The 62666-nt window shown below is 34.9% G+C and overlaps 1 protein-coding gene across 1 annotated transcript; it reads right to left on the reverse strand.

The window, feature by feature from the left end:
* Nucleotides 1–9562: 9562 nt before the first annotated feature.
* On the reverse strand, nt 9563–47578 carry LOC106143041 (protein Wnt-6). Its single transcript, XM_013345012.2, has 6 exons — nt 47288–47578; nt 28019–28239; nt 12243–12349; nt 11478–11681; nt 10122–10262; nt 9563–9913 (listed from the first exon to the last, which is right to left on the reverse strand). The coding sequence occupies exons 1-6, from the start codon at nt 47347–47349 to the stop codon at nt 9593–9595; spliced, it is 1056 nt and encodes a 351-aa protein (XP_013200466.1). The 5' UTR covers nt 47350–47578; the 3' UTR covers nt 9563–9592.
* Nucleotides 47579–62666: the final 15088 nt, after the last annotated feature.

Here is a 62666-nt window from a genome sequence, read left to right on the forward strand (position 1 = left end):
CGATACGTATGGCGTGGCTGTACCTGAAATAGCGTGAATAATTTTTCACGCGAACATTTCTGCATATTACTTGTTCGGCCCGAGTGCAATGTGAGTAGGTTACGGGTGTCAGTGTTATACGGATAATGCCGTAATGTATTATATATATTTAAGTAATGGTGTGATGGTGGTAGTGCACCGTGTGGTTTCCGATACTTTGCTACTCCTACTACTCCATAACTTCGCAATGGATGTCGTAAAAAGCGACTAAGGTGACCAATAAGCTTGGGATTCTTCTTGTAGGCGATGGGCTAGCAACCTGTCACTGTTTGAATTTTGATTCCATCATTACACAGTCTTTCAGTGTTTTCAAGACTGTGTCTTGCCCGCAAGGAAGGCTTGATAATATCTATGTAAGTATTTTTCATAAGTCAATCAAGGATTGATTGTTTTTCATATTTTTTGCCTTTCTTCTGGCGTCAGTTCCGGTTACATTTCAACCCACTGGCTTCGCTCTTTGACCATGATCTTAAGAGTCGGTTTATGTTATTTGGACCAATGCTCAAATTTGCCAAAATTAAGGAAAGATAGCCCAATTATAACGATATTTCTACCAAAAATATGAGATAGAAATTAAGAAGTAAAATAAGGAATCAATTCAACGTAGGTATCACAGAAACTTGAATCAACTATTCCTAAAACAAAAACGACCTTATTCACTTTTAATGCTTATAAAAAAAGAACAAACATTTTATTGGAGGAAATAAAATATTTCATGAAAGTTTTATACAGTATTGTTCTACGTTATCGATACAGTACACTATTTCTATTCTGTAAAACGGTGCAATGTGGTTAAGTGATTTATCAATATGTTTCTTAATCCTCTACTCCGTAGAAATAAGACGTAAATATACAATTCATTTAATTTAAAGTATTTATTACTAGCTTTAGAAGAACTCTGTCCTTTTAGGTACACCACACTTTATTTTGCAATATTTCATGAAAATCGGTTCAGTGGTGACGTGAAAGACGGACAAACAAACGCACTTATTTGTAATATTATAGGTTTATCAAGCTGTATTTATAGGATTATTCTTTTAGATATACCATTGCTAGCTGCCGTGTGGTTCCCGGCACCAATACAAAAAAGAATAGGACCACTCCATCTCTTCCCCATGGATGTCGTAAAAGGCGACTAAGGGATAGGCTCACAAGCTTGGGATTCTTCTTTTAGGCGATGGGCTAGCAACCTGTCACTATTTGGATCTCAATTCTATCATTAAGCCAAATAGCTGAACGTGGCCATTCAGTCTTTTCAAGACTGTTGGCTCTGTCTACCCCGCATGGGATATAGCCGTGAACATATGTATGTATGTATGTATTGCTAGCAACCTAACATGCAAGGTCGTCGGTTACGGGTAGGACTCTTGACCTGACCTTTTGGCAGAAAGTGTGAAGGGATCGTGGCAAGTGTGCAGATATAGTCTCTGCCTGCCCCTCCGGGAAAGAAACGTGATTTATGAATGTAGCAACCTACCACTTTATTTTGCTATCCAAATAAACTTAGTCTTTAGCTCTTCTGCCGATTGTAGATTCTATTGAGATTGTATTTTTGTACAGTACATAAATACAACATGAGCCAATATGGGGTAGGTTTCCCCATAAAGGGCAGATGATAGTTGCTTCGTGTAAACACCTGACTTAGCCAATCCAAGAGCATGGTCAAGGGCACACTCCAGTCTCCTCTCCAGAGCGGTGAAGATGTAATCGAGAATAACGCCAGGAGGAAGATTATATTTGACGGCCTCTATGGCGCAGCGGTAGTACGCTTGTCTGTGACACCGGAGGTCCCGGGTTCGAATCCCGGCCAGGGCATGATGAGAAAAGAACTTTTTCTGATTGGCCTGGGTCTTGGATGTTTATCTATATAAGTATTTGTTATATAAAATATAGTATCGTCGAGTTAGTATCTCGTAACACAAGTTTCGAACTTACTTCGAGGCTAACTCGATCTGTGTAATTTGTCCCGTATATATTTATATTTTATTTATATTTATATTTGAACTTGCTACAATACATCTTTATTATAAGTTTGGATAGTTGTGAAGTTGACGTTGTTGGAGAAAATGCTGCAGTGCAGTTTGTTACCGCTTCTTCTGCACTGACGCCTTGGAAGCGGCAGTAAACTTAGGTTTAAGTAATTTATTTGACGTTAACCAATGTTGTGAAACCAAAAGATTTGACATAGTCAAATCTTAATAAATAATGAATATTTTTTTTATTTTGAATTTTTTTGAATACATAATTAAGTTTGCTTTAAATGCATTTTTTCAGGAATCAGTGCCGGTAAGTTATTTATTTTTATATAACACACAGACTCCAACTTGGGGTTCTTATATGCGATGGACTTGCAGCCTGTCTTTTTTGAATCTCAATTCCATTATTGAACGTGGCTTTTCGTTCTATTCAAAACTGATGTCTCTGTCTTCCCCGTAAGCCATATAGACGTGATGATTATGGTAGAAGCAGTACAGCCTCGAAGATCTCGAAATGTTTCGTAACAATTACACGTAGGTATATCTCTTTGATAACTTTGTTAGGTTTATTTTTACTTTTGTTTTCATCTTTTTTTTTATTGTTACTCAGGCATGCCCTGAGCGTCTGAGGTGGTGGAATCCATAAGGTGCCCGATTAAAAAATGCTCGACACGCATGTTGAGGTACAGGTTCGAATCCCACCGCGGCCGTGCCTTTTTCTGATTTGTTGGTTTGATTGTTAGCCGATGCTCTTACGGCGAGAGCAACCATCGTGAGGAAATCTGCACATTCAGGCAATCGAATGTGTAACTATGTGCCGAACGCGAGTTGAGTTTCCCTGAAAAAATTGCGGAGGTCATATTGGAGTCGCTTCGTATAAAAACCTGATCTAAACAATGTCGGATTATGGTCAAAAAGGCGCTACTCGGGCTCTCTTCCTTGGGGAGGTGATGGTGGAATCGGGAACATAACACCAGGAGGGAGTCTACCCATCAGATAAAGCTTTTGTTGCTTATTATTTTGTTTAAATTTATCGTGTGGTTCCCGGCACCAATAGAAAAAGAATCTATTTTTTTTTAACTTTACACTCTCATCACATCTCTTTTCCATGGATGACGTAAAAGGCGACCAAGATACAGGCTTTTAAACTTAGGTTTCTTCTTTAAGGCGACAGGCTTGCGACCTGTCACTATTTAAATCTCAATTCTATCATTAAGCCAAGCAGCTAAAGATGGCCTTTCAATCTTTCAAGAGTGTTGGTTTTGTCTGCCCCGCAAGAGATAAAGACGTGATTATATGTTGTGATTTGCAGATTGGACGTTCAGAATTAAAGGCTCCTACAATGATAATGGTAAGTATTAGTTACTGCGTTTTAAGTGCAAAAGTCCTTACTAACTCTTTATGGACCAACAATTTCTTCTATGTAGTAGGCAACGGTGGCCGGTATTTTAACATTAAGATTATCAAAAACCTAAGAAATAAGTCGAGAAGGTGTGACAGATAGATAGACTTACTTCTGACATAATAATATTGGTATGTACGAGTATCTTAGCTATAACAACCGCAGAAATGCATTATTTATATATGTTGACGGTAAAAGATTTTTTATGATATTATCAATATTCTATAAAGATTAACCTGAGCTGACCCAACTGTAAAATATCAATAAACTTAAATTATTCTTTTTTCTAGAAAATATTTATGAAGTCAAAGGGAAGTATGGAGGACCGAGAGAAGTTTTTAACATTCCTTTGTCTAATCGTAAGAATATTGCTTTATATTTTTCCTGCATTATTATTTATACATAACTTAAAATCACGCTTCTGTTACTGAGAGGTAGGCAGAGACCACATATCCACTTGCCACGATCCCTGCACTATTCTTGCGCTGTATCGCATTCAATTGTATATACCTACCCAATATTACGGTAAGATTGAGTTAGGTTAGGTTAGGTATATTATTACTTTGCCTATCAGTCTTTTCAAGACTATTGGCTTGGTGTACCCCGCAAGGGATATAGATGTGATATTATATGTATTAATATTGTTTGCTTTTGTTAACAGAACTTAGGATTCTTCTGTTAGGTGATGCGTTATTACCAACCTGTTACTCTGAGTTTCAATTCGAATTAACTAAATGTGGTCTTCGAATCTTAGGTATATGTAGCTATTTATGATAATATCTATATTATGATTATTTATTCAGCAATAAGTACATCACCTGATGACAAAACCATGGACAGAAATACCCCAGGCTTTGATTTTGATGATAAAGAAATTGCCAAGTTACGGTTGTGGCCAACAGGGATTATTCCGTACTACATCGATACAGTATCTTATGGTAAGAATACTTATAGAGGTATTTTATCTTAATACTCGTATAAAGTTAAACTAAGCGTCGTTTTCTTTTCGAAATTTAAAATTCATACTACCCAATTTTTTTTTTAATTAGAAAAAACTTTGTATTTTTTTCGCAAATTACAAATGAAAATATCTCAACCTACATAAATCTTGATGTATAAACTAGATTTGTTAACGTACATAAATAATTTTTCAGACAAAGGTTTCCGTGACCAAATGAGATATTTCTTAGAGAACGTCAACAATTTAGGAAGCCTGCAGTTCATAGAGCTTCACAGGGCACCACCTGACGATAAATCTCGTTGGGTTATGTTTCTGAATAGACGAGGAGCTCTCAACACAGACGATTATTCGCCTAAAAGTTTCACCACTGAAGGCGTTCAGGTAAATTCTATATATAGGTATATTATGGAAACTGTTAAACCGTGTAATTTTTACTATAAGTCTGTGTCATGTTTAGATTGTGGAGAAAAATAAAGAAATTTGAATTTAAATTTGAAAACGTCCGGAGCCAAATATTTCCTTCAATTTCTGTTCCCTAGGGAATTTTCGGAGTCCTCTCTTAGTGCACCCCTAAACTATACTCGTATGATGGAACATGCCAAATTATACATAGATCGCTATGCCTATACCCCTTATTAGACTTATCATGTGCTTTTTATTGATTTTAGATGTAAAATGAAAAGAAAAGCCTACAAGATTTATAAATTTTGAATAACACAATTATTGTTCAGTGAAAGTTCAGTTTGTTTGCAAATTTTTTCATTTATGGTTTGCAGTTGAATAGCTTAAAACAAAATCAGCTCCAGTTCATTCTTCATAAATGTTTAAAACGTATTACTAAAAAAATCTATTAATATTCTTCAGAAAATGTAGGAGACCAAAGATTTACGAATAACAATTTTTTACAGGTAGTCGTCTTAGGTTATGACTGCTTTAGAAATGGTGACATTTTTAGAGTAGTATTGGCAATAGCGGGTGTGCCTCCACAACACAACGCGCCCAATCGTGATGAATTTATAGAAATAAAGAGAAATAATATCATGCCTGGTAAGTAACTGCCTTGCCCACTACTGGTCCGTTAGTTAGAAGAATAATTGTAGTTTGAAAGTCTTACGTTCAAACTACAATTACTCCATCACTCCATCTCATGAAATCAAGGATAAGGTAAGGCAGCAACTGGACAACTGACACCTAAGTTGTACATAAAAAATTACAACTAGTGGTAATGCTGGTGTAATTTTACGTAATTCTTTCAGACAAACTCGGATTGTTTGATGTTTTGAGGAACGATGAATGGCTTTTCCATGAACTTGAGTACGACTTTCAGAGTGCTGGTCATTTTGATTTTCACAAGCATACTTTGAATGGTCAAGCAACAATAATGCCTAAGGTTTGACAAATTATATTTTTTTTGTTTAAAAATTTTGGACTTAGGTTCAAAGTTGCCGTGTGGTTTCCGGCACCATTCGAAAAAAAAAGAATAGGACCACTCCCATCTCTTTCCCATGGATGTCGTAAAAGGCGACTAAGGGATAGGCTTACAAACTTGGGATTCTTTTTTAGGCGATGGGTTAGCAACCTGTCACTATTTGAATCTCAATTCTATCATTAAGCCCAATAGCTGAACGTGGCCTTCAGTCTTTGCAAGACTGTTGGCTCTGTCTACCCCGCAAGGGATATAGACGTGATCATATGTATGTATGTATGTATGTTCAAAGTTACATATAGTTTTGACAATATTGTGCAACACCAATTTTGATTAATTTAAATATATTATACGAGTTGTTGTTTTTCAGTCTGATAATATCACCCTTTTTCCAAAAGTGGGACTAGTCCAGAAATTCAGTGCTATAGATATCTTGAAAATGAGATATCTGTATAATTATATTGCAAACGCCAAACTCCTACCAGTGCGTAAGTCTGATTGTAAGAAAATGTTTAAACCAGGGTCAAGATTCCGTAGTTTTCAATCAAGGAAAGAGCTTTTACAGCCACGGAAAAAGCCTAATAGATATTTAGGACTACCGGATAGTGCAAAACCAAGTGAAGATATTCAACCTGAAGAAAATAATTATCCAGATAATCCAAAAGTTGAAGATAACGAGTATAATGATGAGTATCAAAGAGGCGATGATTACCAATATGGTGGTGCGACTTAACAACGCTTAACAAACGTTTCAATTACATCTAATTATTCAAAAGTAAAGAGCACCAACAACTTGTAATATAACGAAATCCATACTTGTAAGGAAAATTAAATCAGTCAACTTTTAAAAGTGTTATTTTATTTCTTCTTAAATGTTTCATTATTTTAACAAAGATACGAAGAGCTCAGTCATCGTGTTATATATCGACGTTTTTAATTATATATCTGTTACAATTTAGGTATAGTACCTATTTATCCAAACATTGAAATATTAGAATGAATAATGCATATTAACGGAAGAACACGAGTAACAAGTCGAGTAGACTCTTATAAATTAACCCAAGGTTTCTTTTAAAACCAAATAATTGTATTGCTTTGAACACTTTTTCATATTTTTATTTATGCGATTGTATTTATTATGATTCAATATTTTATAGTTTGTAAAATGGAAAATGTTGAAAAAGTTCTTAGTAGTACGATAACATAATGTGGAAATGCATGCGAGTAAAATGTCGCAGGCTGTTCTTTTTGATAATAATTTATATAAATGGTAAGTTATTTAGTATTAAATTTTGTTATTTTTGGCTTTCTTAATATTTTTGGTGCTTTCTTAAAAAATACATAGTTATCATACGAGTAGATTTATAAGTTGAAATGAATAATACATAAACAACTTAACAATTTTTAAATATTGCAGGCAATGCTGGACTTGATCTATACAATCAAGATTTTGGCAATGGTATTGGTACAATAGATGAAAATGAACCTGGTTTCGATTATATTGAAGCAGAAATGGCTAAATTAAAGATCTGGCCCCAAGGAGTTATTCCATACTACGTCGACACTTTTTCATTTGGTAAGAACTAAAGTTCTTCTTTATCTCCTAGTACTTCATTACACATCCTAAGTAATAACATGTCAAATTTATCATCCAAACTGTTTAATGATTATAATAAATAAATGATTCTTACATACTCAATATTCTCGCTATCTCCCCTGTACTTTCAGATAAACAATTTCGTAAAAAACTAGAAGATTTTCTTGAGTCGGTCAATATCGCTACCGGAGTGTATTTTATGAAACTGTTTAATCCTCCCAAAGACGATTTTACTCGTTGGGTGTTCTTCCTTAACAGACGTGGCGTGTTCAAATCTGGAGGATGTACCACAAAAGATTTCACGAACACGGGCGTTCAGGTATATTTTCATACTCTCCTTTTTGCAGCTCTTACTATCGTACATACCTTACCAATGTTGTTACTTTTAAACAACTTTTTAAGTATTTTTTTTTCTGGAACTATCAAATGTTAATTGAATTTTCTGATACCTACACAATACCTATTCAAATAATTTTAATGATTATTTCACATTGCAGAAAGTAGTGCTGGGCTATGATAGCCCGTTTAATGGCGAGCTGTACGAAGCCACGTTAGCAATACTTGGTGTTCCTCCACAGCATTTAGCTCCCAATCGCGATGATTTTATCACCGTCAATTTTAATAACATATTGCCAGGTATCTTTTTTCCTTTTTTTTCTTAAGTCCAAACTACCTATTAACATTGATTCTTAACTCTTAGGATATAGTGTGTTAAGTCTTTTTAGCGATCTACCTATTTAATTACATTGATTTGTCTTTAATTTCCGGTAATGGTATGTTTGTATATAACTAACATTTATTTCCATTCCCATTCAATTATAATTATATTACGTTGTAATTTGTTACCCCATGGCTTCTGTTCTTTACAAGTGTAAATCTAGGTTTTAAAGCGTGCTTGTTGCTGTTTTTTTTTAGATAAGAAGTACTTATTTCAAGTGCTTAGAAATGACGAATGGTTATTCCACAATCTCGATTACGACTTCTACAGTGCAGGTCACTATGATTTGTACAAATACTCTAGAGGCGGCTTTGCAACTATTGAGCCCAAGGTTTGTTGAGTTCATACAATTTTTTTTATTCAAATCACCTGATTATTGAAATTTTACCTTATATTTTTTTATTGTTTAATTTTTTATACTGCAGAAACCAATAAAAAATCATTACTGTAATTTTGCTGTTTTAGCAAAATTTACAAATGAAAATATAATTAATATTTATTAAATTCATGTTAACTTTCAAATTGCAGTATCCAGTAATAGACGGAATAGGCGATGGCCAAGGATTCACTTACACAGATAAATTGAAGATAATGATGATGTACAATTACATATCAAAATCCAGATCAAAACTATTAAAAACATCTGATTGCCAAAAAATGTTTAAACCAGGTCCAAATTTGAAAAATTATACACTTAATGCTGGTTTTTCACCGAAGCCTCGACCGAAACCTAATAAATATTTAGGTAAACCTGATAATAAAGTTGAAACACAGACCGAAACAATTAAAATCTATGAAACAGAAGAAGCGGTTGTCAAAGAAACTTCAAATGTAGAAGAAAATTCTGCAGAAGTAAAAAGACTGGATCCAGCAGACAGCACAGATGAAGCGTATTGATTATATAATAACAATTTGCAAGAAACCAATAATTTAATCGATTTTTCTTCTTTTCCTTTCTTAAACCAGCAAAGCGAAATAGAACTCATTTAAGTCGTTTTATTCTTAGTGTTCTGGATAATGTAAAATATATCATATGCGTGTAAATGGATAATATGCGTGTATCCGTTTGCCATTTTACTCGAAATGGTTCTGTTCATCATTATCATTCTGGCCTTAGTCCCGGTCCCGGCCGATAACCATGATCTAGGATTGGATATGTTAGTTTTTTACCCATGTCTGACATTTGCAATTCTAACTAATATGGGATCAAAATTACACTACACACACATTCAGTTGCCTGAATGTACAGGTTGTCTCACGATGCTTTCAGTCAGCTTAAGAGTATCGATAACCAATTAAATATTACTTAGAAAAGAATTACATATTGGCACATATTTGGCCACAGTAGGTGTTAAACGTTCGATCTCTGACGCTCCAATCGTTATAATAATATGGTTTTGCTATTAGGGGATATTAAAAATTTAATAAAAGTAAACCGTTTAATATTAAACATTTAAGACTTTATCTATCACATTACAGGCATGTTTTTATATCCCGTTTCACAAGGCATGTGTCACATTTCACTTCGCAACACCATTTGAACTGACAATTGCAGTTAGCAGTCTCTTTCACGGTCGTCTTTTTATACCCTCTTCTGCAACAGAGCTGATCACAGCTGTCGGTTCCTACCGAACTTGAGTTGCATCGTCGACCTTGGGTTCCGAGTGATCCAGTCTTCATGTTCGGCATACAGAAGTCTGGTGATTCTTCTGAGTATATTATATCCTTCTTCCCCGGCCTTTTTAGTGTGGGGCTCTCTGGCATGAAACTTTCGCCATCGTTGCTTGATATCACCTTAAAAAAAAGTACTGTTAGGACGGTTTCATCATGGTCGGACTAGGACTTAAGAATTTTTTTTATTTAGAGAGTGAAATCTCTTGACGTTTATTGGGAATGAGTTCGATAAACTTGAAAAATCTAGTCTTCAAGATATAAACCTTAAACCAAACAAGCAGATATTGGGTAGCATGTAAAGTTACATATATACATTTGTTCCATTTACCTTGGCAGCTCCTTCAAATCTATCTCTAAGTTTGTCGCCAACTTCTCTGAAGGTGGGCATCCGCCACCAACAGGTCTTAAGGGTACAGGATCCAGATACCCCATGGCATTTGCATTCCACCCTCATATTATTTCGTAATGCCTAAAACAAATAAGATTTTTGTTTATTGATTACAACAGTCTTCAGGTTAGTTTTACGAGTTAGATGTATACATCTAACTAGTTATATATAACTTGTTACGATATTTAGGTAACTAATCCTACCAGATTGATAGAGCATAGGATCCCATTAAGCTTTTTTTCTCTTTTTGTGGTAATTTAAAAATACTAATACAAAGGGAATAACTAGTTTCAACCATTGCAAGCTTCCTTGCTAGTTTGATGATAAAAAAACGTAGTGTGTGCTTGCTGTGCGTATTGCCCTTGCAGATTTGAAAGGTCAATTTAGGGAAACTCTTATAAACTAGGTATTTTGGTTTTAGGCAATAGTTTGTCACTATCTTCGAATCTCAATAACTACACTGATCCTTATCAACGTAGCGTTATGACCGTTTACGAAAAAAAGGAGAGCGATGAGATTCATATGTTGAAGAGTTCATATATTTTCAGGCTTCGTTGGACAGGGAAGGATTATTTCTGGAACTAACATATTGGAAACTAATGTAATGTTCAAAAACTGTTTTGTTTATTGAGTAGTTTAGTTTTTGGAACAGTTTACTGAGAAATGTATGCGTTGAATAAGAGGATTAAATTAAAAAATGTATTGTTATGCGCACGGGCTTAATATCTAAGCGGACTCTCCTATTGTTTCTAATAATGCATTGGGAAGTAAACACTTAACTTTAAAAAGAAAGTCATTATTAACAGTTTACTTCAACGTGATTAACCAACTTTGTTTCCATTATTTTATTGTGAATACAGCCTTCATTTGAAGTCAGAAATAAGCCGAGCTCAGACTTTAACGCCTCATAGATAAGTGGAATTTATTGTTTTTCTAGTTCGTATCCCGCTTTTGTTTGATAAGAATTGGCAACAGTTTTTATTGTTATAGGGTTAAGGGTTTTGTTTTGTTAAGTGTGTACTTACCTAGAAAACAAAACCTTCGCGTGCTTTTCTATCAAAATTATTGAAAACAAAAACTCGGTCCTGGTTCTTGTAAATTATGTTAAAGATTTTGTTTCTCAAATAGATTTCGAGAAAGTCGATTATAAAAGGAGTATTCGATTTTAAAAGGAGGCGAATCTGAACTTTTGAATTGTCTGTTTTTTTTTTGCATTGTCTGCGTTGTTCACGATCGTTATTAAAATCGACAAAACAAAAAAAAGAACACCATATCCAAAATAAAACTCTTACTAACCAACCTCCCAGCATTATGATTATGGAGTTTGATCAAGGTTTTGATATCGCTCCTCTTCCTGTATCGGCTGTCCATGAATTCCCTGGACTTCTTGAGTCCAAAGCGGACGTTGTCGCTGCATCCTCCCCATTGCCAGTCGGGATCGGAGGCCGTGGGTGGAGCGGTGACTGTTCCACTGCGACTGCGGCGGGGTTTGGGAGCTCCCTAAGAAACAATGTTAACTTCATTGAACATAATAAAAAATAACATAAACTATGGTATGTAAAAGGCATAAGGGTAACCATGGGCGGTGCAATGAGTTTGGCCGGTTTCAGCGCACCCTACAAAATAAAATCATGTTCGAAATTTGAGTTGTCTATTTGATACGCCGCTCTACATGTAGGGAAGTATGTAACAATTTTGTAGTGTAGAAACCAATTAAAGATTATTAAGACAATAGGGAATTACTGTCAAATATAAATCGAACTATTGAAAAAAGTAAAAAAAATTGAAAAAAAAAACTATATTACATAATGTAGGTACCTTCTTATATAGAGGTAAATGTAAAGGTAACTAATCATTATTGTCAGTTCAGTATTTTTATTCATTTTTTTTTTTAAAGGAATATGGCGAGGTTTGCTTTTATTCTGATTCAGCTTTATAAGACTTTACTTTTATCACGCGCAATGCTTGTTCTTTGACACCAATTTCATTAGCAATAACCAATTCAGTATCGATAATAGAGTATCGAGTGTAGTTTATCGAATTATAACGATCCATCCTCACCTTCTCACAAGAGCACTCGAGTAAGGACCCCGCAGTGCATGCCCTGGTGATGGCGTAGGTGACACCGGCCGCCGTGATAGCATTCACGAAGCCAGTCTCTCTCGTGTCTGGAAAGAAAAATCTGTTAATATAATTTATAGGACTAACTAAACATGACTAACTAGACAATTTCGATTTTATCAGTTTTATCTACGTATTATCTTTATTTATATTTTAGAAAAGTTATTAATTGTACAATTGTAACGTAAGAAAAACTATATTATGGATCTTAATATGACAAATTGTTAACATTATTACGATTATTATGAATTTATTTTTTCCATTATGCGACTGTTGTGTTTAATTATGTGTCAAATTAGTCGGTTTATTTTAAAAACAATCTGCGGTTTCCACTGTTTGGTTGGAAATAACATGAAAGTTAACGTAGGTACTTATGTAAGTAGGCAGTCTAACATTGAAGTTAGTAGAGTTAATCTTGGAAATGGATGTAATAACAATAGTGATTCTAGACGTGAGAAGTTCATCGACCGAATACCATTAGTAACATGAATATTATGAATGAATACCATTATTATTATGAACTAACAAATTACTTTATATTATATTTGCCACATCAGCAAAATTGCATTAAATTAATGATGATGTTTGCGTTTTACATAATAATAACTAAAACAATACTCAAACTATTGACTTACAACACAGTTGGACGCATCTAGAAGTGAAGAGTTGACCTAAAAATCATTATTCACACGAGCCTTGTAATAAATGCGGATGGGCTTCGCGAATCGAAGGTTTCATCCATAAAACATTTGCCGTGAACACACGGCTGCGATAATCTTCTGGCCAGATTTATACAATGTTCATAATAATGTTCTTCCTAGCGTTAGTCCTGGCTGAATCCTGCCAACTTCTTCTCTATAGATAGATAGACTCTTTATTGCACCATAAGAAAAAGAAATATGCCGTGTGGTTCCCGGCACCAATAGAAAAAGAATACCACTCCATCTCGCTCCCATGGATGTCATAAAAGGCGACTGAGGGGTAGACTTATAAACTTGGGATTCTCCTTTTAGGCGATGGGCTAGCGACCTGTCACTATTTGAATCTCAATTCTATCTTAAAGCCAAACAGCTGAACGTGGATTTTCAGTATATTCGAGACTGTTGGCTCTGTCTACCCCGCAAGGGATATAGACGTGATTATATGTAAGTAGAAAAAGAAAAACAGAAAAAAAAATTATAGCCAGAGGTACGCTCTTGATTAAGTGAGCCAGGGTTTTACACGAAGCAACTCCCATCTGACCACCGCAACCTTTGCAGGGGAACCTAAACTCGGTTTTTTATCATGGTCACACATCCAGTCGCCTGATTGTGCAGATTTCTTCAAGATGTTTCCCTTACCGTAAGGGCACTGGTTAGTATTCAAACTAATGTAATGTGTCTTGGTTGAGTTCTAATCCTGGAGTTCTCATCCATCTTAACCTCAAAACAGCCTGGAGTGCGAGTAACAACAATCCTGGATTGGGTGAGTCCTGTGCTCACTCCAAGCTACTCCCTTATGCCTTACCTATGTTGTTATATGGTTCATCCAGTTTTCTGAATGTCAAGTATTCCTTCGACTTTTTTTCTCATCTCCGTCTCATAAGTAGTTAAATAGCCATGAGGTGTTACTAGACCTCTAACTGGTTAGTACAAGTGCCCAGGAAACGTGACAAGTGGATAGTAGTCTCTGGCTTACGACCCCGCGATTAAGGCGTAATTACAAAAGTACTTGCGCCGCGGAGTTTAGCTCCCCCAGGAATTTCAGAATGAAAAGTACTTCATATGTTATTATAGATTATATTCGACCCGTGTACGTCATCCAAATCCGCCTAGTTGATTTTTCGTGTAAGTATAACAAACACACATCCTTACAAAATTTCATATTTTATATTATTATTAAGTAGGATAGAAAGTAGTCAATTTTGACGGCCTGTGGCGCAGCGGTAGTGCGCTTGTCTGTGACACCAGAGGTCCCGGGTTTGCATCCCGGTCAGGGCATGATGAGAAACACACTTCCTCTGATTGACTTGGTTCTTGGATGTTTATCTACAAAAGCATTTATTATAAAATATGATATCGTTGTGTAGTATGTGTGTTTAGTATCTCGTAACCCTTTAACAGTCCAACTGACTCTGTATTCAAACTATTGACCTCGTAGCACAAGTCTCGAACTCCCTTTGGGGCTAACTCAAGCGGTGTAATCTGTCCCATTTATATTTATTTATTATTAATAAAAAAATACATACATAATATACATAATACATATATATGGTCACGTCCATATCCCTTGCGGGGTAGACAGAGCCAACAGTCTTGAAACGACTGATAGGCTATGTTCAGCTTCTTGGCTTGATGATGTTGCATTGCATGTTCTTGGTTGCTAGCCCATCGCCTAAAAGAAGAATCCCAAGTTTATAAGCCCATCCCTTAATCGCCTTTTACGACATCCATGTAAAAGATGGAGAGATGGAGTGGTCCTATTCTTTTTTGTTTCGGTGCCGGGAATCACACGGCAATATAAAAAAAAACCACAGTTATCAACATTGTATGGTTAACTGTTTGCCCGTATGTCACACGTCAAGAGTTGGCTATAACAATTAATGGCAGGTCAACCGATGACGAATGAATATTCAGCATTATTCAGTCTCATGAATTATGTGAAAATTGCTGCATCCAATGCATATGCGGCAGATATCAACTGCACTGGGTTTTTGTGCGAGTTCAACGGCTTTATACGACTCTCAATAGACTTGTAGTGAATAGGCCGCTTTATAGCTCTTCTTACTTACTTCGGTTGTATGGATTAAAGTGTGTCATTTGAATGTTTATGCGAAGAATCACTGTTTCGCGAGTAAGATATAAAATCTAACTCTACTTATTAATAGTTATGTTCATTTATATAATTGTATTGTTTATGAGCACGGCGTTTTTCTCAATTCTAAAAATTTTTTTTTAGAATTGAGAATTTTTTTTTCATTTCTGTATGGTTGTCATTATTAATTCAAGGATTTTTCTAAATAAAACAACGAAATTACGCACATACAGAGTAAGTATAATTTTACTTGCCACGATCTCGGTTCACAGTTAAAATCTTTGAATTATTTACTTTTAAAACGTTACGAGGGATAGGCTTATAAACTTGGGATTCTTCTTTTAGCAACCTGTCACTATTTGAACCTCAATTCTATCATTAAGCCAAATAGTTGAATGTGGCCTATCAGTCTTTTCAAGACTGTTGGCTCTGTCTACCCCGCGAGGGATAAAAACGTGACTATATGTATGTAAGTAAAACTTAACAACGAATAGGCCTGTAGTTAAACTTTAATACATTCGCGTTGCATTGCATGATTATTCATTTATTCAAACGGGAATTAACGCTAACAAACGGTAAAAAACGGTGTTTTTCTGGCATTTCGACCGGGTTGCGCAGTTGTAATTAGTTCAAAGCTCATTCCTACTACATATTGTTTGCGGCCTATTTGCCCTCAGAAGTGGTAGCATTTCATTCATTAAGTACAGATTAGATAAGCATTGCATTTCAGAAGTGACATCCGATGCTGGGGCTATAAAATAAAGATAGTACAGAGCTTTAACTATAAGGAGGCAAGCTCTTACTTTATATAGGTATATAAGATAAAAAGTTGGATGTTATATGTACGTAGGGATGTTCTTAAAAAAGGCAAGGAAAATATGACTGACTAGCTGTGCCCGTGACTCCGTCCGCGCGGAATAGTTATTTTGGGCTTCATTGAAGCCCTCAAGGATGAATAATTTTCCCCGTTTTTTTTCACATTCTCCATTATTTCTTCGCTCCTTATAGTTGCAGCGTGATGTTATATAGCCCAAAGCCTTCCTCGATAAATGGTCTTTTCAACACAAAAATAATTTTTCAATTCGAAATTTGCGCGTTCAAACACACAAACAAACACTTCAGCTTTATAATATAGTATAGATAAATACACAAAACGCATTGTCGTAGGCGCGATCTACCAGATTTATTTTCAATTTGGATATGAAGTACCTAATTAATTTCTGGGTTAAAACAAGATGCCCATTTTTAAACAGCAGTCCTGCATTTGGTGTACTGAAGCCATAAAGAGATAACCTAGTCATCAATGCCAGCTCATAATTGTTTCTTTTCATTTCTCAGGAAATGCCCTCAGATCATCCGATCCGTACTTATCTGTCTATATAGGATCCTGGTTTTTACACGAAGCGACATTCACAACCTAACTTACATTAGATCAAGGTAACACATCCAGTTGTCTGAATGTGTAGGTATAAAAGGTAATTATCTGTACTATAATTATGTTACACCATCGGTGCGCCTATCGATGCCATGCTAATTGGCGGGGCCGTATCGCCCGCATTCCCTGCTTGCCAGATACAGCGAAATTTATTGCACGAACAATATAAATAATTGACAAGCGACAAAAACTTTTCGATATCATCCTCTTTACATGTCATCATAATCTGGACTTTGAAATCCTCTATTTTCATAAGTCATTACTAAATAATATGACTTTCTATACGTTTCAATATACGTATATATCTTATTTTAATTCAAAATTATGCTCGCGAGCTTTTAAGGTTTTTTGTCCAGCATATAGTTTTCTATATTTTTCCAGCATATCAATAAGACGTTAGAAGGACATCTCCTTCTAACGTCTACATCATCATGTATGTTTATAAACGAATTAAAAGCCGTATTGATTTGCAAGAGCAAAATGGAAATGACAATACACGTCAGAAAAAGTGAGAGTATACGCGCCGAAAATTACAACCGGACGCTCCCGATTCAACAACGCCAAGGATGCGTCCTCGTAAGGAATTATGAAAGGAATGTCAATTTCGAAATATTCCGCTAGTCGTTTGGCCGTCAGGAAAAAAGGGGGAAGGTGCATGGGAACAGGTCCGCCCCGTGCATGCCTCAGACGCCGCTTTTTCCGTATAACCCTGTCAGTGCCACACTCACTCATCATTATAAACCGCGGCGAGCTCTGAGCCGCGAATGCCCGGCATACCTGTCGCTGTAATTATAACAAAACGCGACCCCGACTCGCAAATATGTCGTTGAAACGAGGGACATGACATTCTCATCACCAAACGCTTTTTTCGACCGTCTCCGGCTTGGAAAAATGCCTGCTCACGAACCACTCCCACGACGCTTATATTTGGGAACGCTACGGCGACTTTTTGTCGGTCCACGAGTTTGCGGAATGTCGGTATTCGTGTCCGTTGAATAATTCAGCGAAATTTTCGATCGATCAATAAAATGATTGAATGAAATTGATTCACACGGATAGGTATTGGTTCCGTAACGCGTCGATACAGTTTTTGCTGTGTCAAAATGTTTGGGAGTCGTTCTGCGCGCCTCTTCGACTGAATCATGCGGTTGTGCGCGTGCGGCGACAGCGCGCAAGCCGCATGAAAATTGACGAATGATTGCTCGGAAAATCTTTTTTGTGTTTACAGATTGGATAAGATTTATAGTTTTTACATTTATACTTTTTGGACAGAAGTTTTCGTTATCGTAAAAAATATTTCTATAGTCCCACTATGTCGAATTGTTACTTACTTTTTTACCTCTCAGTTTGACTCAAAGCTTATAAGAAAATCGTAGAACCGATCATCATTTTACGATTCTCTACTATACCTTCCTAATAATAAGTTAAAGTTACCTCTCTGCAAAAGCTATGCATTTCTATTTGAATATTACACCAAACAAAACCTCATTGTAAATTCTATACAAAATTAACAGTCAAAGATATGTGACTAATGACATAAGGCTTTTGACATTTGCCTTGCCTCCGATGAAATGCAACCCAACTTTACATTAAAGTCGTCGTAAAATTGACCAAAAATAGACAAAATCAACATGGAGAGTAACAGAAAACTGTAAATAACAATAGCTATATACAAAGCTAACATTACAACCAATAACAAGACAAGTAAAGTGCGGTAAAGATTGTATTTAACTTCACCTAAAATTGAATATGGATGTTGCTTTAATGTTTCATTATTTAGTTTTCACAATGATTGTGTACAATATGTATTCCGATGACGACGAAGAATTTACTGATAAATTGGATTATCCTGATGAAAATCAAGCCGTGAGAGAGTTGTAACTAAATGTTCTTATAATAACATATTTTAATAAAATAAACTGAATCGTAAGTGAATATGATTATGAGAATTTATTTTTAATGTTTAATAATAAACTAGCATTGACCTACAGCTTACAAAAGATTACAGGTTTTTCTCAAATCTCACGCTATAGTTGTTACTGGGATGAAACGTAGCCTATATGTCCATCTGTAAACTCTTAATACGCGAAATTTAAAGAAGATAAGTTCAGTAAATTACACGTGAAGTGGTAACAAGGACTTATAATATTAGTTTCGATGATAGTAACTGAACTACTATGAACTGAACTAATATGATAGTAACTTTTGCATTTATAATATTAGTTTCGATGTGTAAGCCAAGGCTTAGTCGCTTAGAGTACTTATTGCTTATAAGAGAGAGAAAATATTGCATTAAAGAATGCTTATTTAATCAAAAAGTAATTCAAATAAATATTTTTTTCTCAATATATTTTCACATCTTGGGTAAATTTTGTACTAAAACATTGTTGTACTATGGGTAAGTTTATTAAATTTGAGAAAAATAATCAAATCAACGGTTTCAATACTCTTATCATCGATCAAAGATAAATTAAAAACGAAGACTTAATAATGAAAGCAATACGCCAAGAGTTATTAATCTAACTGACAGAAAGAAAAACACGATGAAACTCGGTTTATCTAACACTTGGACATGGTTATCAAATCAATACTTCATACAAACTGGTCTGATTTTATTTTACTCCAATTGGAACGCTTATGATACTTTGAATCTCAATTTTATTATTAAGTCAAATAGCTGAACGTTGCCTATCAGTCTTTTTAAGCCTGAGGGCACTGTCTACTCCCTAAGGACGTTACATACATATATAATGAGATGAGATTTGCGTTTAACAAAAATACTCGGACGAAGCCGCGTGAACAGCTTAGTCTAGTTAACATTACGAATTATTAGTTGTAGTATTACCCAGACACGTAACGAATGTTTGATAACTCGATATAAATCAAGCCATTAGCAATGGTTTAAATGAACACAATTTGTTTGTTAGCGAGACTTTGAACTATCGTCTCAATTGGATGGGAAAGTACACATTTAAAGATCTATGGTTCAATATTGGGCAGTAAATTCCCAACCCGTGGTTCATTCCGTCAGTCTGCCTTGGTTTACCAAATGTATTGAATTTTTTTCCATAGTTCACTTTAAAATAACTGGGTGTAAGTACCTGAGTATATTTTTGTGGTTCACCAAACCAAAAATTAATATTTAGTTTCTCGAATGCATTGCTGTTTCTCCACAAAAGTGAGAAAAAATGGAACATTTCTTGTTAAAAATTATAATTAGCTCAAATATGAATTTTTATAGACAAAGAGTATGAAGAATTAACTTTAACGTCACAAACATCTGAACATAAAAATCTCGTGTCACGGTGTAGATATGTCATAGATAAACTCCGAAACTACTGAACCGATTCTTATCAAATTTCACATCTGTTATAAGACAGTCTTCATCTCTATTAACTGAATTACAAGAAGTCGGTTCGTGAGTTATAAAGCAGACTAGGGTATATATAAAATTCTAACCTAAAGAAAGTTAAAGCTAGTAAATAAAGACCTGTAATAAAGAGCCAATTACAACATTAATCACTTGTAATAAGCACATAAATTATGTACAAACGGAGTGCGAATGCCCGGCGTCAACCGCAGATAAGTGATAAGGTACGCGTCCGTGAGATCATCTCAACAACCCATATGTGAAATTGTTGGAAATTTTGCAATTTTAATTTTATTTATAACGAGGTGGTGCAAGTCATGAGGTGAGTGAAGCAGTTTTTATTGAAATTTAAGGTAAGGAATTAATGAAAAAATAAAATCTTCTTTTTTACACTCACCGATTTCCTTCTGACATTCGATCCGTTTGTTTTCTGTTTATTTTTCAGGATGTTTTCACTTTGTTACCGCTTCTTCTGCATTGACGCCTTGGAAGCGGCAGTAAACTTAGTTTTAAGTTATTATTTGACGTCAACCAATGTTGTGAAACCAAACGTTTTGACAATTATTAAGCCATATGAAGTATCATATAATAATGAATAAAATTTTTTAATTTTGAATTTTTTTCCCTCACTTCGCGTCTCTTAAGCGAACATTTAAACTTACTTACATAACTCAGAATAGATTAATTGTCATAGGTTCAAATTCTACCTACTTGTCATAGCTACTCATCATCATCATGATGGTTTTTGTAACTATTCGACTCTTGACTGACTTACATGTTAAGTTTAACAGAGAACCATTCTTCTCATCCAGTCACAAGAAAGGCACCTCCCCTCAAAGCGGAATACTAAATGCCTCTTTCTCATGATGAATTTACCTTAGTGTTGATGAAGATAACTTCGCTAAAGCTAGTTATTTGCACCACACACAGCCGGGCCGGACGTTCCCGCTAGAAACTGATAAACTGGAACCCGCCTCGATACTGATCGCCGTCGCATTGGCTCGTCCGAGCCTTAAATTAAGCTTCATGCATTCCCAGGAATTTCAGATCCAAGATTGACGTCACGACAGTCGTTCGCGCGTGCACTTAATAATATGTAGAGACTATTTATCAGCAATACATATTTATGCTAAAACCAATGTAATGGATTGCGGAGATCAGGCTGAAGGATTAAAAAGCGCGCCCTAGGTTTCTCGCCAGTAAGAAAGGATGTAACCAGGATTAATGCTAGGAAGAAGAAAAAGTCAAGAGCCTAGACTAGACTAGACTAGAGAATAGCTTTTAACATCAATCGGTCAGTCAGAAACAATCAGAATAATTTATATAAAACTTGAATGATCATATATATTCACAACTTTTATCATGTCTTATATGACATAACTTCATCCCTTGAATATTTTGTCAGAATAATGAACAGATGCCATATTTAGTGCTTCCAGACATTAAACTCTGACTAAAAGACAGTCGGTTACAAACATAGATTTAGGTAAGTGTAACAACAGATCTTCACCTGAGGTCTTCCTGCGCGCTAATGATAAAACCTTATAATACACAAATCACACATTATTTATATTATATTACACAAATCAATTTAGAAAAAAATTCTTACCGACGCTTACTATAAAAAATAAAAATAATGCAATTACAACGATGAAAGCAGAGTAAGACAACATTTGATACGATTAATGCGAATATCATGCAAATTCCTCCACGTAACATCTTCATCCCCATTTCTTAGTTCGAATGAAATGCGACTCACTTCTCGGGTATCGCATGACGCGAGTCAGGTGTCATAAACATGTATGTCATACTCGGCCCACCGATCTCGAATCGTAAAACTATCATATCCGCGTACTATTTAATAAAGAACATGGGATTTGTATATTTTACTGCCAGGTTTCGCTGCAATAAATTTTCCGCACGGGTTTTAGTATCATTGTAACGAATTAATCTACTAGTAAATATGTCGACGCTGTTGTTTATTCTTCTGTTTGGTAGTAGACTCACGTTTGTGTTAAATGATTAGTTAAAGCCGCCAGCAAATGATAAAGTAACTACGAAGTTGGTGCGCATCTACTGTTAACTTGTCTGGGTTACTGTTCTGGGTCTCTCTGACGTAGGATTAATAGCACGCCAAACTTTACAAAACTAGATGGCGGAAAGATGATTGTAGGTAGCGGAGGACAAAATAAAGTCATAAACTAGTTAAAGTGATTAGCAGTCTCTTTGACTGTGTATTGGTTGGTATAAAGAGACTAAGGCTTGTATGTAAACAAATGATAGCAAACCTCTTCTGATTTTATTATTTTTAGTGTCTATTGAATTGGGAGCGAACATCACGACAACGCTGGATGAACACAAAACAGAAGCTAGCTAATTATCTCATTCCTATACCTTGACTCCCGATTTTATGTCCAGTTTAAATCGAACAAGTAAGGTAAATTACTGGACTATAGAGACAATGAGATGACTTCTTTAAACTTATCACCATAATGCGAACACAATACATCGAGCTGTCACCGCGGCCGCACTGGAATTCTCAAATGGACGCGGGCATTTTATCTCATCTGATTAATTCAAATATTTAGCGCAATAAATACTGGTAGGGGCGAGGTCAGCGGGGCGGGTCGGGGAGCTCGTAACGTTGTCACAGTCCCTTGTCTCGCGGGCAGCGTGACGGCGACGCGACGGCGCATGCGAGCAATTGCGTCAGTGCCAGCATGTCAACCCTCGCCCATTGTGGACTCCTGGCCGATATATGACCGTCGTGGATCCGCGCCTGCGCCTCTGATTTATCGACATCCTACCGGAGGACTGTCGCCGTCCGAATAAAGAGCATTCTCACGCTACCTACGCACGCGAACTGGGAGCGTTCGACTCCCGACTCGTACCCGTATTTAAATGGAACGGTCGTTTCTCATTCCTTCCCCCAGATATTTTACGTCGAGTAATACGATACGACACTGTCCGGCTCTTTCTGCAGTTTTCGCGTTCGTTTTTTCCCTCGGCCCACTATTGTTCACTTGTCAATTTCTTTAGCTAATGCGAATAAGCGTCTCATTATGCGGTGCGGTGCGTCCGCGACGCGCATTCGGTGTTGTGACAGCAACCACCCACCGGAAGGGGCCGAGCGTCATTCAGTCGCGTACAAAACGCGAATACTTTATTTTGTTGAAAGGACGTCCGATAGCTAATTTGAATGGGTTAGTAGGAATAATTAGCTCCGTTAATGCGTTCAGACCGTACGATTAAACGGGGAGTGATTTGTTGGAGCTTGCATGTGCAGTTAACTTTTGTTTTCGTAGTTAGCTCATAATTAACAGTGTGAATTCAGCGGCACAGTTGGCGGACCGGCAGCGCGGTGTTGCATCACAGCCAGCCATTAAAGCCGCGGAGATATGCTCTCGCACGTACGGAACCTTCGCCTCGCCACATAATAAGGACAGCAACATTTCGCAATCAGTCAAGCTGTTAACTGTCATAGTGCGCCGTAAACGCATTTCTCACGGTGACGAACTGACATCGACGAACCTGAATACCGCGACAAACGACTTCCCTTATTTTCCCTCATTAAAATCGAGCGAAAGAACTCTTTAACACAAAGTTATTTCTTGGTATTATAATTCCTTTTAAAAGTCACATTTTGCGTTAAAAAAGTAAGTTATTGCAGTCGTTTTCAGCGCCTATTTTGTGGTGGAAATTTAATTTGGCAGAGAAGAGATGGTGACAAGTGCGTATTGTAAAGATCTTGCGTCCGTCTGTCAACGCGGTCTGTGCGACTGAACTGTCGTCCTAAAGTTGCCTCGTCTTTTTGGCCTCTTCTACCTTAAATTAATTAATGACAACTTAAAGTATATATATACAACCTCAAAACACTAGTGGATATATAATTTTTAACGATAAAGTAAGCACTTACAAAAAGTTAAGCATGACTAGATTGTCATTCGTAGCTAATCTTTGGTCATCAAACAGTTTCGTCTTTTGAGACGATTACGTATCCTGCTGTTGTTTGACTTTCAAATGGTGAGATGAGCTTTTGTTTATTTCACAACAGGCAACGGCTGTCAAGGTACTTACATCGGCGTCTTATAAATATGTATTGGCTTCTTTATTTGGCGATCCCAGTTTGTCAGGTGAGTTCTAATAAAATGAGATAAATCTCGGACTGCTCGAACCTTTATTTATGATGCAGGACTTGTGAATTGTGTAATTTATAGTGAGATCGTTGATATTCTGAGAAAAGAACGACAAGACAAGCATATTTTCTTGAGGTTTTCCGTAGTCGAAATCAAGCGAGATTGTTCCTGAAAATTAATCATGAACATTGGCAATCTGGGTTATACTGTAGAAATTAAAACTACTACTACAAAAACGTAATTTTGATTTTAAAGTCGAAATGTATTAATATAATTTTGGAACTGCAACATGGGCCTGACGCGTCACTAAATATAAATTATGATAAATTAAATGGAAACAAAAAAAGGTAAGTATAAAGTTAATCCTTTTGAGAAGAGATAATAAACTCGAATTTAAAGTTCTTGAGGCAATAATCTTTCAAATAAAATAAGTTAATTTTTACAATTATCGTAAGTGTTGTGGCCGAGTCAATAATCGATATCGATAAAATAACGACTGCCGCCATTCCGAATGCAAGGTTGAATGAAGATCGACCATAAGGGTTACAGATTAGATATAAGAAATGCGCCCCGGATATTACACTATAATTAAGAACATTTACGTGTTGAGGGCGCCAAATTTATCGCCGAGTTTTTTGTCGATATGAAGCCATCCTCGAGTATTTATGTCGGGTCTCGGGGCATGTGTGAGGTCTCAGTAGTCAGGTTATCTTGTGGTAATCTTTATGAGCCTCCGTGGACTCGGTGACCTGTCGTCACTTAATGGCCTTCCATGATTAGTATACGCCTGAGATCTTCAATATTTTGGGATTTCGTGTTTGTGGCTTTGTTTATAGCTTAATTAGACTGTTTTGTTTAAATGGAAATCGTCATTGGCGTCGAGTCTAGCTGATAAGGTGTCGAGGTATTTACGATTCGATATACCGCGCTTCGATTGAGTTTTATTTTGATCAGGTTTAATGTCACTTCACTATTAAGACAAGTTGGGAATTTTTTTGTTTGAAAAAAATTTGATGTTATATTTATTGTTTCTACTTGCAGTAGACGTTTAATTCATGTTTACAATTTTCTGAATGAATCGTTGAAGTCTTGGTTGGAATTTGAAATTTTCAAAATAAATACCTTAATCATTTACATTTTAAATTGATGAAATATCTAAGAGCAATCTCTTGTGATTTGATTGACTGACAGAAGTAAATAAAAAAATAATTGTTTTTTTTTAAATGTTTAAAGTATGTTTGTTTGCAGAGGTTACTACTGACCAGAAAAATTTTGACAATACCACATTACAACTTAAGTGAAAACAAACTTTAAACACAGTACCGGCTAAGTGAAACATTATTTAAACTCTCAGTCATTGGACAGTACGATTCAGATAAAGTAATTTAAATAGAAATGAAATCCTTTTCATTGATAAAGCTTTGACACCGAAAAAACGACGAGTGGAAGAATGCACCGACTTACTAATGAAAGGGGTCCAATTAACGATCATTATTTTTTCTCATGTGTACTGGCATAAGTACAGGGTGATATTTTACTATAAATTAAAAATATCGTGATGTGACTTCCTATAATAATAATTAAATCTGCAGTTAAAATAAATATTTATTTAATGATTCTTTTATTACTGAGGGTTTATACCTTTATCATACTTCTTAACAATCTTTCTGTCGTGTCAAACTTATATCACCTCATATGCCAGTTACTTTTCGACCCGCTCAGATTGTAAAAGTCGATCAAAGGAACTTTCCGATTTGAATCTCAATGTAATTATTAAGCCATCCAAATAAACGTGACTTTCGGATCTTGTGACACTATTAGTATTGCTATACGTCTAAAAGGTTAATTAATTGTTATTTTTTTTAAGAAGATAATAGATAAATATGTGGATATCTTTAAGACACAGACTTTTATATTATAACGATTCTTAAAATTTTATCAATAATACAAAATATTTTGAAAAAAACAATAAAAACCTAGTTTCTTGAAACAAATCATTATTAATTTTAGATATTTCAATATTTTTAAATGATGGTCCTGTTTACATAAACACACTAGAATAAAATGTTAATAAGAACACGCTGTATCCTTTATTTTTTCATGTCACCAAGTGATAAAGAATCCAGAGCTAATTCAGCTCGCTGTCCGTTGCGCCCGCGCCACCCAGAGCTGTTCGCATCAATTTATAGGCTTTTAACCTAATTTGTTAGACCCCTCCCCCACCCCGCACTCTGAGGCTCACACCCACGCGACTACCTACCTTACTTCATTTTTCGATAATTAATTTACTATCGAGACGTCTTATCTCCAAAATGCTCCCATCTGGATTTAGAAGCTCAAGAATTCATTACCCGATAAGCTGAGCTGATCTTTGCTAAAAAGTATAAGAAATAAATGCATCGAATTAAGTTACCATTATAGGGGTAATATAAAAATAATTGTTTAATTCTTTTTGTTAAAAATATTTCAGTAAAATATTTTATTACAGTTTTGTGTTCGATATCTTAAATAAATTGATTTTGTCAAATATTTTGCTAAAATTATGATAAACCGGTAGGCAATTTATTATAAACGTGTCCCAAAAAGGGCGCTGGGTTGGTTTATAAATATTTTGTATACGGACCAAATTTTGACAAATACCACTTAATTTACGCTAATGAATCCAAAATGAATGCACGACGACAGATAATGGTTGGGTCACTAGTGATGTTACCTTTATCGATCGATACTTTTTTTTGTTGCAATATGGAAATTGGATTTATTGCATTTTACGCTTGTCGTAACTTAATAATTCAACTAATTTCTTATTTTTGATCCTCAAAAAGAATTATGAACTATTTATTTAATCTGCATCTTATAATTAAATTGTCCTAAGTCTGTGCCCCGACCAAATCTTGTTTTATGTAAATATAAAGCTACTTTTTAAATTAGTAATATAAAATTAGATTTCTAACAGACTAGTTATTGAGCACAGTGAACTAAATTTTATAATTAAGGCTTTTTAGGGAGTATAAAAGATAAATAGGAAAAATAAAGAAACAGACACGTACTAAATTTTCCCTAAATTACCGCGGTCATAAAAATATTTTGTTTGTACTAGCCTGGGGTCTGCTTGAATCTCGATTTAAAAAGAAAAGTCGACAAACCACTAAATCGAGTCACAACACTACTGAACATTTAGATAAACGACCAGTCACATAAAAATCAACTCTTTTACTCTAATCGAATTAGGGCTCGATATTCATCAGTGCGATTTAACACGTTTTGCATTCTTTTATTCGACTAATAAAGGCGGCAGGTAGCCAACCCGCTGCCCACAGTTTATGATATCGATGTGATGAGATCACTCGATCGAGAACCTATTGTCCGAGTTTAGTCATTGCCATCGACTTTTGTATACGATTTATCGATGAGTGGTATTGTCAACTCTATTATACTCTTGGACTTTTTTATTTACAAGTTATTATGGCTCTTTATTAATTCCTTTTTATATTTTTAATTATTGAAGTTTTAAATATTTGAGAATACATTGATTGTTATAAAAGGGATACTTTTGCATTAAACATATTGTTTTTTAATTAATTTATGTTAATGATAATAGGTATTGTTGTTTTTTTTATATTTTAATTTGATAAAGGAAAAATTTAAATACGTAAAGCAATATAATGACTTTGAAAAGTCACGTCTATCAACCAGGTTTAATAATTAATACACTTGGAGCCAACATACTATTCACATTGTATAGTGGATTCCCGGGATGATCCAACGTGGTATTGTGCTCTCGGACTTATTTCAAAGGTGTGTGAATAATCATTTGCATCGACTGTTGAAGGATTACCACCTTTACAGATCTTTTACAGCAAGCTGATCACGTCGAGGCAAATCTGAACAGCTTGCCTCTGGTCCAATAATTCTTTCATGTCATGCGCGTACCTAAGGTTCTAACGAGATTGCTCTTCTAAAGTCAAAAGTAAAATCTCACCTCTCATGAGTATCTTCCTCATGCTGCGTCGCTGTGTGGTGCAGTTCCACCTTCGTCCCCTGAACTGGTGGGCACACTCTGTGGCGCCGAGGGTCACGCCCTTGGAGATCTCCTTCAACAATCCGGTCTCGTTCCGGCAGATCTGGGACAGCTTGCTTCTGGTCCGACGGTTCTTCTTGCATACCATACGGGGATCCAAGATCACAGCACTGCCAGACGCCCTAAAGAAACAAAAAAATAATTTTTTGACTAAAATTGTCTTCAGTGACTTTGGACAAGAGTGTATCAATTCTACGTGTTACTTTTTGTAACATTTATAAAAACATTCTTATATTTATCTCGGTATAAGAATTTTAAAAAATGCAAAAGAGCTTAGACAAATATCATATTGTACGAAAGTAGATCAAATTTATCCCATAACATCGAGATGATTATTTTTTGTCTGTTGTAAGCTGAATTTTGCTAAAGCCATTTTATTAACGGTAAAAATTTATGATCAACTTCTATATTTAGAATCAACATTAATTTTACTATTGCCTTCATTTAAATATTATTACAGTTATATAAATTACTAATCTTTATTGCGTACGTACAAATTTCATATTGAATTTATTAAACAAGTACGTAATGAAAATATATCAGACATACTAATTACTGTTGAACCTCTTAATAAATAAATCGTAAAATGACAGACAATAAAATTGTATGATTGTTGTTTATGATGGATAAACAGCAACTTTCCGATCAATTTTCGATTTTACGACAATAAAATCGAGAACTAATTAAAATATTTGGAACAAGAACAAATCGTACAGCAATAACGAGCAATTTCTAAATCAGAAAGTTACTAAATGACTGTCGTAAAATTCGACTCACTAGGACTAGTGTTGTGGTGCAGTAGGTATCGAGGTATCGATATACAATCGGCGTGTGTGAGCGATGACAGCCGATCGCCAGGTCGCGTCGACTGATCCGCCTGTTGTTTACTCGATAAAAGTTCATTGTCAGAACACAGAATCGAGTGCAGATAGTCGAAATAAAATTAGACTGTAGACTTCCATGAACATCTCGTCGATCGGCGAATATCGATTAATTTTACACCTATGTTTAGTCTATAATGATATCGATTGATAGATTTGTATGTATGATTAATCGATCACTTATACACGACACTGATTTGTAGAAGATTCTAATGAAAATTTGTTTATTTTATTTATTAATTTGTCGTATCAATTGCAATATCTGTTTTCTATATAATTAATTACATTATTTGTTTAAAAGTATAATTAATTCTTATTTACTGCAGTAAACCCTCTAATTACATTAAAATTAATTAGGCTATAGCCGACTATAGTCTTAAAAGTAACATATTTATACGTGTAACTAGTACTGCTTATGTTTTTAAGCATAGTTCTAAATGTAATTTGCGCCGTCATGTTATTATAGTCGTATTAATAATGTTTAATTAATTAAGGCTAGCAATCTGTGACTATTGTAATCTCAATTCTATAATTGAGTCAAACAGCTAATTTCGCCTATTAGTCTTTTCAAGACTGTTGGCTCAGTCTACCCCGCAAGGGATGTAGACGTTATTATATATGTGTAATTTTTTTATTGTCGTAGGTTAACTGGTATATACCAGTAGATTTAGTAAAAATAATAAATATTTAAATAAACCAAAAAACAGACGCCATGAGTAACTCATTATAGTTGTTACAAGAATAGATTTCAACAAGTGCCTTGTAGTGACCTAGAAGTTTACTACTACATTAAAAAAGAAGTATAACGGTAAAAGTCAGGGCGCGGTAAATTATGACCACAACACGAGGTGAGTTAGGAGTTTACCGTAAGAAATGATTTTATTAACCCGGCAAATTGGAGTAATGTTTACTTGATAGCCACGTAAGACGTTTCATAATATTCTAAAGATATTTTTTTAGGGTTGAATGGATATTAAAAATGATTTCAATTGTTTAAAATGTGAAGCCTACTTTAGTGTTACTAACATACATACATACATACATATGGTCACGTCTATATCCCTTGCGGGGAAGACAGAGCCAACAGTCTTGAAAAGACTGAATGGCCACGTTCAGCTATTTGGCTTAATGATAGAATTGAGATTCAAATAGTGACAGGTTGCTAGCCCATCGCCTAAAAGAGGAATTGGGATTATATTTATAAGCCTATCCCTTAATCACCTTTTACGACATCCATGGGAAAGAGATGGAGTGTTACTAACAGATAAACTTAAAGAATTATTTGTGTTATTTCTTACACTAGCAATATTGGGCTCAATGCTAATGTGAAAGAAAAAGTTCATGATAACTTTGAGATAATGTTTATATTTTTGCCGTGTGGTTCTCGGCACTAAAAAGGATAGGACCACTCCTCTCACTCATCTATTTCCCATGGATGTTATAAAAGGCGACTAAGGGATGGGCTTATACCTAAACTTGGGATTCTTTTTTTGGCGATGGGCTAGCAACCTGTCACTATTTGAATCTCCTCTATCATTGTGCCAAACAATTGAATGTGGCCTATCGGTCTGTTCAAGACTGTTGGCTCTGTCTACCCCGTAAGGGATACAGATGTGACTATAATGTATGTATGTCGTTGGTCGAAACAGAAACCGAAATTACTTTGTAAGTTGTCAATTAATAACTCAGATTTGGAGATGTGATTCTGCCAGTAAAACAAGATTTGCATTAAATTACACGTTAAATAAGAATAGCTATAAATCATTGAATACTTATGATACCATAACCTACATTAATGTTTTTATAGTCTACTAACCCGACCTTGACATTTCACATAATAACTTTGAAATCAAAGCGTTACTAAGTTTGATTGATGTATGAGTGCAATTTTGAGATAATAACAGCGTAGGTGGCAGCCCTGATTGTATGCTTCCGATCTTGTTTTGTAGGTGGAAGTATTCTGAAAAGCAATTAGTTATATGGCCAGATATTTTTATACTGAATGCTAATGTTAACAATCGTAAAGTTTCTGTGAGAGATTAATATATATTGAACTAGTTAACCGCCGTTCGGTTCCCAGCACTTTAGAATAGGACGACTCCATATCTTTCCAAGGGCGTTCCTTGAAAGGTGACTAAAGGAAGGGTTTAACAGCTTGCGAATCTTTTTGTAGGCTAGAAACCTGTCACTATTTGAATCACAATTCCGTCATTAACCCAGCTGAATGTGGCCTTGCAGTATTTTCAAGATGATCTACCTCGCAAGGGATACTGACGTGATTATACGTTTGTATTTTAATTAGAATAGAATAGATTTATTTTCAAAATTGGATATAAAGTATCAGTTATTGAAGTCACATCACTTAAATCTAATTATAACTACTACAGCTTCCAAAGCGCATGTGTAGAAGAAGCGGCGGAACAAACTACACTGCAGCATTTTCATCGGACTATGCAACTGGCAATGTCAGAGTAAATTGCTTTTTTGTTACTTACATGTTTTGCGATTTGTACAAAATCATTTCTGAATTTACTAATACTAATAAAATTATTGGACTTGAACTGCAAGGCATAGAAAACTAAATTCCAAACCAAAGAAGAGACTACAAAGTGCGCAGCTTTGTGTAAACTAATCTAATAGAAAAAAATCAAGAACAGTCACGTATATATGTCCAAAATATTGTGATTGTCGTAGGTGTAATCTATATGTGTAAACTAAAGTAAATACAACTAATTCACACATGAACCACTATGACCCACATTACAAACTATTTGCGACAAACATTTGCCACACAAAATTCGTCAAACATAATTTGAGGTAACCGTTACGTAATACGTCATTTGGTTGTTTAAATTTATTTTGGCTTCAATTTGGGTGTTTCTTAGAGGTAGGCGCGTTTTAGTTGGATAACTAAGAAAACAGTGGCGTGTTCAATGCGGTGGAAAATAAACGTTATAGTCCAAGAGCTAGTGTCGAACTTTGCTCAATTCTTCATGCAGTGGAATACTGCCAATATGGTGACACACCTAGTCTATCCAGACGAATAAATTAGCAGTGATAAGTTGTATGTCAATTAATTATTCTTCAAAGCACCATCTGGTGCGAATCGGGGCTCGGCTTAGAGGAAATGCGTACCGAGGTGTGGATTTGACTGTCCATTCTAAACTTTCACACTTATAATTGAGGCCAATTTTAGCTGACTAGTTTGCTTACCAAATTGCACTAGTTGCAATTTTTCTTAAATTATATTTGTAGAGGTTTGGAAACTTAATTAACTTACTTTTAAGATTTGTATTAGATGCGAATTGCCAAGAGTAAAAGGAACCTGTTTTTAATTCTGTAGGTTCAGTCTATCTAAGTGTCAATGTTTCAATTGATTTTCAGTTGTAACACGTCAATACATAAAATTACATAGTTTTGTCATGCATAATTTTTCACGTCTTTATCCCTTACCTGAAAGACAGAGACAACAATCTCGAAAAAACTGAAAAGCCACGTTTAACTGAATTGATTATTTGAAATGAAATTCAGTTAGTGACCAATCGATACATTAAAAGACGCAACTGACGCCCACTATGGTCTTTCTCCGCCAGACCTATTCTTAAGGTTTTACCTTTAAAACATGATCCTGGATTAGATGAATTGTGCACAAAGCGACTCCCATCTGACCTCCGCAACCTTTGTAGGAGAACTTAACTCATATTGGATCATGGTAACACACCCAGTTGCCTGAATATGTAGGTTTCCTTACGATGTTTTCCCTCACCGCAAGAGCAACGTTTAGCGCAAACAAAGTTACAAACTTTACCACTAAATTAGTATAGAAGTACAGATAAGTATTGTTTCATTATGGAACTCCTCGACTAAGTGAGTTGTTTAATTATATTGCTCTATTTTATATCCAGATACTTCGTCATACAATTACATCTCATCTATCAAAACTAATTCACTGCCACACGTTTTAAAATGATTATTACCTGTCCCAAAACGTCATTACCGTTAATCTTATGTCAGAATCGGAATCACACAGTTAAGTCGACAATCCAGTGATGCGTAAGATGCGCACGCTACGCTTGATAGATGAACTAAATACGTGGAAATTTATGTCCGAAAAATGTACAATAAAAATGGGTAATATTGTTCTAAATGTTCTCTGTTTATTAGTTTAATGTATTTTTTTATTGCTCTTAAAAATAACAATTAAGAACACAAAAACTATAAATCAGTTGGGATGTTTTCCAGTCAACCAAAATAAAAAAGGAAAGTCCGTGATCAAAAAGGCAGCGCACATAAAAAGTAAGGAGGCGTATTAATAATTGTATTTATAGTTAGTTTTCAATTATTTATTTTTATGTTCTTATAAAACCTTTAGGTACTTTTCCATCTTATTGAAAACATTAGTCTCGATGAGATACTTTTTTAGCGAAACTTTGTTAACGTTAAAAGCGACGTAGCGTAGTGATGGACTAACACCTTAACTTTGACCTATGTCAACAATTGATTTGGCAAGAGAACAATCTGTTTATTAGATCGTAGATTGAACCGCGGTGATATTTATTAGTAGTTAACGCTCAATTTATAATTTAATTCTAATTACCTTCTGACCAGACCGAACCTGGTTTTATTATGTTAAACAAAGTTAATTGTGATTTTCTACTGCAATGAAAATCTTTAGCGCAACAGTGTGATTCTCTTGTAAAGTTTTTAAATTTCCATGTATGTTCAATTTTATAAATTATTTTCATTGAAATAAAATAAATTATAACTAACATATCGTCGTATCGTTTTATAATAAAAAAAAAATTGTTAAATGTTTTTTATACATACATACATAACATCACGCCTCTTTCCCGGAGGGGTAGGCAGAGACTACCTCTTTCCACTTGCCACGATCTCTGCATACTTCCTTGCATGAAAAGAGTTATGGCTTCATCCACGTCCATAACTCTCTTCATGCAAGCGGCGGTTTCGGGTACTTTTGACCTGACCCTTCACAGGACGTCCTTAATTTGATCAAGATACGTTAATGTTTTTCATATATGAACCAAAATCTGACTTACCTAATCCAAGAAAGGTCAAAAGTGCTGATTTTGACCCCATCTCGGACTCCTGTCATGAGAGGTTGGGATGTTACCACAATTAACGTCAGGAGGATGAAGATATAAGCTATAAACATTATGATTGTAGTCGATCCACGACCATAATGTTTCGACTCATATTAATGACTCAATTAGCGGTTTATAAAGAATCAGCGTTAATAGAGTTCACTAGCCATTTGGCACCTATATGTCTAGCTGTGTAATTTACAAATGTCTCATTTTTAGTTTTGATAGAATGACGAAAATTTTTTCTATACTTCATTATTAAATCATACCTCATACTTTTATTATTAATTTAAAGTTTGTGAGATGATTTTACTCCTTCACACGAAATATACTGAACGGGATGACGGCTTATAATGATTTTTTATATTTCAGAATAACACATAGTCAGAAATACTAGCTTATTGTGACCTTTGAAATAGATCTACAAAAACAAAGAGAGATTGATCTTCTTAAATAATCTAGACAATTCTCTATTGATGTTAGATCGATCCATCATCCAGAAGTAGTCTCTCATTAGTAGTACAGGGCAAAAATATACGCAGAAGTGAGACCAAGAGACCAATCCTGTGGATTGACCTTAATAAATAAGCTACTAAGTCCAGCATCACAATCGGCAGGAATGTAGGGGCATAGTTCAGAGAGAAATAGTCTGCAAACATCAACCAGCCTTTCACATTTTCCATGTATTATATCATCCACGCAACCACGACCATTCCAAAACATTGAGAGGGAAGAGAGAGATCCGTCCGGAAGGGAAGAGTATTCTATTCAACTAGGGTGACAATGAATGAAACTGTTTGCGAACACCGGGCGAGGCGCTAACTCGCAACTGGCGGTGCGATTAGCGACCACATGACGACTTAACTGTAAACATCGTTACCATTACCTATCTACCACTAGCTATGTCATTCGCATTCCAAATTTAAACTTTACCGCATTGACTTAAAAAATATTTAATGCGTAAACGTAAGTAAGAACGAGATGTCAAGCAATAGACTAGATCGTTCTGTCACAGTGTATGTGAGTAAACACTTTTAAAAGTTTGTGTGGCTATGAGCAATGTTGTCGCAAGGTTTTAGCGGTCGCATGATGGCCGCTCATGCCGTCTGTGGCATGTTGTTTGACGTGTCGTTAAAATTGGGTCTGAAACCGTCGCATTGTCGCTTTTTTAACTTTCGAAAGTGGTATTTATATTTTTAGTTTTCATTCACTTTAAAGACATATATGAATGTGATTTAAATTTAATATTTGTTCCTGCAGGATTTTCTGTCTTTTCTTGCTGAAGAGTGTAGTGGGAAAAAGAATTAGATTTTCCAAATTCCTGTTTGTAATTAGGATAACAAGGAAATAATGATTTTCTTTCTTTCCTTTACTTTCCGAGAAAGCAAGTTTATAATAATCTTGGTAAGCACAATTTTCATGGAGTTTAAATCTTTATAAGTGAAAATTGAAACAAGGAAAACTATATATTAATAAAATTTCATAACAAAATGATCTGTTTTTGATTATCTCACCACAAAGCGGAATAAAACTTAAAACGCAGTTTAAAAAAATAATCGTTCCATAAGTAATTATTTATCATGTCTTTAAAAAGTCATTATTTGGTGTTAGCGTATAATCCCAATTAGGTTTAATTGTTCAAAGAATAAATATAGATAACATATAGAATTATATAACCCTCGCTACTTCCGGTTAACTAGAATATGACCACTGAATCTCTTGCTAAGGAAGTAAGAGGCGAGTGAAGGAAACAATCATTATTCTTCTGCTATTGCGTCATACCTTGGTTTCTCCCTAGGGCACACCTTTAATCATGAGATATAGGAGTGGGTACGATATCTGGGACACTATGGAACTCCCGTCTGACTGTCACCCTGTCTAAGTTTGCGTCGTGTTTGAAAATGCGTTGTCTTATACGAAATCCAAGGCCAAGAGATGGTCTACTCATGGTCATGCCTGCAAAAGTGCAAAGGTCAGAGTCGCTTCATGTAAAACCTCACTTACCCAATCCAGGGTCCATGGTCAAAGTTATATCCTAGATTCCTGTCAGGAGTAGTGAGGATGCAATCGGGACTAAAAGCCTGGAGAAAATTTTAGTTTATACTGCTGGGAGTTGTGAATATAGAGTAGTAGAATCAATTGGTCTGGTAGAAACCGATATAAGGTAAACGTTACTCCATTAAAGAAATCTTGAGAGGTGGTGGCGTCTTTATAACCACTGAAACTACTTAGAAAAATAAGGTGATCAATTAAATAGACCTGCAGAATTATAGAGTTGTCTTCATCGAGATGTGATAAAATAAGATTGAACTGACTCGAGACTAGTCCAAGGTACAAGGTGCTCACAGTGATTTCTATCAACAAAGTTTTAGTCAAAACGTTGACGAATAAAGGTTTCGGCCAGCCGTGCTTTCTGCATTTAGTCATATCGTACAAGCGTTGTTCTATTTGAGGTTCCACACTCCAGCTAGACTGATGATGTTCTGTTAGCCATGTATGTAAAGACTAGCAAATTAGATGTAGACTTAATAAAATTAACCATCGCATTCCCATGGATGTCGTAAAAGGCGACTAAGAGATTCTTCTTTTAGGCGATGGGCTAGCAGCAAGTCACTATTTGAATCTCAATTCTATCATTCAAACGTACGTGGTTTTAGAGTCTTCTCAAGACTGTTGGCTCCCAAGGGATAAAGCCGTGTTTATATGAATGAAAGGTAGCATTTTTCCTTCCTTCTAAAGATTCTTTGTTAATATCCCTGAACGTGTAGTAAGTGGTAAGTTGTCACAAGATTTAGCGCCACCGCGGTTTGCGTCCATAATGGGCGCGAGATGCGTTAATTTGTGAGGTTCTACGCACAATGACGTGCACTGTCCTCTACTGCTTGCTGCGCGGACAAAGATCAGGCAGAGTCGCAGAGTGTATAAATATATCTATTATGTCGTATTCAAGACTTGAAATAAACAACCTTATTAAATTGTTTCTTTGACCGGTTTCGATTGAAACATTTTGCAACTTTACTATTTATATATTCTCTAGAATTCGACCATAGGTTTTGAAGCCTCCCATAAAAGGTTACTGAGGTCACCAACGCCAAAAGCAACTTTCTATATGTATGTACCGAATCATTGGAGGAATGCGCGGAGTTCCTTGTTTTGAAGATAAAATCCTAAACATCGTCTTGGTTTTCGAGGTATTGCCTCTTTCGAAGACGATGCGCGAATTCTTTGAGCCACCTGATGTCTGCATCAGATCTCATGAGATCGGAGTATAAAAATAAATTTACAGTACATACATACATCTAACCACTTTTTTGTGCTTTACAGGGTATATAGAGCCAACAGTCTCCTATAAACTGAAAGGCAACATTCACCTGTACGGCATAGTGATGGAATTCAAATTCAAATAGTGATAGGTTGCTAGCCCATCGCCTAAAAAAAGAATCCCAAAATTTGCCTACCCCTTAGTTGTCATTTCCGACATCCATGAGAAAAAGAGAGAGTGATCCTATTCTATAGTGCCGGGAGCGACGCCCACAAATGTAAGTACAGTCTGCGTTTTAATCTTTGCCCCGCTGACATACTGTTAGCAGAGCATCGCTAAGCGGCGTACAAACATGCGCGGGCGGTCGCCGGCGACAGGGCATCGCTCCGTGTTAAATGAACTAGTTTCAACTCGACATATTTGACGATTTTCACGTAAAGTGAAGACGTTTTCGATATTTGGTTGCATATTATAAAATATAAATATATACAGAACAAATTACACAGATTAAGTTAGCTTCGAAGTAAGTTCGAGACTTGTGTTGCGAGATACTATCGCAACGATACTATATTTTATAATTAATACTTATATACATAAACGTCCAAGACACAGGCCAATCCGAAAAAGTTCATTTCTCATCATGCCCTGGCCGGGATTTGAACCTGGGACCTCCGGTATCACAGACAGGCGTATTACCGCTTACTATGTGCCACAACGGTCGGTTTGAAGCATCAAAAGCAATATAATCAAGCATCACAAAATAAAGTAAAATACAGACTTACCTAATAAGTAAATAAGTACTGTGTTCTGACTAATTACAAATAAATAAAAATTCCTAACAGACAATTTATTACTGAAATACAATTTGAAGTATACTTAATATGAGATCGCTTGTATGAGAAGCTAAAAATATTTTCTTATTAAAAATCTTGAAGTCCCTGCAGAAGATTATGTTAAACGCTTTTTATGCGAACCGAACAATCGGAAGACGCTTAATTGTTTCCCGTCTGTCTAAAAACATATTTTAATCACTATTTTACGGATAACATTACCCCAAACTTAGGACTGACACATTCAGAAGTCTTCTGTAAAAATTAAAGATTATTTATAGACCTTTCAACTTATTCAGAATTGACAAAGAAAATTAATTATGTACTAGACAAATGCTCATTTACATAAGCAGTTAAGTTGCGTCAATATACTTTAGCTAGAATAGATTGACTCTGCCCGGGGATTAGGTACAATTCATTATGGTTTCCAGATGGCTCATTCTAGCAAAATATCTACTGATTATTGACACAACAAAGAGTAACAATAATTCTTATCCATTTCTATGAGGTTTAAATAAATAAATATAAAATAAATCACTAGAATAACTGTATGGTCAATGTAACTGTTACTTGGCTCATACGGATGTCGTTTTATTTCTTTGGTTTAAATGATGTAATGCCTTAAGTCTCCAGAGAAATTTTATTAAAAAATTGATTAAACTTATCATGTAAAATTCTCTACTAAAAGAACAAATGTAGACTAAACTAGACTAAAGTAATTGTGATTAAAAAAATCTTTAACATATAATTTAAACTATTAATAATGAACGCATTAAAAAACTTATAAATTCGTCAGGTACTGCCAAGTTAATTTAATGCTTATTTCTACAATTAAATTGATAAAAAAATTTACACTCAAGTAAATTAATTGACAATACCATTAATTATGGAGATGCGAAATCGACACTACCTATTAAAGTGTATACTTTGTGACATTATAATAAAACAATAAAAGATAAAATCTAATAGTCGCTAATAGAGTTGCCTTATAAGGAGGCAGTCGCGTCGTTTTAAATTATATCATTTGCATTTTATGCTTTTTTGTTATTGATTTTAAACCACAACTCCACGCAACTTATATTTTACTATTAACCGACATCAAACAAAGTTAAGGTCCAAAACTCGCTGAGATTTTTGTATAATATGAACTGGCTCGATTCTTTACGATAGGACTACATCGTTTTTAAGTCGATTTCGTAAGAGGCGACTATGTTTGTTAGATAAGTACTTACATAGTAATGGAAATAATTTAAACTTTTATAGTTTAGAATTATGGTGATTGTATGTAGTACAATGTTCTTGCGGCTGGGTGTTTATAATTATCAAAGAAAGTTTTATTTTTAGAAATCCCGGGCAATAATAAATCAACATATACCTACCTATACGGGTACCTATATACGACGATGATAATAACAGCAAAATATGCTATAAAACAATATATTTCGTTTGAGACTACCGTTTGCGGATACAAATCATATTTATAAATATTAAAATTTTAGTGTTGACTATATCAGACAGAAATATTAATTAACTAATAGATATTTTATTTTTATACGAAAACGTGGGCGATTTGATATCGTGTATTCAACTACACCCACTTCAAACTGTGTTTCTCAAACTGTGTAGTATTCCTTATTCGTTGTTTGTAAGTAGTAATTGTAAGTGAAAAGATACATACATACATAAATCACACCTCTTTCCTGGAGGGATAGAGACTACATCTTTCCATTTCTCTCTTCATGCAAGCTCGTCGATTTCGGATAATCATGACTCATATAAAACGTATTCTTATCAGTAAAACTACAATACACATCAAATTTATAGAATCGTTCGTAAACTGATTGTTAAAAATGTGTTAACGAACACGACCTGTATGGTAGATTATCACATATCTTGGAATTTATTTAAAATTAAAATAATTTATATATAACATATAATCATGTTTTTATTTCTTACCGGGTGACAGAGCCAACAGTTTCGAAAAGTCTGAAAAGCCACTTTTAGTTGACCCAAGAATAAAAAATAGAACAATATTGTAATGATGTAACCAGCAATTAATAAAAAAATCCCTTTTGATTGTAATGGTTGATACATAGGGAGACATGCTCAAACCTGCGGACAATTTTGATTTAACCGCCTCTGCTGTTAAGAAACTATTAATGAGTTCTATAACTGCTGGAAACTTAGGTACTCTGTAGTATAATTGTTTCTAATTTAAATGAGTTATTTTCAGAATTTAACTACCTACAGAGAAAATCACTCCATGCTTCGTAATATTCCACATGGAATATAAACGTGAGTATATGTATGCATACTTTGTAAGGCCAAGAATGACCTCAGTGGTGATTTGATGGCCGTGATGTAAACACGTTATATATCACAGCCGACTAAGGTAAATCCACAAAAAAAGAAAATAGCTTTCATAATTCACCCTGTCATTTGATCTCCCGTAGACAATGGAGTTATAATACAACCACTCAATCTATACTTGTAAACATACAAATAATGTCTTTGAAAATTTATTTAAACAAAACAAAAAATAATTTACCACCCAAAACCATACCAAGAAACGGGAGTCAGAAGATGCATTTAACCGACTTAATAATTCAAAATAAGTGAATAAGTATTTGAGAACATCATCTTTTCGTGATCACTCAAATGGAAAGTATGTCTTTATATTTTTTTTAACGCAAATCTACTTGACAATAACCAAAAATATCTTTGGGATTATAAACAAAACGTATTCAACGGTAAGAATTAAGTTGAAGATCACAATAGAGTAACTGAAAAAGTGCAAATAAGTATACATAATTAGATAGATGGTCGTTTTCACCTCACACATTGATACGGTGAAATCAGTGGGATGGAAAATATTTCTTTTTAAATTCCTTCTTCAAAAGGCCTGAAAGAAGTAAACAGCTAATAAAGCAAAGCCTTGCCGTCTGGTTTCCGGTACTTTAGAACCACTTCATCTCTTTCCGATGGATGTCGTAAAATTCGACTAAGGGAAAGGCTTATAAACTTGGGCTTCTTATTTAAGGCAAAAGGCTAACAACCTGCATCTATTTGAATTTCAATTCGATCTTTAAGCCATACAGCTGAACGTAGCCTTGCCGTCTTTGCGAGACTGTTGGCTCTGTCTACCCCGCAAAGGATAAAGGCGTGATTATATTATATATGTTTATATGCAAAGCGACGCAGAAGACTAATGTTGTTGCTTTAGGTAGGTACTTGTAAAGTTTGAGGATAACTGTCATAAGCCAATATTAAGTTTTATAGACAGTAAAAACGAAAGCCTTCATTAGTAAATCATTTGAATCGTTTAACATGTAGCTTCGAATATGCATACACCTGTCATATGTGGAAACGTCTACTTTTAAAATAACAGCCACGATAATTCTGCTAATGTGTGTGTATGTATAAACTATCATGAATGTAGTGGTAATTAAATTTGTATACGACAAATTGTAAGTTGAAATTCTTTTAATATCGTATTTTGAATGATCTTATTGTGAGTGAAAATGTAGGGAAACCGACACATTAAGGCAACTGAATGTGCAACCATGATCCACTTAATAACGAAAAAAAGTAGTTGAGAAATGATTTTGGATATAGGTACAATTATTCGGAAAAAGTAATAAGCTCGGCTGGTGTTTTCAACGCCACGGAGAAAGTCTAATGTGTAAAATCTGGTAATCAATTATCAAATGATACGCAAGTAATAAATTAATTTAAACTTTATGCACGTAAAATGTACAACAGGTGGACTTAATGCCACAAGGCATAAATTGCCCTTAGGTGGCCCTTAGTGCCAATAATCAAAATTATTTATTCATAAAAATCAATCATAACGTCAAAACAGACTTTCAAAAATGACACAAATTGAGTCATTTTTCACAATAACTGGTCATTACATCAATCGCTTGTGATTTTTGCTGTCCCATCAAAGGATATTAATGTTATTCATAACACTTATAAAGCTGCGTTTACATACACCGTTTATTTAGAATTTAAAATGCCGAAGAAATTTATATTATAACCATTAGGCCGCGTTCTTGCTAAGGGATGGAGGAACAAATAATCTGGTCCGAAACCTTATTCTACCTACTACCTTATCCGCAATATGTATCTGATCTGATACAAAATACCTGCATTCATTTAATCAAGTCTTATCCTTTACGGGGTAGATAGAGCCAACAGACTTGAAAATACTTAGAGGCTACGTCACGTTTTGGACAAGTAAGGGTATTTCTAACCACGCTGTTTTTGAGTTATTAGTTTGAGTGTTAACCAACGCTATTACAGTGATGAAAAACATTGTGACGAAACCTGCACATTCGGACAACTGAATGTGTAAGCATGATCCATTAAGGGTTAGGTTTCCCTGCAAAGGTTGCGGAGGTCAGATAGGAGTCCATCATCCTCATGTAAAAACCTGACTCACCCAATCCAGGATCATTGTCGTAAAGGCGCACCCCGGGCTACGCTCCAGAAAGGTTAGGATGTAAGAAATTAGAAAGAAGAACGTTAATCAGTAGAATCATCTCAGAAATTGTATCATCTCATTGAAGAAGAAAACCTGTTTTTTACACAAAAAAAACTTTCATGATTATCTTTATTACAGTAATTTTGATGTCGATTGATGTAAAATACCTCGTAAGCTGTGACCGTAATAAGTAGTTTGAGGATACCTAATTTGAGATTACTTGATTAATCGCAAATTAAACTGCCTACCCGTTCGTGACTGGATGTGTAATGGATTTATTATAATATTACTCCATGATTTAAAGTAAAGCTATGTACATTTTGTAAAGATATTAATAACAGTACTTTGCCTTTACGTTACACTTTTCGTATAATTTTTTTGTGTCATCATAATTTTATGAGTGAATATTGTTAATGACTTAATCAGTGTGGTAATAAAGATTTTCAAGATGACAGTACAATAGATTTAGATATTGTACAAGGCGTAAATTAAAATTATATTTAAATATTAAACAACTATCACGAAATAATTAATATGTCTTGTAACTGTGTTAATTTCTGTGCAATAAAGATATTACAAACAAACAAACTAATAATCTACATTATCAATATGAAAGGAATGTAAATGAACCTGACCCATCTAATATAATTAGGATATCAGAAAAAAAATTAACTTAACTTTCGAGAAAAGGTAGGTTTCTTTCGCTTCGCTTGTCTCATCTTGGCAGAGGCACTTCCGTGCCCCCAGATAATATAAGATTTGTAGATAACCTACACCCTTGTAAATATTGAAGATGTAGGACGGGAGTCTTTTTGTGTAGAAACAGGTTGCTCTCTAGAAAGATAAGGATGAAAATAGGACTAACACTAGGAAGAAGAAGAAGATTCCCTTGCAAGGGTTGCGGAGACGGAAGTCTTACTTGCCCAATTCATGACCCTGGTCAAAGGCGCACCTCAAGCTAGTCTGCAGAAAGGGAGAGTGAGGCGCAAGAACTAACACAGGGAAGAATAAGATGGTTCCCTTGCAAAGGTTGAGGAGATCAGACTAGGTATACTTATTACTATCCCAATTCAGCACCTGGAAATATTAGCGCTGTTTTTCTTTTTAGTATGACATGAAACGGGACAGCTTTACTTCTACAGTGAGGTGAACACGCAGCCGGGACTAAAGCCAGAAGAATGATGATTATTCAAGTTATCATACAAATAATCCCATCATTTCTTATTTGAAAACTAAAAGAATAATGGCCATTAACAGTGCGACTGCAGCTTAACCTGACCGTGTTTTTTATCCGAGCAGCTCCTAATTTAAGGCCCGGCTTGATTAATTGCAAATTAAGGTCCCACCGAGGTGGTTCCCTCGGTATGACTTTATTGAATTTCATGCCTCGTGATTTATGACTTGTATTACGAATTTATTATCAAGTAAAGGGCGCACCGATTATGAACGCTTTCTCGTGGTTTCTGAAATTAATATTTCTTCACTGTATGTTATGAGTACACGAATACACATAATGTAGTACATCAATTGTATTACATTTTATGTAGTTATTGTGATCAATGATATACGATATAGGTTTTCAGCATCTGTTCTCACAAGTGATGAAGTTTTACTTTAATAAAAAAACTTAATGCTGAAGTTGTAAGCTAAGTTATTTTTTTACATCATTGCGGACCTCGTGTCCCGATTTATGATTCAAGTTAATCTCTTTCTAGCTTGTACTACTACTAGGGTTTTCCGATAGGTATAACTAGAATAATTTTACTCCTAAAGGTTGTGTTTATCTCAACTTAAACAAAAGTACCATAGTGGTAAATAGTGGTAAATGGTAGAGACCGAGACCTCCCCAAGGAGGACACATTCAGGACAACACAGAATGATTTACATTAGTTTTAATGCTAACTTATATTCTTACAGTGAGAAAAAAACATCGTGAGGAAACCTGAACATTCAGACGACCAGAATAGTAACCATTATCGATGTAAATGAGGGTTAGTTTCCCCTGCAAAGGTTGCGGAGGTCAGATGGGAGTCGCTTCATGTAAAAACCTGACTCACCCCGGGCTCCTCTCCAAAAAGGTGAGGATGTAACCGACTAATGCAAGAACTAAGAAAGAGATGATGATTTGTCTCAATTCAAAAAGAAGTTCATTTGGCCCATTCAAACCAAACATGTTCAATAACCTCTCTTTTCTATCAGAGTTAAAATAATACGCTAACATTGTAACGACGACAGTGTATCAAATGTGACGAAGTGGGTCTATTTCAATTATAACAAAGCACCCATTAGTATAGCGAAGCGAAAGCTTTAAAGTTCTTCCTAGTTGTAAATTTTGTTTAATATACATACCTACCTACTATTTTTTTGTTTATGTAGACAATGTGCATTCGTCCGCGATTTAGATTTAAGAGATCTATATTTGTAAACTGACGTCCGGGGAAAATGCTGCATTTTAGTTAGTTCCGCCGCTTCTTCTACACATGCTTTGGAAGCGGTAGTAGATATAATTAGATTTAAGTGATGTGACGTCAATAAGTGATACTAATTTTGAAAATCTATTCTATAGCAAATAAATCATATAGATTTTTTTAAAATGATGCTCTTACAATGATAGATAATCTATGTGTTTTCGGAAGTGATACCTATATTTTAAACCATGCTATCTATCATCGTACGACATATTATAGTGACTGTCATATTATAGTGAATATTGATTACCTACTTTTGTCCATCTTTGGATGGAAAGGCATAGACAAAGTTAGGTAAGTATTTTTATGAAGTCAGTGACATTCAGGCAATAGGTCAGGTCAAGAGTAACCTAAATCGACGAGCTTGCATGAAAAGAGTGATAAATGTAACGAAGCGGAAAAATGATGCAGAGATAGTGGCATAATGAAACTTCCGATGTCTTAATTTTAAATTTCTCACATCTATCATAAAGTAAATTAAACCGTTCCGAATCAGACGGTCTTTATCATCATTTTTTTGAAAAAGCTCACAAACCTTTCTTCTTAATTTGAAAATTTGCTTAAGTTTTCTTTTTTGAAATGCGACGTGCAATTTCAAAAAACAAAAATTAAGCAAATTATATTTCATGTTTCTTCTTTTATTCGCAAAATTTTCGGAACGTCCGATGCAGAATTATAGAAGAACTATTATAGAATAAGATCCACGCTACGGGCGTCCAAGCAACAGTTGATAATGCCAAGTTCACCAGCATGCATTTTCAGTATTAACGAGTACTCTTGATGTAAAAAAATCAAACATATTAGTAAAAATCGACCAACTAGCTCAGGAAATAGCTTTTGACAAAAATCACCTGCCAGCTTTTATTAGACCGTGTGAATACGGCCTTATATTAATAAGTTCGGAACTGGATGCCAGTGAAAGGGACAGTTTCAATCAATTAAGCTCCACCAATCAATAACAGCTGTTTTGAGAATTCTAATAGATTCTTAGATGATATTTGGGATATTGTACAGAAGTATTCAGTATGATAAATATAATGAGATCACGAAGTTGGAAACAAAATAAATAATTTATATAATGTCAGATATGTCAAATTAAGCAATCTCAATAAACCTTTTTTTTGTAAACGTCTAAATTTTTATAGTTAACTAAAAGTCAAATTTTGTAACTGTACAGTTGTTAAATGCGTTGAGTAGCTTTACATTTTTTACAGGGGTTTATCAATAAGAAATCTACATTACACAGAAAAGAGAAAGAGATTTTGCAAACGATTCGCTACCCTTTAAATTACCAGATATACGTTACGTACCTAACATAAGTTATCCTTTAGGGTCTGGTCTATATCTGTCTTATTTCATCAAAATCTGTACGATCGTTTTCGAATTATTCATTACAAAATATACAATCACATTTCTCTCTTTACATAACATCAAAAAAGAGTGTCTAATACGTTATGTATTAGACCTTAAATCGTATAAATGCGATCCATCTTTTCTTTGTACAGTTTCTTCGAAATATAACCGTGAAAAGTTGATGTGCTTTGGTTTTCCTCTTAATCGTGCCGGTCCGAGTGTAGTTTCAAACAAATTGACAGCTACTGATTTGCCCGTCGGCAACACTGCCCGATAGAAAAATGATTTCGTACTGAGTGTTATAGTACAGTATAAGATTTTCTTGTTAAAGAATTAATTATCCACTCGATCATCTATTTTTCGAAAGGAATAGGTATATATATACATACACGATCGCTTAATTTCTGGAATGATTGGGAGAGACTTCATAATTAGACTTATCATGAAGACATTAGGCTTGTTTAATCCAGGTTCATTAACTTTTCATGCAAACTCTTCGGTAACAAAAACTACTTTTATATAATACGTAAAAATTCTGACAGTTACAGTAGGTAAGATAAGTTCTTACTATTTGTTATTGTAATAAAACTTAGGAATCTTAATAAAATCAAAGTTTTTTATATTAAGTTGCGATAGTAAGCTTACAATCACTCAAAGTTCAGAGAATGTTTAATTTTTTTACAGATTGAGCAGACAATTACACTAAAAGAATTATCAAATATTTCCTCTGTGATTTACAAAGAAGTTTCAATTCTTTTTTTTTTAATTCTTAGTCATTCACTCACCACCAGGAGTCGGTGATGGGCGCGAGCAGCAGCAAGCAAGCAGCGATGACAACCGGCCGCATTTCTTGTGGGACATCACTGCCCAGACCCGAACGCACCTTAAAACCTCAACTACCAAATTACCGAGTACGCCATCTCTGTAATTTTTCAAATTTCGAATGCTACGGGAATCGTGAAAAATGCGTTCGATTTTCAAAACGAAATTTGAGCGTGTCGCGTGCGTCGATCCCTGTCGGCGGGAGATCGCGGCGCGGACTGACGCTTACCTGAGCGTACCCCGCCGCATGCGCACCGCAAAACAATTTTCGCGCTATTTTGGCTAAGATTTTAGCGGATTAGGCTTCGCGTGATTAGAAATATATGAAGGTGGGGATACAAACATTTGTTATTTAACGACGCGTGTGGGCGATCTGATAAATTATCACTTTGTAAAGCGGATTTTAATCGTACCTTAAAAGTAATTAAGTATTATGATGTAACGTGTTTTGGGCAACGGCGAATGCATATATTGTTGAATGCACGATTGTTTAGCTTTCAATAGGGTAAGACTAATACGAACCAGACATTGGCTGATTACAGAACGAGTGATCGACAGTGAAGCGATGTACACAGTCTAATAATACTCTTGGAGTACACGTGCGAAACTCTAATTGTGTTAAACAAACCGTGTTGTACCTGTTTGTAACACCTGCCGCTTCCAGTAGGCGACTGCATGACAAAAGCTCGTGCATTTTTGTGAATAACAAACATAAACACGTGAATTAATTCAGTTGGTCATAAATTTAATCGTTACAAGACTAACGTGTGACGTTGCGAAAGGTTTAATTTTAATTTCAAAATGTAATTAAAACTTAGGTAATTGTTACACATGATCCCACCCTCATCTGTTAATGGCGAAAGTTGCGAAAAATTATCATTTCACTTACATACATATGATCACGTCTATACCCTAGCGGGGTAGACAGAGCATAAATATGTAGGTATAGGAATCATTTCACTAAAGTTTTAATTCAATTTTATGAGCTTATTCTTCACATCTCTATCCGTTTAACATTTAGTACTTATTTGCTATCACTCTTGGTTCCCAATAAAATCATTTTTTTTTATAAATCATACATAATATAATATGACATAGGCTTTTTGTAACCTCTAACTATCAAGTGGGCCGTATGCTTATTTATAAATGGTAAAAAGGCCAGTTGAAGAAACGCTTTGCAAGACAAGTAATAAACATATCATTTTAACATCAAAGTTCTGCTAAATACGTTTGTTTCTTTCTATTTTTCTGGGAAACACCAGCTTTTGACACTTGTTTAACTCTTGTCTGATGATAAGCAGCTGTTCCTATCATGTCGACTCTATTAAACAACTCATAATAATACCATTTATTTTAGCAAAATTCAATATTTAGTAACATTTTCGCGGATATATAAAAACTCTAAATAAGTTATAAGTTGTCAGCTCGAAGTTTTTGGTACATAGTCGGAAAATTGTATACTTGTACACAATAGCATGGCTGTATTTTTCGATTCGTATAACTTAAGAACGAGACTAACTAAAGACTAAGAAAATTAAACCATTAACAACTGTTCAAAATCTCTTGAAGCGATTAGTAGTCGGGCGGTAGCAATGCCGTACAAAAATGGCTAAAGTTGTTTGGTCCAAACACAAAAGTTTTTCAGTTGTTTTTACCTTTAGGAATAATATAGGCTACTTTTTCTGAAAATTCCCACGGGACCGGAGCTCCGCGCAAAAGCTTGTTCGTAATATTTTGATTGTACATTTTTTTATTTGTCATAAGAGGACTATGAATGATGAAACTCACAAATAAGAATTTTATCGAAAATGTGCCTGGATAAAAGATGTTAAATAAAAAAATTATAATCTACAATAATGTCTTACATAATTTTACGGTAAAAGTACCTAACAATTTCGCCAAAATCCTAGAATCCCAATTAAATGAAGTTAAAAATCAAACATGAGGATTTTCACAGTTTTATTGCAATCGTGTTTCGAGTCTACGCAAATTTATCAGCTATCAAAAACTTTATACATTGGTGTGCCTATCTTTATAGCTCAACCTTGGCTTTCTATCTGACGAATAGGTTTACGCCCTTACTCCAATAAATCATTACTAAAAAAAGAGTTTTCAAACAAACAATTTATACAACGACATTATTAAAATTCTGGTAAACTAATTAGAAAATAATTTAGTAAAGTGACTCTTACTTTGTTGAGAAATTGTGCAGCTTAATGAAACCCGTAATAACCAGGTCCTACCACAGAATATAAATACTATAGAAGAGTCCATTATAAGATAAGCAACACTACGCCAACTTCTACATAACTGTTTTATTGAGAAAAAGTATACCTCACTTACCCAATCCAGTACGTGGTCGAACCCCGGGCTCGCAATCAAGACTAACACGAGGACGGTGTTGAAAAGTTGATAAAACTTCTTATATACTCTCTGTCATATAATTGTAATTACAGTTACAGCTAATACTTGCGTATCACTTAGACGTTTATAACGCTCAAGACTTTATAAATTTGTATGCCCTTTGGATCCTCAATGTAGGAAAGTGTTACTATAACGGATTTAGTGACTTCAAAATTTGTCCTAAAAAGTCACGAGAAAGGGCGAAGCAAAAGTCCACAGCCAGCCAGCCATGCTGGACACTGGCAATAATAATCTCATGCAGAATTTATACTTTTTTTATGATAGATTTTAATGCGTTGGACCTCTATCTGCCTGGTAAACAAGATGAGACCTAAGGTGGTGCACGCAAACTCAAATAATACCTATTCACTCTTGCCTTGAAAAAAACATTGATAGACAGAAAAAAGGTTTTACTCTTCTGTACTTTCTATAAATCTAGTGTATACCATCATGACCGCTATTTATGATCTATCAACACCACTGACTCCGGTAATTGATAGGTTTATTTGCATAATTGGCCGATTCGTATTCCAGATTATTAACTTGTTAGGATATGACAGTTTAGACGTTGTAACATTTTGCATGATGTATGCACAGGCAAATTGTTCTGAGCACCTGATAATTGCGGTGTCTATCACAAATTACGGGTTTGTTAAATTAATTTGTGATTTATTATAGCTTATGAAAAGTTTACATTAAACAAATTATAATTCAATTACATCATTAAACGAAACAGCTAAACGTGGCCTTCGACTATTGGCTCTGTTTAATCCGTAAGGAATGAAGACGTCATAGATTGGTTGTAAATAAATCAATGACATTAAAATATCGACCGCTGTGGCGCATTTGTAAGTTCTTGCCTCTAAGCCATAAGTTCCCAGATTCGATCTTGATAAAGAAGAACTCTTCATTTTCCAAAGAACTATTAAAATTTAGATTCTTCTTTTAAGTGGCGGGCTTGCAACCTGTCACTGTATATGTATGTATGTACATAAATACTCATAAAGTTATCGGTACACGACCGCGGCAGGATTCGAACCTGCGCCTCCACTATATTCGGACACCCTAACAATTCGATCACCAACGCTCTCGATTCTTTCTCGTCAAACGGCGTCTAACCTGACGCGTATGTAAACATAGTTTCAGCACTTCTTGTTTACATCGCGAGGTGCGGAAGCATTGTTAGACGCAAGATCTTTCGTTAGGTACTCTTTGCTACTTTCAAATAGCGTATTAGAAGATATTTATTTATTTAAATAAAACTGAGATAAGAAGGGAGTTGCCTAGTGGAATCATCTGACTTAATTACTCCTTGATCGTAGTTTTAGGTTGACCTCGAGTTTATTCTTTGGGAGACGTAACCGAGACAATCGAAACAAGGATTTTATAAGGCAGTACCTATTAACGTTCGTATCTGAAAAAGGGATTCTATCTTTGGTCCATACTAAAAAAAATCTCTTTTTGATTGGCCAGGGCGTTGAATATTTACTTATAGCAGGATTCATTATAAAATATAGTATCGCGTAGTTGGATCTTCAAAAACACTAATTTAACTATCCTCCGAGACAAGCCTGGAACTTAATCAAGGGCTAACCTAATCTGTGTGTTTTGTTTTGACCCATATATATTTTTGTGTAAAAAATTAAATAAATCACACGTAAACTTCGTCGTATAACACAAATATAAAACTATATGTACTAAAAAAGGAACCCAAGAACACGGTCAAGTCAAGTGGCCCACTCGATGCTCCAGAATGCAAAAGAATAACAATCTAGTTCAAACTTCAAACAAACGCCAAGAGGTCCTCAAGTTAAAACGATTCCGATGTCGTTTTACCTCTCGAGTGCTCGGTTAAATAATCGATATAACTTATAGAGTAGCCATACGTCAACGGCGCTCACCATTGATTTGTTATGATTCGTTTATTTTTTGGGTTCTAGTGGTTTGGCTTAAATTTTGATTGATAATGATATGGTGGCTTTAAAATTTTTATTTAGGATTATTTAAAGATGGTCATCCTAAATAAAATAGCTTTCAAGTGTTTTCAAGACGGTTTCTGTATACCCCGCAAGGGATATAGATGTGATAATATGTATTTCGTATAAAATAAATAGATAAACACTTTATTGTTCCACAAGATTTATACACACATAACAGAACAAACGATATAAAGTTGATACAAAAGCGGACTAATCGCTTAAGCAGTCTCTTCCAGTCAATCTTTGGGTGAATGGAAATCAAACAGAAGAGTGGCGTTGGCGCAAAATAAATAAATACATAAGTTGTACTAGTAAAAATGACATAAGTATAAATACAGATTAGAAAAATAAATTGAATATTGTCACGGTAGTATTTTTTTAAAACAAAATTATTAGATTATATACCCTTAGGTGATCTATTGACTTTAGAAAAAAGTTAATGTAACATTTGGAAATAAGGCATAGGGCGAACCCTTGAAGGGCCAAAAAACAATATGGCTATAAAATTTATAAACTGCACTCATAGAACTTAAATAAACAATCCGGTGGTCTTGCTCATAGATCCGTAAAAATTATGTTTCAAATAATCAATTAAAGATGGCTCATTCGAGGAGAAAATATCTAACAAATCAATTATGTAATGTAAAGAATTCATTCACCTTTAGGCATGTGAAACATCAAATTTGAAATACATCGATATTTTACCTACTTTAATGAAGTTTCACACAAAATTTCGAGCAGACGCTTATGTCTGCTCGAAATTTTGTGTGATATTTTATGTTTGTCAGTTTATCATAAATGACAGCTCTTAAATAAATGATTAGGCTTTTTCTGGGAGGGATAGGCAGAGAAGAAGAAGCAGGCAATTGTGTGATATTAGAAGATTAAATTATTAACAAAAACAAATACTTTGACACAAACTTTGCTAATCATATGTTTAGATATAATACCTACGAAAGAAAAGGGTAGTTGATATAAATTATTATTGGCAGAAATTTCTGATGGATTTCGAAGTAATTAAAAATACTTAAATATAAAAATGACGTCGGCATTTAGTTAGCATTTGTAGATAGCCCAGCCCCAGTCAAAATCTAAAGCCTCAAATATTAATTTAATTGGTATCCAAGTTTTATCGATAAATAATATTGAGCTATAAATAACAACACTAATCTTATCGCGTCATCGATTAAAACATTTTGATTAGCTTTCAACTTACGGGCAATGTCATAATCTTTAATCGACACAAAACGTCGTAACCGCCGTTATAAATGACCGACAACCTGCCTCTGCATATCGAGAGAAGCTTTAGAAATTAAATTCCGTACATTAGTCGCTTAATATCATGCTAGATAGCTATTATACGGCGAGACATGATGCCACCCGAGTCAAGTGACTTTGCAGGAATTGTCGATAGCGATCAAAGATTATAATGTCGATATGTCAGCCAATAGGAGTCAATCGACATCCCTATTGAAGCCGTGAGCTTGACGAAAATCCTAATGAATTGTGACTTTTAATGACGCATACAGAAATGATTGGTTGTAAAAAATAATGCTGTGGTAACTTTGACAGAGTAATAAAGGTTAGTGATCTGCGATATGAAGTTGAGTTTTGTCCTAACACAAAAAGAACATTATAGAATCATAACTAACTTAGGAATTGCTACAGGAGTTAATCTCGAAGCAAAAGCTTGTTAAAGTCTAGAAACTGATGACCATATCATTATAATCGTCAAATTATCAAAAACAATCAATTTCGTCAAATAGCCATATAGCTAAGCGTGGCCTTAGTCCCGTGACAATTAGTAAATTGCACACACGTCTTTATCCCTTACAGTGTAGACCTTACTAGGTCCTGTAAGGATTAAGAAGTGTGTGTGGCAAAAAAAAAATTATCTAATGTATAATTAGTATAAAGAGACGGAATGCCCTTATCTACTCTACAAAAACCAAACAAGTAATCTTGATGATATACTTCAGGTTATCCTTCATAAACTACAGAACCCAAAAACGCTATCAAGTAACCTTTAATATTAACTTTAATTCGAACCTATAATGACCATTAAACAATTATGGTCATTCAGCTCAAACATAAGCGTCAAATCCATTGTTGGCAAGCTTTACCGACTTGGAAATAATTAGAGCCCCTTGAAAAATCCCCCATTTACAACCTGTGATAAATATTTACGAGTTATTGTTCGGGGTATGAGGTAAAGAGTTTCATGGATAAGCCAGAGATTCAACACGATTATACTACCTTTAAAATAAAATAATTTATTAGAAAAAATGCTTAGCAGGCTTGTTGAACATACTTTTTACACAGTTGATGAATTCCGCAATTTTAGATTGTAATTTAATTTATTCATAATTATTTTTATTGCAATGAAATCAAACATTGACTAATATAAAGTTTCTATTTACAGTTTAATTGACATAACAATATCAATTTTTATTAAGAGTAAATTTATTTGACTTATGGGAGATATTTTAAAATATTTGCATGCTATAAGTAATGGCTGATAAGGAGGAAATATGTTTTATGCTACACCTTTTTTAAACCCTTATCAAAAGCAAATAAAGATGAAATTCTATTCTATTCAATGATATAAATTCCTATCAAAAATTGCAAAAATCTACGGTCTTATTACAAAAGGCAATTTCAATGTTCGTCTAGATTGTTCAGTCAAAATTTCTATTCATCCAATTACAGATTTTTGTCAAAATATCGTAAGCGCTTTTTGTAAAATCTTATTCAATTCAGGGTCTAGGTCACAGATGAACCTCGGGCTCCCCCCACCCAGAGAGTTGATGTCTAAAACCAGAAGGATGATGATTTATTTATAATTTTCAATCCACACTAATCCAACCTTAGACCAGCGGAGCGTTTAACTTTAACAGTAATTTCTCAATAACATAACATTTTATTAGCTCAGTTTCTCAGCCAAATGACTTACTTAATTAGTTGTATTTAAACAATGGTTTGTAATGTAACCTTAATTAGCCAGACCTGCGTTGTTAGGCTCCGTAATGAGATGCTAAAATCTAGATTTTATTTTTACTTCGCGGTTTCGCTCTGAGTAAGTTGTAAAGTTGTGTAAAAGGTGCGCATATCATTACGTTCCTTTCATTTGTTTTAAAAAATGCTAAATAAACATTGCATTTTATAAGCACACATATTCGTGTTTATCACTAAATCGCCTTAAATATATAGTACTCCGCCCGCCTTAAACGAAAAATCACCATAATTCCCGTTCCCGGGGGAATTTCGGGAAATCCTCTCTTAGTGCACCCCTAGACCACATAAAGAAACTACACGCCAAATTTAAAATCTCTAAATGCTGCGGTTTGGGCTGTGTATTAAAATGTCAGTTAGTCATTTGCTTTCTTCTACGAGTATTATATATTCAGATTTAATAAGAAATAGATTATTAAGTAAACGTGGTGTTCTTAAAACATTTACTACTACAATATTACAAATTTAATGAGTCATTCGATTCAAACATTTTGCCTTTTATCCGATATAGTATCTAAGTTTGATGCAGGATTTTTCCCAAATTAATAATTCACAGAACAGTGATTCATTTCAGCATGAAACCGAAAATTAGGTTCTGAATCATTTTATTTATAAGAGTTTCTCGTAGATTTACTGACGTGCATCGCTTCTAAGGAATCAATCGAAACTTTTTTTTGTAGATACGTAAATAAATCAGTTTCTTTCCATTATGATTATGACACATAGAATATAATATTATTCTATGTGTCATAATCATAATGGAAAGAAGCTTAAGCTAGTACCTAAGCTAATATAAATCGATGTAAAAATAAATAATATTGATATACGTATTTCATATAAATTGCTGCATAAAATCCCAACTTTCATCATAACTGCGAAAGTGAATTTGTTTGTTACCTAATCACAGTTTTTTGATAAAACTTCACTTTAATATTGGGAAAGTTAAGATCTTGTAGGAGGACATCGGCTACTTCTGATACTTCTTCAAATAATCCAAACTGTGCTCTGTGGAAAAAACTCAGAAGATGGTCATCAATGTAAACTATATTAATTTAAATTTTAAGAATCTGTCTCAATATTGTGTGTATTTTTTCTGAAATTCAGCTCTTTCATCGATGATTCACCTTATTCTAACGACGACACTATAACCGCTAATTCGTATGATTCCCACAGGAGCTTCCCACACTAATTTAGCGCCGAACTTCCTGCGAACACAATGTTTTGGCACGCCAACTATGCAGTACAAGGTTGTTTTGACATTCCTGTTAAATGAGAAGGCTTGACCTAGATCTTGATTAAAATATACAAAGATACGTACATTTAGTCACGTCCATATCCCTCAAAGGGTAGACAGAGCCAACAATCTTGAAAAGACTTTTACCCACATTCAGCTGTTTGGCTTTTAGTATAGAATTTAGATTCAAATAGTGACAAAATATTGACGAAATAGTGACAGGTTAAAAGAAGAATCCTAAGTTTAAAAGCCTATCTCTTAGTCGCTTTTTATGACATTCATAGGAAAGAGATGGAGTGGTTCTATTCGTGCCGGGAACCATACCGCACTAAAAATATTATAGGCTCGATAAAACAGTATGAGCAGAAGAAGTCACAGAAATAAAGTTACGCAAAAGTTTAGACTTAAGGAATACAAACTCAACGATACCTACATTTTGAATCGATACTCTATCTATGTATGTACTTATGTACTCAATAAATAAACATCCAAGCCCAATCAGGAAAAGTTCGTTTTTCGTCATGGCCTCACCGGAGATTAAACCCGGAACCTTGGGACTTAGACGTCAAGCAAACGGCCACTGCGCCAGAGCTCGGCGCAGAGTCTATGAGTGGTCATTTAAAAGTATTTTATCAATGAATGACACGAGAAGCCCGACCGGTCATATCAATTTATAGCATTCCCATGGCTCAGGAATCTTCATGGAAATACCTACCACATCTATATCTTGATTGATTGATAGTATTGAGTGGTATTCTTAATTATTTGTAATCACTGATGATGACGCTTGAATAATGTTGATTTGATTCTATTTAGATAGATATATTCGATTTTGATTAGGTTCCAAATTTTACAAAAATATTTAGGTAATCGCAGAGTGTCTAGTGCAGAGTTGCTAACCCAACGCCTAAAAAAGAATCCCAAGTTTGTAAGCCTATCCCTTAGCCGCCTTTTACGACATCCATGGGAAAGAGATGGAGTGGTCCTATTCTTTTTTGTGTTGGTGCCGGGAACCACACGGCACTGCCGGGAACCACACGGCACTCATCATCATCACGGCGGCTCGGCATCGGCACGATCATTTTTTTTCACGGAATGAAAAGTTCTTTTCAAGGAACCTTAACATCTTAATAAGACGAGAGAGGTATTCTCTGTATTATTAATAGTAAATTAAGTTCTCACGGGGCCACTCTTAGATTAATCCTATTCTTTTAATGCTTCAGCAAAAATATTATTTAAATTAGAATCCCTTCAATCCATTTTTAACAATAAAAATATATTTGCATGCATTTCACTTCTTTCTCCATAAATTAAATTCAAATATTTCTACCACGCTCAATTCAGTTTTTACTACCAAGATTTATAGTACAAACAATGAGTATCAGCTTTAAAAATCTACGGAACCCGACCTCACCCACACAAAATTTGGACCGTACCGGACGCTTCTGTTTACCAAGAGGAACGGCGCTCGCGCAATAAAAATGCTGTAAAATTTTGATGTTTCTATTCACCACCGTCGATCCTTGTCTCGCACACGAAAATTTATACAAACGTCCCTCTCACACACCTGAGAATGGCTCGGATTATTATCAATGCACTTTACAGAAAGCAGAAGTTCGAACTTCGGCTGACATTTATGTGATCTTCGATGTAAATTGTGTAAGTTAGTGTCAGATAAGTAGCGAGCGTACGAGGTGTCAAACGATAAAATTAATAAATGGACTAGATTTCATCGGGTGAACGGTTGTAAAATAGTTTTTGTTCAAGAACACAACGTGCGATGAGATTCTTTAACCATTATTGTTGATTTCTTCGCTTAGTTCCTTGTAGTGTTGCATTAATATGTGGTATGGTTCTCTGCTATTAAGGATAGGATCTCCTCTTTCTTATGACAAGAATGGCCACTTTAATCTAGTGCAACATCTATAAATCCAGAAAGATACGATAGTCCAGTGGCAAGATGATACGTGGTTAAGGGGACCGCGGGCTCATCTCTAAGAACAAACGCTTTAATTCATCTTACAAGATAACCAAAAAGCTGTACGAGAGCATAGTCGTAATAAAATAAGCTTTTAATGTGCGCTTAAAAATCAGTTTGCGAATATAACATTCTTAATCAAAAAAATACCAAACAAAATGCCATATCACACAGCGATGCAACATTGTAGTGTTCATTAAAATGGAAAGTTAACATATACCATAATATTTGCTCAATATAAGGTCTCCATTAAAGCATGATGGGGCTAATTCCGTGGGACCCGTCTGAGTGGTGCTAAATAAATTAATTTTGGGTGCAAAATACACGCGCGGCCTGTAATCATGCGCCGGCGCAGATTCATCCGCTTCCCTCCGCTCGTGAATTAAGAATATGTTTTTTTATGGATACGGTATATATTTCATTCAAACATTGAAATAAATATTAATCTCAAACGTAAATTGTGGCAATGTAACGCAACACAATTAATGAGTAACTAACACAAAAACATATAAACACTCATAAACTTTCGCATTAATAAAATATTGCATTCTCATTTGTTGACTTTTAGCTCGGGTACCATGTTTAAGTATAATCGAACGGTTTCAAATGTCTTTAAGTATGATTATTTATCGTGGCGAATAAAATAATCAAAAAAACTTAAACACTTTAAGTACCGCATCCACAAACATAAATATCGATTCTGTCATCGCCGCCCGTAATGATCGAGATCCTTATCCGATTACCAATTTCATCGGAATGCGAGCGGTGCGAGTATCGATGTATCGATACAATTCCCGCCTTAATGCGGGCTATTAGCCGACCGGCAACCCTGTAGTTACTTCACGAAATCTTGCTGAAATCGTAAGTGTTCACTGGTGACTCAGTAGTGTTCTGTTTGACTACGTCAGTCCAAATTATTGTGAAAAAACATATCTGTTTTCAGCGGATTCGTCTGAGACGATCAATGAATATACCCCAAAGCCGAATCTTGTTCTTGCTAAAAATCTAATAAATATATACGGCACAAATTACACAGATTGAGTTAGCCTCGAAGTAAGTTCGTGACTTGTGTTACGAGATACTAACTCAACGATAGTATACTAGATAGATAGATAATATACTAACTTGTATAAAAGTGGAGTGCCCAAACTGGGTATGGACATTTAAAAAATTGTCATAGAGATTCCTTTTGTGGTCTATATGATCCAATACGGGTTACGTTCCTTTGAAAAGGTTACGGAGGTCACGCACGGAGTCGCTTCGTGTAAAAACAAGACTCACCCCATCCAGGATCCATTTTAAAGAGCTTACCCCCGGCTGCTATCCAGAGAGGTGAGGATGCAACCGGGGTTGTAGCCAGGAAGAAAAAGGGGAGATTCCTTTTGTGGTCTAGGGGAGAACTTAGAGAGGATTTCTCGAAATTCTCGCGGAGACGAAGCCGTAGGCGCACTCTAGATAATCCATATGGATTCGTATTCATCGACATGAATTCATATCGTAGTATTCGATACGTAAAAGTCTTGAAAGAAACATTCAACTGACTGAATTTATTAACGCATCGCCCAAGAGAAGAATCTTAAAATAAAGTATATCCCTTGACTGACTGTTACAATCGCGGAAGGAGGAAAATAAAATCATTAATTGTCTCACTATGTTTGACGTACATATATTATTAGTCATTGGGAGTACAATGACTATTGACCTTTACACTTAAAATGAGTCATTTGCTCTCACGAAAATTAGGTAGTAACTTTTTAAAAATGACTTGCTTAATTAAAAGGATGTTGTTAGTGCATTCTTTTAGAAATATCCTGAATTCGTCACAATTTTTAGGGTTCCATACCCAAAGCGTAAATACGAAACCTTATTAGTCAGATTTGGCTGTCCGGCTAGCTATCTCTTGAACCGTGATTATTACTAGGTATTCGTAAGAAGAGATTTCCATTTTTCAGATTTCCACTTGTAACAAGCTTAAGAAGACAAAAAAAAATTAAGTACCGCACGAGTTTTTCATCGTATCGAGGTTTGTTATATAAATTATGACGAATGTTGTAATAGAAGATTTATTACCACAAAATCATCATATCATCATAGCCCACAATATAGAAAAAAGTCACGCCGCGTCAAGACTCCGGCAAACTAATAAACCTCATAGGCACTACATTGTTTAGGTAGCCAAATCAAAATAAACATTGCAAATAATTCACGAAAGAAACTTAAATGATAATTATAACTCTCGTATACGAACAAAAAACAATAGAGTTACATTAACTAAATACAAAATACCGAAGACGATGACACAGCGCTCTCCCACCTATATATAAAATTAAATTAATAACACGAGCGCAAACCTACACCGACTATTACCCAATAATACTAATAATAACACAAATTAATAGTTACCGTCTCATTTTAAAATATTTCTCACGAGAAGATTGACATGATTATTAATAACTACTATAGAGGGAGGGGCGATTGACACTTTAATACACTACAAACATAAATAATTTTAGGCTTCAATTTATCTAAAAGAAACCTTATGCCGTAAAACATAAGGTAGTACATAATTGTATAATATAAATTTGTGCGAGCGTGCACCGATGGTTATCGACACCACTCTATGCCTTTTTTGTTACTCTGACGTTTGAGACAAAATGATATTGACGCGTCGCTTTGGGATCAATTTATTTGCGTATCATCGACGCCACATTCTTCACGAACTAGACTGTTAATGGATGAGAAAATATTTCTTAAAATTATAAAAATTTCAGTCGCTTTTGCTTAGGGTTTGTGATTTATGTAAAGCTTTATGAGATTATAAGTTGATATCTGCTTTCTGCGATTTTAACAATTACTTTATTTGCTAGGTACTAAGTAATAAATCATTGGAACTGCTTTATATTTCTAACTCTATTGCCATTGACTTGTTTTCAGTAACAATCATCACCAGCAATTCGTTTATTGAAATTGCTTTTATTTTCCCTCAGTAGGTAAGTAATAGTTGCCTACGAGCCTACGACTCATTGTAGTTTGCGGAGAACAAAATATTTTAATGTTATCGTCTACGACGTAGCCATTTCGTAGCTTCTACCGCTCTACTCTCTTCTACGAATATTTTGCTTCATAAATTGTTTTTATATTTTCATAAACGTAATTTTACACAGGTATATTTTTATGATGCTGATATGTATGATATAAATTTTAAGGAACTATAATAATTTCATTTTTGGCATAAACAACATGCGTATTTTTCTATTTTCATAATAAATACAGAGAAATAAATGCCTGCCAAATAAAATAAAACCTACAACTTCTTTTCAACATAATATTCTATTGTTTCCTATCAAAAAAATCGTAAGTATTGTATAAAGCTCAATGGCACCTCTATTCCCGCGCAGCTAGGGTTCCAGGCCACGCCCCCTCACGCCCACCGCCCCTCCACCCCGCGCCTCACACCCGCGCCGCCCCGCCAATTCCCACTTTTCAATTTCAAATTCCTAAGTTCGAAATTTGACATTCCATAATTTCAAACTCGCTGATGAAAAATTCTCGGTGCGAAGTTAACAAAAGAAACTTAAAGAATTTGCGTTATGTTTTCATGGTTGTAACTCAGAAATTATTAATAAATTAAAACTTTAAATACTATATTAAAAGCCATCTTCTGCAATGTTGACTGGCAGAGACTATCTAAACAAAAACCGAATGGTTGAAACGAAATCATGTAAAAGATAAGAAATTATATATTAGGATTAGAATACGTGAATAATAGGTAGGTACCTACAGATTGGATTTCTGTGAATCATTCGCCGCTGCCTTTACACATTTATTTGTCCCAAACTTATATATTTACTTATTTGGGCAGTTCAATAAAAGTCATACATACATGTAATCACGTCTATATCCCTTGCGGGTTAGACAGAGCCAACAGTCTTGTAAAGACTGATAGGCCACGTTCAGCTATTTGGCTTAATGATAAAATTGAGATCCAAATAGTGACAGGTTGCTAGCCCATCGCCTAAAAAGAATCCCAAATATGTAAGCCTATCCCTTAGTCGCCTTTTACGACATCCATGGGAAAGAGATGGAGTGGTCCTATTCTTTTTTGTATTGTTGCCGGGAACCACACGGCACTGTAATAATGTGACCATAAAAGTCATATAACTACTAATGTAAATAAGCTGATTTTCAGAAAAGTCTAAAAGTCCCTAAAAACAATCTATCATATTAAAGATAGTGAATAATCGTCGCAAATCTCATCAGTAGATCACATCAAAATTATTGACCACAAAATGACTTCACGTGTCATTCACCTAATCTATAAAATCCATTACGCAGAGTAACTTCATATAAATTTCAAAACGTACGAACAAAATTGATCTCTACTACTTTAATTATGGAATTTAAAATCGCATGACTTGTTTCCTACAAACGGTGTAGTTGTTAATCTTACAATAGACGAATCACCGGACAATGGAGGTAATTAAAGTATAAACCAAATATTCTCATGTCTAGGCGGATACCTACCCGGTGGTCGCAATGGTAATAATTATCAAAGAATAAATAATTAAAAAATTACAGTTAACTGCCTACGAAACTCACTGAGCGTTATGGTATGTCCAATGTAAGAGACATATACATTTCTATCATTTTAGGTGACCGTAGAAATAGTAGGATAGTGAGACTATATTTCTTGTCAATATTCGTGATTAACACCGAATGTAACCCGACAAAAACAG

Source organism: Amyelois transitella, chromosome 2 (assembly GCF_032362555.1).
Source record: "Amyelois transitella isolate CPQ chromosome 2, ilAmyTran1.1, whole genome shotgun sequence".
NCBI lineage: Eukaryota > Metazoa > Arthropoda > Insecta > Lepidoptera > Pyralidae > Amyelois > Amyelois transitella.

Excerpts from the sequence above, each read along its gene's own strand:
- LOC106143041 (XM_013345012.2), bottom strand. The coding sequence starts at position 47,349 with ATGCGGCCGGTTGTCATCGCTGCTTGCTTGCTGCTGCTCGCGCCCATC. Across the intron at positions 28,240-47,287 it reads CCCATCACCGACTCCTGGTG|GGCGTCTGGCAGTGCTGTGA; the intron begins GTGAGTGAATGA and ends TTGTTTCTTTAG. Across the intron at positions 10,263-11,477 it reads ATCATAATGCTGGGAGGTTG|GCATTACGAAATAATATGAG; the intron begins GTTAGTAAGAGT and ends TATTTGTTTTAG.